The 60,948-nt window shown below is 30.0% G+C and overlaps 6 protein-coding genes and 1 pseudogene across 6 annotated transcripts; 5 read left to right on the top strand and 2 right to left on the bottom strand.

The window, feature by feature from the left end:
- Positions 1-14,562: 14,562 nt before the first annotated feature.
- On the top strand, positions 14,563-16,668 carry LOC125067349 (annotated as a pseudogene).
- A 10,240-nt stretch (positions 16,669-26,908) lies between these two features.
- LOC125067317 (mitochondrial transcription rescue factor 1) lies at positions 26,909-28,382 on the top strand. The gene is made up of 4 exons (XM_047675852.1): positions 26,909-27,234; positions 27,327-27,469; positions 27,599-27,671; positions 27,904-28,382. The coding sequence occupies exons 1-4, from the start codon at positions 27,049-27,051 to the stop codon at positions 28,105-28,107; spliced, it is 606 nt and encodes a 201-aa protein (XP_047531808.1). The 5' UTR covers positions 26,909-27,048; the 3' UTR covers positions 28,108-28,382.
- Positions 28,209-37,113, bottom strand: LOC125067318. The gene is given in 18 exon segments (XM_047675853.1): positions 28,209-29,369; positions 29,468-29,613; positions 29,724-29,853; positions 30,139-30,518; positions 30,705-30,814; positions 31,347-31,503; positions 31,665-31,884; positions 31,981-32,087; positions 32,316-32,545; positions 32,694-33,032; positions 33,624-33,641; positions 34,507-34,732; positions 34,846-35,058; positions 35,301-35,435; positions 35,535-35,615; positions 35,822-35,994; positions 36,629-36,755; positions 36,834-37,113. Coding segments are annotated over 18 exon segments (3,981 nt in total). The 5' UTR covers positions 36,897-37,113; the 3' UTR covers positions 28,209-28,243.
- A 3,621-nt stretch (positions 37,114-40,734) lies between these two features.
- On the top strand, positions 40,735-42,912 carry LOC125067529 (chymotrypsin-2-like). Its single transcript, XM_047676188.1, has 5 exons — positions 40,735-40,783; positions 40,859-41,006; positions 41,078-41,321; positions 41,400-41,546; positions 42,721-42,912. The coding sequence occupies exons 1-5, from the start codon at positions 40,735-40,737 to the stop codon at positions 42,910-42,912; spliced, it is 780 nt and encodes a 259-aa protein (XP_047532144.1).
- A 111-nt stretch (positions 42,913-43,023) lies between these two features.
- On the bottom strand, positions 43,024-45,952 carry LOC125067530 (DNA mismatch repair protein Mlh3-like). The gene is made up of 8 exons (XM_047676189.1): positions 45,559-45,952; positions 45,296-45,369; positions 45,055-45,225; positions 44,839-44,980; positions 44,523-44,716; positions 44,242-44,361; positions 43,147-43,308; positions 43,024-43,068 (listed from the first exon to the last, which is right to left on the bottom strand). Exons 1-8 carry the CDS (start codon positions 45,950-45,952, stop codon positions 43,024-43,026), a joined length of 1,302 nt encoding a protein of 433 aa, XP_047532145.1.
- Positions 45,953-53,124: 7,172 nt separating this feature from the next.
- Positions 53,125-55,425, top strand: LOC125067446. The gene is made up of 4 exons (XM_047676063.1): positions 53,125-53,430; positions 53,711-53,808; positions 54,205-54,292; positions 55,135-55,425. Exons 1-4 carry the CDS (start codon positions 53,125-53,127, stop codon positions 55,423-55,425), a joined length of 783 nt encoding a protein of 260 aa, XP_047532019.1.
- Positions 55,426-56,801: 1,376 nt separating this feature from the next.
- LOC125067531 (vegetative cell wall protein gp1-like) lies at positions 56,802-60,103 on the top strand. The gene is made up of 4 exons (XM_047676190.1): positions 56,802-56,807; positions 56,876-56,980; positions 58,712-59,476; positions 59,990-60,103. Exons 1-4 carry the CDS (start codon positions 56,802-56,804, stop codon positions 60,101-60,103), a joined length of 990 nt encoding a protein of 329 aa, XP_047532146.1.
- Positions 60,104-60,948: the final 845 nt, after the last annotated feature.

Below are 60,948 nucleotides of genomic sequence, written 5' to 3' on the forward strand. Positions count from 1 at the left end.
GATATTTGACAGAACTGGCGTCTTAACATTCTTTCGGTAAGATAAGAAGACAAGAGAACAACACCATAATCGAAATATACAATTATGTACACGTAGTAGTAATCAAACCTTTTTAGTTTGATAAAATTCGTTATTAGGGTCGTACTTTTAGTTATTAAAATTGTATTTTCATTATCAAACAAAATACAAATGAATCAGTTAAGAAAAGCAACAAAACTTATATATAATAATGCTCAGTCAAAAGCGAATACAAATTCCATGTAGTTCGAAACAAAACGTCACTTTAGTAATACATAAAAAAAAAATTAAAATGATAGATCATTTTACGTAACAACAAAACAAAAAATTGGATCGCTTTTCGCTTTCGTATGCAAAATATTGCTTATTTTTATCTTAATATAATGAATAGGAAGTAACAACGTAGTTCTGTTGACACGTTTGTTGAAAGGGTGAATGACCGGTGTTATTAAAGGCAAATAACATCTTGCATCACATGGCGACTTATAAGTAGGCGTTGTAAAGAGAGGATTGCTCTTCCTACAGGACCAGTATAATGTAATGTTACATAACATTGATTGGCTGATGCCTCATCTCTTAAGGATAATACTTGGACCTTATACCACAACCTTCTCAATTGCGGTATTAGTCGGACTTGCCAGCATTGAACCGGTAATATTCGATTAAGATTCACGTGTCAAAACTATTAAATCCTCTCGGTTCATATATTCAAAAAATTATAAAGACAGTGTCATATGGGTAACAAGACCACTGTGATAATAAATTCAAAGAGGAGAGGTGGTCCATTTGCAAGTAAAATTTATTGCAAAAAAAAAACAAAAAAGAAACTTTCAAACAAACTTCTATACTAGTAAAATATATGCGTTCCACAAAGCGATCGAGATATATATTTATTTAAAAATACTTTGCCTTGACAACGCAAAATGACAACACAATTATTATTGTTTTGTTATTACATTATTCGGTGTCCAATCAATCAGTTAGGTATCATTTAAATTATTTTAATTTGACTTTTAATTGCTAGTAATTTGTTCGTAACGAAACAGTTACCTATACATAAAAAAAAAAACTTGTAAATCACATACACGAAAGTCAAATAAAGAGCAAATTATTTAAAACTGTAATGATGGTATGAATTAAAAACATATCCATCAATAATCGTGAAATCAAAAGTTTATGCTACATAAAACGAAATACGTGTATGAAAATCCATTAATGCACTAGCTTGCAAATGAGTTCCTTTTCATGAAAGCTAAATTCGTTTGCACAGCGAAGCGGTCTTTTTAAATAAGGGGATAGTTTAAAAGTTTCCATTACGTATCATTTAAATTCACGTCGTCCTAACGAGAGATTTAATTATTGGGCACAATAACGGTTCATGGTAATGCCCTTTACGTAGGCGGATGCATTGGTACTAAATAAATGTTTTTTCTAAATAAATCAACAAAAGTACCGAGCGGAAAACGCAATTCGTTTGCGCAACTAACGTGTGAAAGTCGTAACTAATCAGTGTCATAGATAACTAGATGTCACTTAGCTTAAAAGCAACGCGTTATATATCGCTATTCCATTAAGATCTAGTCGTTTCATAGTTTATTAAGATAGGTAGCATTGCACGGACACCGAAAGCCAATGCTTAAAGACTATCACCAATATTCATACAAATATAATTCAAAACATTCACTACAAGAACTTAAATTATGTAGTTAAATGTTTTACTAATAATTTTGTAAATGTACATATTTAAGATAATTTTTAAATATCTTACTCGGTAACATTTTATCTCTGAGATATTCAAGTATTCATTAATAATAATGTACACTACAGACATGTATGTCTCCCAAAACATAAAAATGGCCGTCGCTCCAGCAATGTTTTACAACAAAATATTATCAATACAATACAGAATTACCATAAACACCCTTTTAAACGTGGGAAAACAAACGCATTTATCATCCAGCTACAAGTTTTCATTTTAGAGACGAAGCCCATTAGTTCGGTGATGGTGCAAGTTCATGCAGGTATTGTTTAGCGTAGATGATCGAACAGTCTCAACTATGGAATATTACAACTCCATTGTTGGGTAGAAAATTAAAATGCTGCATTGTTCGCTCGCACGCCATAATTATTGTTGTTATTTCTCGAACTTTCTGTTTATTACAAGCGGAAAATATTTCCCTTGTATTTTGGATACATGCTTAATTAGCAGAGCTTGGGAGCATGTTGCCGATTGCAAATACGCTGCATCGGTTTGGTATTTAAAAAAAAAACGTCAAAATATAATAACACAAAAATGAGACGTATAATTTTATTTTAAAATATTAGTAGTAAATTTTGTAGCAATTTTGTTAACGAGTTTTGCTTTTTTATGCTCTTTCAATTTTAAAGAGGGAAAGTTTAAAAGATGGCACGTCATGTAATCTTCTTTGGGTCGACCTTAAAAGAAGCGGTCTCCCTCATCGACTCGTGTAAAAGTTTAAATTGTTCGCTTCTTTTTCACTATCTCCCAACTGCACTCACTTTTTCCTATTTAAACTTTTTCGTTTCGTTTTAAGCCGCTTCGGACTTGTAGGTACAAGTTTCTTGCAGTTGCGTGATAAAAATACTATTATAATACTGTGGTTAACCGAGTGGATTCAAACGTTTTCTTTCAATTCCATATTTAAAATTTGTAGGAATTAAAAATTCTTGATTATCTCTTAAAGTTGAATTAAAATGCGCGACAACTTTGCATCAAAGGTGTCTCATTCAAATGTTACAGAAACAGTTGCTGCCAAATTTGACCTCAAAATCCTATCCTCATCACTCTCAGATAATTTTACTTCAATAGTGTCAATCATTAAACTTACGTTCTACTACAAATTAAAAACGCATTTTAAGTGAATTAATATAATCTGATACATAACAATATTAAAATACACAAAACCGTTTCAAGTTCAAAATATATTAAAGCATTAAATCCTTTCAATCAAAATAAATTAGAAATCCCATCTGAGTAACGTTGATCGAACGACAATTTAGTTTACTCGTACAATCTCTCGGGTAAGGGCACTCGAATTAAGCGCTCACGGATCGAACGCATTGAGGTTGAGAGCGAACTCGAATCGAACCGTTAATCTCCTTGTGACTGTAAATACTGTGCAATTCTAAAGGCAGACTATTCAGATAATTATTCAAGATGCACTCCCATAGACATTCGCTATTGGAATAACATAGGGTCAAGATTACTCACATGGGTTACGTATATGTTTTTAAAGCTATGCACTTGATAAGAAAAACGTAAATATTAATCTGAGTATATCTAAAATATGTAATTTATTTATGATGATTACCATTACTAATTCTGTATTGCAAAATTGTCACTTAGCAGTTAGAAGTAAACAAAAAGTACTGCTAGTATAGAAGCATTACACTTACTTATTAATAGTCAAAGTAAAAACTACCAGCGGTTCGAAAAATACCCTGACATGAGAAAAAGACGGCAAAAGTCACTCAGCTAGTTTCCTCTTGGTCAAATCTTATTTCTTTTACAAGTTGCAGTATTCGAAAAAATAACTTTTCTTATTCACAAGATATCCATCTATGAACTCGAATAATAAAAAAAGAATAAACAACTTAATTTTATCGTTTAAATACAAACGCTTTTGTAGATTTTTTACAAGTTATTCAACAGAGCCCGTTTGTACGTTTATTGAGATTTAGAAGAGTCCCTGTTTATCTCTGTCTAACAATATTACAATTAATATTATATAAATTTGTTATTTATCGAGGATTATGTTGTCTTAGATTTTCGCGATTATTACAGTGTTCGTGGTCACAGGCAGACTGCAAAGTGCTCGAAACGTCGGGATGTTAAAATAAAATAATTAATATACGCGATTAAATCCGTTAAAAACTAGTTTTATCGAGGATTGTTCGACATGTTTTGGTAACACTGAAAATCCCTTATAACGGAGAAAAGCCGTCGACATCAGAACGGAATTTGTTCTTTAATCTGAAGTACTGACAGGCACATGTTATTACTTAACTTATCCAAGACAAATATCAATTTAGTTATTAAAAAAAACAAATTAAATTTCTGAATCTATATTGTAGTAATTTAAATATGGTTAGAATTAATATGCAATTAAACGTTGTACATTCGAGATTCAAACACGATTAGAGTAATCTTGTACTTGTTTTAATTTGTATAATTTAAACACTAAGAAATTCGCAGCAATAGTCTTCGTATTTTACAAGTAACTTTTATTAATTCTTGAATTAAATATTGGAAGCACATTTTTATATTTCAAAACCTTAGTGTTTTAAAAATAGAACATTTTATTGTTTTAAAGATGGATCCTGATCAATGATGTTCTTTTCCTGATCATCTAATATTTAAATGCGAAACTTTTGTCATAGTGTTAATTATGTGCGCAGCGGATCTATTGCAGTCAGTCGTGGAAAAAGTTTTATGTTCAAATTTGTAAATTTACTATTTAGCCATTACTGCGTATTGCTTGCAATACCTGTTTCGTCGTGAATAAAGCTTTTCTTATTCATACTCATCTGTCTTTAAAAGACAAACAAAATATGTAGGAACCAGGAAAATGTACCAATAACTAGTAGTTTACTGGAGAAACACTTAGTCCTATTAATAGAATATTCAGAAGATAATTCTACCATCCACGTGGTGGTAGACCTCTGTGCAAGTCCGTCTGGGTAAGTACAACCTACTCATATATTCTAACGATACTTAGCAATACTTAGCATTTTTGTGCTCCGATTTGAAGTGTGAGTGAGCCAGTGTAACTATAAACATAACATCTTATCATAACTATGGGCGGTGGTAACCATTTGCTGATCCGCTTACTTAATATACATTTAAAAAAATAAACCTGCTACTACTGATAGCCTAATAAATCTAGCAAAAAAAAAATGTATTTAGATTCCTTTTTGTTTTTAACTTAATTTAAATAAATACTTAGAACAGTTATCGCAAGATTTAAAACCTTAATTAGGTGCATGTAAAAATAACATAAAACCAGGTCTGGCGAGCGACTGTGCATAAAAGATGACTTAATTATGCACGCATGTTGCGACGTAAAGGTTAAACCCAATGGTGTTGAGGGAACAAACAAAAACAATATTGCTTTCATATTTTTTTATTTATATGAAATACAACGAAACGATATCTTAATTATTTTTTTAATATAAAAAGGTAATCATCGATTATTCGAAATTATACTATTTTTTTAATAGCAAAAGCATGAGTTATGTTATTAAAACATTAACCGAAAGTCGCAAATGGCTTATCTGAAACCCTAAAAAATTATTATATCAAATGTATGAAGGTATATGGAAAGCATTCCCAGACGTACATTAAATGCTACGTTTTGATGTAAAATTTCACTGCATTGTTTTGTATCGGGTAGCATTTTGTTACCTCTGGGCATCAGAACTCGTTACCATAGCAACGCCCCTGCGGTAAGCCTAGCATCCCGGATTGTTTCAAAATTTCCCCGAACCCGTCCGATGTTTAATCCGAATTAAAACAATAAAATAACTCAATACAAGTTGTTTCGAGAGCCCGTTTATGGGTCCCGTTAAAATATTTTCCGTGTAATATGACAATGCAATTGTTTTTATGTTAGCCCGTCGTGTCACGTGAAAATATTTTTATATCTTAAGCGTGTTGGCGCCGCGTATGTAAATAATGAACATTGAATACAAACTCTGTTGATAAAATACAAGGAATTAAAAATAAATTACAAATTTATAAGCAGGTTACTTTTATTATGTTTTTTTTTATCGCTTTTTGTTCATATATCAACTGAATGTACAACGTGAAAGTATTTTTATTGACGTTTCATAAAGCGCTGCATACAAAAACTCACTAAATAATAACCAATGTTTGCATAAACAAATAAACCAGTACAAGCATTTTTTTTATTAATAAATGTTTTATAAATTAACCTTTTGGTTACACGTCCTGTCTTCATGCGTCTAGAATGAGGGTCTATACTCTATTTCCTATAGAAGAGGACAAAAAAACAAAATAAACGCTTGACATTGAATCGACGCGATATCATTGGACGAGACCTTGAATAATCTATGATATAGATACACTATGGATTTTCGAAAATGTTGCATTTTTAACGTCGTCGTAACTGTTATTGGAATTTTGGTATTAAAATAAAAGTGGATATGACTAGTAAAGGGGAATAGTATTGTATTATAAATAAAGACATATTAATTAAGAACTTTTAGTAGTGCACCATACAGCTAAGCTTTCCGCAAATCAAATATACAAAGAATAAACATTATATTTTTAGACCAAGAACCACTCACTAAAGTGACATTACAATCTGTTGAATAGTCTAGGAACGCATATATCACCAACATACACACTAGAAACCTCATGTTTCTAGTATTCATGAGTATTCATGTTTCTGGTGTGTAATAAGTATTTATTTATTATATAAAAGTGTACTAATAATCATCATTAGAACATATTACCAAAAATTGTTTCCGTTCCATTACAATATTGCGATCCCCTTTCGTCAAAAGCTTTTAATCTTAATACAGAACCTAAGCATTGCTATCATCAGGACACCAGTAACATTAAAGCAGTATAGGAACTAGGGTCGGTAATTGCTCGTTAAGCTTCATGGACCATGCAGCCACACTGTAAAGCTGCGTTCGCATCACACGAGCGATAAATATTAACAAAAAAAAACTGACTCGACAGAACGTGCGTGTACACTTAATACAATAATTGAAATTCATATATAAGTAAATTTTATTTGCTTTGCTTTGGATAAAATCGATTTCAATTTTAAGTAATTTAAATCGATTAAAATAATATTAAAAAAAAACAAACATGAATTTTTTTTTAAACTTCTTTAGTAATATTACAATTATTTTATTTTAACTGTTAGATTTTTGTATTATTAACTACTTTGATCGTAACAGTACAAAATTGTGTCAGAAAATTTGAGACTAAAATTACATTCATATTGTAAAAAGAGATTGACCCTTTAATCCAACCTTGGCTAAGACTAAATATGAAAAAGTATAATATACATACTTCTTTATCGATATTACATTTGAGAATATTATGATGACTTATTTTACTCCTTAAATCTCAAGGTCTTTTCTTTTACGTATCAAACTTATTTAGTATATTTTATAGTTTAAAGTATATTTGTGATACGAGGAACATGCTCAACCGGTATGGACCCAGCATATATTGAGGGGACGAAAGGTACTCGAAACAACTACGCGGTATGAGGATACTACGAGTGTTGTACATCAGGTCGATTGTTATTGATATGTCGATTCCAACGCCACTTGCCATGAGAACTCGAATTCGAGTCCGAATTAAATCGATTCCATTTAAGTGACTATTTACACGAAATTGAAGGAGAATTGATCAACGCTCGAAATACTCGATACACCGAAATACTCATAAATTGTATTTTGGTTATAGATAATAAAATTGAGAGTCGACGTAACTCAATGATTAAAACTTGCGAATCTAAACTTGAAGTTGCGGATTCTAATACGGGCAAGTACTCATAAATTATTATGTGTTAATACTTAATTAGTGTTTTTAATTCATCCAGTTCTCGGTGGTGAGAAAATACGTAGTATATGTGGTAGATTAAAATCTACCACATGTGTATCCACGCCAGAGATATATCATGGATACTCTGAGCCTTCTCAGGAAGAATAGTTTTAATCCAGTACAGGGTTTATAATCCAGTTTATAATGTACCTGTTCAATTTAATATATTAATTTATTAAATATAAAGAGGCAGACGGATCTTATAAATAGGTGGACCTAATGTTATGATCTTATCTTGTTATCTATAAGAAGAAACTCGAAACTCATCGCAGAACATGAGCGTGAAATGGCAGAATGATATGCGATATGGACTATAATAATTATAAAATGTATATGATACACGTATCCAAATAGCGTATCACCGTAAGTCGTTCGTCAATATTTCACGAGTGAAATACGAAGTGAGATCTTAACGAATAGCATTGCGGGTGTCGCGTTTGTCATCTAACGTTAAAAGATTAATAGAATATTAGAATTTGTCAGAAAATGAGAAATTACATTTCAGTTATGTTATGTATGCTTGTGGTTCAGTTTTAACTGGAATACAGCAATAAAAAATATTTATGTTAAATAGAGGGATAACTAAAGGATCTAGAGATGGGTTCATACAAAACGAATACCTTTGCAATATATTATTCGCCTTAATATCAATAGCAACAATATAACAAATAAAAAAAAACTTCGGGAATCGACTCGCCACATCTTATGAAATAAAATTGTAGGTATTTAATAAGTGTATATAAATTACCCAGATTGTACATACATTAAATAAGATTTTCTCGTTACCAAGTAAAGTGATAAAGATTAATTTATCAGGAACGCAAATATTAATGAAAGCAAGGTTTTTCAAGCAAATAACGTGATACAATTCTTTATTTTTTTTTTCCAATTTGCGCAATTAATGTAACACAACTAAAGATATATTAAGTGGTAGATGTGGACACATTATTAAGTTCTCCACATTAAAATAATTTTAAACAAAACCACAAAAGAAATTCCGGTACATTAAAATGAAGCAACATTTTATTTAAACAATGAACAACTTCATTTAAGCGTCTAGGCTTTTGTGGCTCACGAATGCGGCAACAATTTGTGTGTCAAAGCCCTAAACTCTGAGAAACTTGAAGTTTGCATAAGAGCGAGGCATTGCTTCAATAATGTAGTGCTTGACTTGAGAGTCTCAAGGGCCCTCTGCCACAGCTGTTGCTGCCTACAGAGTACAGCTGCGCCTCGTCACAGATTAAAAAGAAATACACGCGATCATTGTGCAAACAAATGTCTGCGATACTGTTTAGATGGGACCAAAAAAATAGTTGCTTTACTCTTAAATAAACTTTTGTGGCTTGCTGTTTCTACCAATTTATTTTGAATTAGTTTATTTTATAAGAACCCTCATAAATTAAAAACTTCAAATAATCTAAGAGTTTATAAACACAGCTGTTGTGGGAATGTTTAACATTGGGTTACAAAAAGTTTATATATAATTTGAAAATTTATTGGTGATTTTAAGATTTGAGTGACAAAAAAAAAGTTAAAAGTAAAGGATAGTACAATATAAATGTCGCGCCATACGACCAACACGCGAGCCGCGGCTTGGATAATGTCAACGGGCAAATAGACAAAACAAGCATTGTCTCTATGCATAATATGTATGGAACGTATCCAAACGTCCAAACTGCCTGTTTTTATACGCTTGGAATTTTGAAAACAATGTTGACAGTGCTAACAGTTGACACCTGTCGGACCGGACGAGGCGCTAATATCATTCAGTGATAATTTTTCTCTCCATCAACCAAATATAACAAGTTTCTCAACCAACTTTTGAAGTCATAAAAATCAATATATCCTTAGCAATGGAAAATTTTAAGCATATAATACAGAATACTTTTTCGTTTTTTTTTTTTTATGGTAACACTTTCATTACCTAATACAAAAACAACTTATAAAATGATAACAGCTAAATAACCAAACTATAAAAGAACTGACGAACCGAAAAACTTTTACCAATATGGAATTTTGTAACCAGTTCAGTTTTAAAATAGCTTCAGATTTCTATGAAATTTCACACCGAACGCGTCAATGAATAACGTGGGATTAGACTGAAAGTTATGACATAGTTCTGCGGTAGGTCGTACAGAACGTTCCCTGAACGGCTAATCCGAAACATGTGCGACAAAAAAATTGACAGAGATAAGGGACGATTTCCAGAACTTGCAACGTACACCGTCTATAAAAAGACCATAGGATCAGCGCACGGATTGACAATGACAACAGCTTAAGAGCCGCTTTATTTATTTGTACAAGTATTTCCTTTTAGCGGCGGAGTCGTGTAAGACAAAACAAGGACCTGTTAGATAAGTTTAACTCGACAGAGACTAGCTATATTATGGTGATAACTTTAGATCCGAGCGGAAGGTCGCGACTGTTATGAGTGTAATAGATTAAATAGGTATTAGTATTCACGAGACTTGCATACGTTCCTATTTTGAGTTTTTGTTGCATTATTACTCCTTTACATGCGAATGTAAGAGTAAATTCTGAAACAGCTGATTTATACGTTATATCTACATTTAAATTCTATAAAATTACATGTAATATTCTTTCTATATACGAAAGCACTGCACTTTTATTTCGTTTATAAATTTTCATCACGTTTTTACTACATTTTTTGTATCGTTGGTTATGAATTAAAAAGGTACATTAACATTCTACATATTTTACAGTGAATAAGTAAAACATAGACTAAGTCACATTCACTGATATGTCTATCAATGAAAAATGTACAAAAAAAATCATAAATTTTAACAAGTAAACAAATTTTAGAATAACTTTCATATTTATAACATTTATTGGTAATGGTAAACAGTGCTATTCTGTAAGCTTAATAATACTTCGCATCTCACTCGTGAAATGTTGAAACGAACTTACGGTGATACGCTTTATTGATGCGAGTATCCTGTAGATATCACAATTAATTATTACACTAAATGTCCCATATAACTTTTTGACATTTCACGTTCGTATTCTGAGGTGAGTTTCAATTTAATTCTATCAGCTCTACAGTTTCATTCAAATAAATTATAATCGATACGATATATCACAAATTAGAATACACACGTAATCCAAATCTTTATTCAGTACAAACCTTTTATGACGATGCACCAATAAATAATTCATTACCATTAAAATTAGATATACAGCATACATATCCGATTTCAGTACTGTTTTGCATGTATTCTGTTTGGTCGTGTAATTTAATGAGGCAAGATTCATAGTTCAACGTCCGCATAAAGCGTAATAGTTTTCAAATCGAGGAGGGTACCACAAAACTATCGAATGTGTAATTGAGTCGTCGTGAGTCACTCAGGCGGGCGCACATCTGCTGCGTAACGCACTGGTATGAAGCTATAGGGTATGTTAGTGGATGAAATCTATTGTAAATTGATAATCCATTGCATATTCATTTACTTCAAGCAAAAATACTATAGTCACGAGGTTTATTTTTAACTGAGATATTTAGTTTTAATGTGTTACAATATATTTTTTTATGTAATTAATATTATTTTTATTTTATCTATTAAAAGACAATAACATTAATCCACAAATGTTATTTCACAGGAACCATCTAGTTGCGCTATACATTCTTGCGACAAGTAACAAATATGATTTGTCTCATGTGTTTTTGCATAGCCACTGAAAAATAAAAAAGAAGCAATAAATTTAATTATACAAAATTTTAAACCGATTTCATTTTTCTTCAAGTTTAAATGGGACCAAATGGGAGGTATCCCTCCCAATAACATTGTTTTTCTTAGGTATTATTATTATTATAAGAATGATACGTATTTTTAAGCTATCCGACATAAAAAATACAACTTGATAATCTAATTGTTTTTTTGAAGTCTGTTAAAAATAATCAAAGTTAATCGCGATATAATTTTTTTATGAAACCAAAGTAAAAATATGCATACTTCTCATCTATTTATTTCAAATAATAAGAAACCTTATTTATGTATGAATAAAAAAAAAAAAATTTGAGAAATAAAAAAAAAAACTCACAGCTACATACCACACAGCCTGAACACCTACTCCCTATAGTACATTACTATGGTTAGTTCCGGTACTTTTTGTTTAGCCCCTCGGCAGCCTCGGTGTATTATTTAGCGAAAACTAAGGGACTCATTTAATGGACTTCGTACTACAAACTAGGGGAGTAAAAGATTAGATTTCTTATCGTAAAAAAAATCTAGTCACGGAGCGTACGTGCACAATTAAATACGAACAAATCGTATTGATTAACGACGTACAATAAAAGAGTATTTATTTATAAAAAATGTTGTAAATAAAAGATGTGACTTTGCATTTTGAAACAACTTCCTCTTTCATGTACAATTTTAATTCTATTTATTTATGATATTTTAATAATCATCAAATTCAAAATCAAAAATAAACATTAATCGATTCAATTAATTTAAGCATTATTGAATAATTAACAAATAAAATTATAATTTCAAATTAAAATGAATCTTATATTCAAACATCTGACTAACTACAATTTGAGTTACATATGAAGTACTGTTTATCAAAAAGAATACAATTCGAAAAATATTCAAAAGAAAACTTTGACTACGACTAACAACATCAAAATCGTAATAAAACTAAAATGGCATTACATTTAAAAATGATTTGTTTAAAATACACTTAACAATTGAATACAAAGAATGCCATTTCTAAGACCCACATAATAGATCCATCAAAAATTAAAATAAACGCAAACCACAAAATTCTAATCCATTATAATTGGTTGCGTTAGAATTTACGCCATGCGGGTAATAGGAGTGGTTATTATCACCATCATACGCCCATGATGTTGTTCTTATTTAGAAACTATGACGCCATGCCTAATGAGCTAATCTCCACCATGAATGATATGATAATTAGTGGATCGTATTCAAATTTATATATTCAAAGCAAAGTTAACACTATACCCATTTCGTTCGGAAAATAGAAATATTCTGATCTGAAAAGAACCGACGGAATTAACTTTGTAAAATGTACTTAATTCAGCTTTCAATGTGAAAAATATATAGCCTGAAGGACTCGATGACTTGATTGGTTTAGTGCAAGCAAATCTCTTTAGGTTCCACTTACATCGTATACCCTAAAATGGAAATAACTAATATTGTTTTGGTCCGGTTTAAAGAGTGAGTAAGCCTGTGAAACTACAAAAACAAAGGAAATAACATCTATGTCCCATGCTTTAATAGAGTCGAGATGGCCCAGTAGTTAGAACTCGTGCATCTTAACCGATGATTTCAGGTTCAAACCCAGTCAGGCACCACTGAATTTTCATGTGCTTAATTTGTGTTTATAATTCATCTCGTGCTCGGCGATGAAGGAAAATATTGTGAGGAAACCTGCATGTGTCTAATTTTAACGAAATTCTGCCACACATGTATTCCTCCAACCCGCATTGAAGCAGCGTGGTGGAATATGCTCCAAAATCTTCTCCTCAAAGGGAGAGGAGGCCTTAGCCTAGCAGTGGGAAATTTACAGGCTGTTAATGTAATGCTTGGCGATAAAAGGGATGATTTTTTTCTTACAGTTCCATTTTCTAATTCTATTTGCCGTTATTCATTAACAAATATGATTATGCAGCCTTCATCATTGTTACTAAAGAATTATTACGACATTCTACGCAACCGATTTTTTGTTTAATAGATATGTAAAAAAAACATCCTGACAAAACATTTGTCGTGTGTCACCATAGAAAATAATGGAGAGAAACGCATTCTATCCCTTCGTGACATTGATATAGGTGTAAAATATGCACTATCACAATGCAATTTATAGACCCTATGTACTAAAGCATAAGGGTGATAATAATATAAAAAAAATATTAGCCCATACTAGCCCCTGAGGAATAAATTATAGTTTCAGATAAATATCTTATGGTCGCTTCTACCCGCAGATTTGTCCCCTCGGAGCAACAATAGCAAAATAAATGCCACTCAAGAGTGAAAATTGAATTAACTCCAACATTAAGCGGGAACCGAGAAACGTCACGATGAGTTTTACAAGTAACCGTCGTTTTTTATTAAATTATCAAGTGTAACAAGTCACTTGAGACGAATTAATAAGATGGGGGTTTTGTCGTTGTGACTTTATAATTACCTAAAAATATTTAAAACTTTTATAAGCATTTATAAATAGTGTTATCAATTAATACTTCCGGTCCTACATATACGGCTAGTTCGGGTACATCTTGATGATTATTTATAAGTATAGATTAAAACTTTTGTTCAACAATTTAATTAGTAATTTCATAATCAAATAAATAGTTGATTCATATTTGTTTATACTTGGAACATTTTATTATATATTATTCTATTTATTAATGGCGCCTTCAGCTTCCGGCGCAATTAATAAATAGTGCTTATTGTTATTTATATTTTCTCAAATTATGTCGATTAATCAATGCTATAATAATTTTGTTTTATTATGTATAATGTAAGGATTAAGCTACTAGAATCTCATTTTACTAATCTGGCTAGGTTATCTGCTGCTTATCAATTTCCGGTGTAATATATTAATCTTTAATATTTAATGTTACATAATCCTGTATTATTAAATAATATTTGTCCGTAAATAATCATTAGAATAATTAAGATAAACAATGTTTAATATTATCTTTTAAGTTTGCGAATTTAGTATTAAATTAGGTCAAGATATTTATGTATAAATACCGCCAGTTTAAATATATCGGGCATTCGTATTTTAACCGTTGTAATGAGCATTACAAGTGTTTTCTAATATAACGTATCGTCATTTTCGCCGCCACCCTGGTAACCCACCTTCTATACTTCAGAAGTGGGATAATGTCTGGCCCATATATCGACGGATTGGTACGAAGAAAAGGAGACGCTGCGAGAACGCTGTACTCGACAGTGACGAATCATCAAGTTTTTTTTCTTCATCCGATGACGAAGAGATCTTGGAGAAACAAAGGCGATATAAGAAGCGGCGTGTCACCCAAACCGATGCGGAGGTTATTCCAACGTTCCGACCGGATGAAAAATCTATCAACGTCAAGGGATGGTTGCATAAGATCGACCAATTGGGCGACGTGTACGGATGGGACAACAAAGATCGACAGTTCATCATGCAGATACGTCTTCGAGGGTCGGCTAGAGACTGGTATGACGATCTGGATGACTATGATCTCACATGGATGGAGTGGAAGGACGCTTTAGAGACCGCGTTCCCACGTTCTACTGACTTTGTGGATCTACTTGAATCTATGCTTGCTAGAAAGAAAACGAATACGGAAACTATGACAAAATATTTCCACGACAAGGTTTCCTTATTAAAAAAATGCAATATCATTGGCGAGTCTGCAATTTCGTGCATAATTCGCGGTCTACCCATGGAAATAAGAGCCAACGCGAAAGCTTTCCAATGCAGTACACCACAGCAACTATACTACGGGTATTTGTCGTCATTGGAAAACTACAGACAAATTGAAGCCAGCCATCCGCGACCAACTACCACGTGGCGAAGAGAGGGCGCCGTTGCTACAATTGCAAGAGGGAGTGATTTTCAACCGAAGAAATGTTACGCCTGCCGAAGAGAAGGTCATGAAGCAAAGGACTGCAAGGTGCCACGCTGCGAGGTGTGCCATCGCCCGGGTCACACGTCTGCCAGCTGCTGGCATGCGGCCAGCTCTTCACATCAAAAAGTAAGTGATGTTTTATTTACAACATATACATAGATTTGTATAAAAAGGTAGTGGCAATTAATAGTTGTAGTCTCATCGCATACATAGATACGGGCAGCAAATTAAATATTCTCACTATGGCATATGCTGATAAGCTAAAATTAAAAATTCAGCCGTCCGTTGTTACAATGAGAGGTTTTGGAGGTGCACATTCGACCTCTTTGGGAACATCCCACGTGGATGTTCACATAGACAATGTTGTTCTAAGTGGATTCGTAGAATTAACCAATTACGATATAGGTGATATAGATTTAATAATCGGACAACCAATGATAAATCTACCTAATATCAGTTTAATTATATCACAAAATTCTGTTAAATTTATTGGTAGTAGTGATACTTTTAATAGTACTCTTAGTGATATAAAACTATGTGATACAGACTTTATAACAAAATTTCCAGTGTATTTGAGACACAGTTGTATGATACCACAACAAAGTGCTGCTTTGGTGCAAGTTTATCTCGATACTAATAGTAATGAAACATATCTTGTGAGTTCTGTATATGTTGAGTTAGGCTGTATATCCTATGTAATTTTAGGGGGACTTGTAAGGTCGAAAGATTGCTATAAAACAAAACTTGTGCAGAACAAATATTGTATTGAGAAAAATAAATTGTTATACAAAATATTTATCCATTCTTTCTATCAATTATCCGATAAAAAAAAAAAGAAATCGAACTACTTTAGGATAGAGGTTGTATAAATTACATTAAATTAGAGCTGTGTGATGTAGGATAAATTAAAGCTGTGTGATGTAGAACAAATAAAAGCTGTGTGATGTAGGATAAATTGAAGCTGTGTGATGTAGAACAAATAAAAGCTGTGTGATGTAGGACAAATAAAAGCTGTGTGATGTAGGATAAATTGAAGCTGTGTGATGTAGAACAAATAAAAGCTGTGTGATGGAGGATAAATAAAAGCTGTGTGATGGAGGATAAATAAAAGCTGTGTGATATAGGATAAATAAAAACTGTGTATGAGCTAAGACAAACGAAGACTGTGTGAAGGAGGACGAATAAAAGTTGTGTTATCTAGGATAAATAAAAGTTGTATACTTAAATTAGATAATACAAGATTTAATTACGGCTTAGACATGTCAACTTCAGGTGCCGTACAGCAGCGACAAACCAGGCGCCAATAGCAGCGCCGATCTCCGTGGGACACGGCATACACAGGATGGCCGAATGTTATCAATTAATACTTCCGGTCCTACATATACGGCTAGTTCGGGTACATCTTGATGATTATTTATAAGTATAGATTAAAACTTTTGTTCAACAATTTAATTAGTAATTTCATAATCAAATAAATAGTTGATTCATATTTGTTTATACTTGGAACATTTTATTATATATTATTCTATTTATTAATGGCGCCTTCAGCTTCCGGCGCAATTAATAAATAGTGCTTATTGTTATTTATATTTTCTCAAATTATGTCGATTAATCAATGCTATAATAATTTTGTTTTATTATGTATAATGTAAGGATTAAGCTACTAGAATCTCATTTTACTAATCTGGCTAGGTTATCTGCTGCTTATCAATTTCCGGTGTAATATATTAATCTTTAATATTTAATGTTACATAATCCTGTATTATTAAATAATATTTGTCCGTAAATAATCATTAGAATAATTAAGATAAACAATGTTTAATATTATCTTTTAAGTTTGCGAATTTAGTATTAAATTAGGTCAAGATATTTATGTATAAATACCGCCAGTTTAAATATATCGGGCATTCGTATTTTAACCGTTGTAATGAGCATTACAAGTGTTTTCTAATATAACGTATCGTCATTTTCGCCGCCACCCTGGTAACCCACCTTCTATAATAGATAATATTTTGCCATTGTTATAAAATTAACCGTTAGATAATATTCGTTTAAAATTAAGATCATAATTTGTTCACATGGTACAAAATAAAGGGTACTTTCTTAATTTGCTAAATTACTCCTTTAAATTGGAAACCTGATGGTATGTAACATCGTCAGCATTACAAGTTGTTGTAGCTATTGTATGAAATATTAACCAGTCCTGACAATATAATGAAACTATTAGAAGAAAGATGTGCTACTTTGTTGTTGTTGTTGTTGTTAAACGCACGTCACACACACTTAACAAAAATATACTTTATAGCCAATAAAGTATTAATTTGTTTAAGCATAGGTACAGCTATTTAGCATTTTTTTTCTTCAATAATAACATTTATTGTACATATTATTATGCATTATTATATAATAAAAAAACTTATACATTTTACTTAAACTTTTACATTTCAGCATGTTATTGCTAATCAGCGTGATTTTTCTGTAAAACAATTCATTTAATTTTTTTGCTTAAATAAATTCGATACTAATATATTGGTTTATAAAGTTTTAATCTGATTTAAAAACAATTATAATTTAATAAATGCGACAATAGGAACCAATCGGCATCAGCTATAATAACCATGAGCGTTAAACAGTTCAACGGAATGGTTCATAAAGATGGAGATGCGCACAACAATGAAGCTGAGGACATTCAGAGCCAGTTTTATTTTAGTGTGCAGTAAACCCGCCTACGACATGACACTCATGATATCCTGACCTCCGCCCTCCATCTTAAACTTTATTGCCATCTACGAACCCTAAGATATAAACAATTATTTAATCTGTTTGCAGTTGTATACTTCGTTTCCATTTTATTTCTTAAATATTATTGGAAAAAATATTATAATTTAACTATTGTTACCATAATAATTGAATTTATTTTTATATTCCCTTTTATACATATTTTATAGGTATGTGCAGTTATATCGATTTGGGCTATTATAACGAAAGGACTGGATAAACTAAAAATATAGTCGCCGTTAAAACTCAAATATATTATGACTATTTGATTAGAGTAAGAGTACGTTTTTAATGGGTTGTTAGTGAAAATAAAATGTTTATATTTTCCACTATAATTATTGGAATGTAATAAAATAACTTAAATCCCAGATTCATGAAATATTTATTTTTGTATGGATAACAAATGTGGATGTTTTGGATTCGTATTGTATTTTGATATCGTATGGAATTTATTCTAACACCATGGATTTCAAAATATACTTTACTCGAGTAGGTTCTGACAAGCATGAATAAATGACATATAACGCTGCCAAAGATTCCAAATGTAGATTCCCAGTATCTGAAGCTTAGTATCTTTTTCATCAATCACTACATCATATAGAAATGTCTCTATCGTGCATGAAAATCATTCCTTTCATTATACTACGACAAATAACTTGCCCCGGGATGTATTGAATTTGCGGAGTCGGAAACTTCGTGTTACAAGTTTATATTTCCTTCTTGCGTTTGTGCCATCCATATGACACTGTTTCTATCAAAGTTATCAAAATTATGCTGGACATACAATACATAATAATGTTATTCTACGATAGTCATGTTTCTAGCTATCAGATTACAAATCGCCGCAACAATTATTTTCTGTAAATTAAACATAGTTTTTCGTTTGAAGATTTTACTCTAAAATATGATACTATAAGAATAATTAAAATATACTAATCGAATACTATTAATGTCAAATAGTTATCGAACATTCTTAACGGCGCGTTCTACTTCCTTTCTTATTCTTTCTTTGTTAATTCTTTTATAATCCTAAATTACAAAACATTTGCATCTCAAAACATTACCCATATTCGCAATTCAGTGTGCACAATCATTTGAATTCATCGTGACAAAATGGAATTGGCAAAAATATTAACTTATAACCTAAACTCACGGGCTCTCTTTGTATCTACACGCCAATACACATTTGATAGCGATTCCTGGTCGAGCAAATCTGAAATGCATTTTCCAGATTCTACAGAGTCAATTTTAAGTGCTGTACCTCCCGCAATGCAGTTGTTATGCTTTGGCCACAATCCAGAAACGAAATTGTATATAAAAATATACATTCAAGAAATCTTTTAAATGAGATTGCAAAGAAATATTAAAGATTAAAGTTATATTAAGAATTCAACGAAGCTGGTCTGGTTTAAAAAATTCAAATTAGAGTATAAAATTTAACATAACCTCTTATTGGCAAACATGCAAAAGTCATAAAACTGTAAAAATATACCGGATTTACTGGAATGTATCCCGCAGAATATTCCCGCTTAAGCCGAGTTAATATTCCAGCTTAGTATGAATCACGTGAGTCAGTAAACAATATTCTGTTCAAACCGCATGTCAATTACAGATCTGTCTGCATCGATATTATTCATGTCCTTAATGCGCCCAATTTGTCTTTCGGTTAACATGAAGGAGGTAACTTAAATATCATTACGGGACCGTCATACAGAGGCGGTGGTTTATTGCCCGGAGTCGTTTAACTTGTTTAGTTTTATTGGCCTTAAGTCGTTTATCGTATTAAGTCACTCCGTTTGTTACATTATCTTACTTTCCGTAGGGCGTTATGATAAACTGAACAATTTGAAAAGCATTAAACTTCCTTTGATTAAGCTTCTACAGTTAAAGTTACTTAAGATACTACTTTATTTATTTCTTTTATATTTGTTGTCGATTCGAAATGTAAACAATTATATTCGAAAATCGTATCAATTAATTTCGATAGGATTTGCCAAGAATACCAGTGTCAACGGTTCATAACTAATTGATAACGGACAGGCAACGCGCCAAATGCACGTGACACAAAATCAATAATCCAATGATGGATGGTGCAGAATTTTAATTAAGCTCACATCACCCTGTTAGCTGACAAAATGAGCTTATAATGGCATACATCGTATACGGATGTTATCTACGCAAACGAGCCTCTACTCATAATAAACATTAACAAGGAATCTTCGCGTGTTAGTATTAGATAGTAAATAAGCAAATTGTGGGCGATAAGTAATTTAAATTTTATATAGTTCAAAGTCCAATATATTTTATAATGTGAAATTCCATGATATTCTAATATATTATCACTTGACAATGATTTTATGAGCTTACATAAAACCTTTTTACTATTGGAACCGATGATTAAGAGTACTTTTACTGGTTCATTGACATAAAAAGGGGTCGATATGAGATCGTTTCTATATATAGAATTGAGATGACTGAAAGCGAAAACACAGGGTGCGACGAATTCCGTTAACGCCCAAAGATCGCCCCCTGCGAGGCGAATGAATAACCATGAAATTACTCGTAAAACTTACATTAGTGAGGCAGTTTGTGATGTCCCATACTCCATGTGGTTCACTCGTAAATTCATAACATAAATTCTACTTAAATCCGTAAAAAATTGATAGGTATATATTTGCCAGAGTTTATTATACGAACTGTATCCTTTTTTTGTCGTCAAATCTTATTTTATAAGTACCCTCAAACACGTACATCCCGTATAATTAAAATTACTGTTATAAACATAGTTTATGCAGATTTGTATGTTCTACTCATGTTATATCAACTTATAACTTTACAAACCTATTACATCACCCTACATTTTTTTAGTTAATTACATATAGGTTTTATGATACCCATTATTTTCTACTTCGTAAATAAAAACTCTGTCCTTTTAATATGTTTAAACTTTAAATACTATAGACGAATGCCAGTAACACTGAGCATGCCGCTTCAATCGTTTTTATTAATCCTCTTAATTTTAATCTTTAGCTTGGGCTAAAAATTTATCCACAATTGAAACTAACATTCTAATTTAACTAAAAGTTTTCATGGTTGTATTTTAATAATAAAAGATTTAAATTAAGGTTTCGATATAGGTAAAACAGGAAAAAAAGCCTGTCAACAAAAAAGTTATCTTTATTCAATCAAAATAACAACCAATTTCCGATGAAATTAAATACTAACATTTTATATATCGACATCAATGATCATCATTCGTAATTGGACGGTTATTTTTCATCATACGTTTCGGCTTCTTAGCTGTCAGCCGTTTTACAGTCCAATGGTTACACAAAGCAGACCGGGCACCGTGACATGATGAGGTGTCACCTCCGGATGATAAACGATACGCCACCTCGCGCGGCAAATGAGAAATCTAATTCTCGACTCCCGATACTTCCTTCATCGAATAACTAGTTGTTACGTAAGATGAGGAACATATTAAATTCATATTACGTAAATATGATTCTCACTTTGTATATTTAAAGAACATATGAATATAATTATGTTAACCTTTAGTTGAAATTATAGTACACTAATATCCACCTTTTTCAGCGCCATAGTTATATATTATTGAGATAGACAAACGTGTTAAACTCAAGTGGAATATTTTTTTTTTTTGTGAGCGTGCGAAGTTTCTTATTCTAAATATAAAAATTAGCTGTAACTTACCTGCTTTACACAAATTTTATGAATATAAGTTTCTCATTCGTTCAAAGTTTATTAGCTTATTCTTTTTTTTTTTTATTTATATTTTAAGGTTTATAATCGGCTGCAGTGTTTGTTTGTATTACAACATATTATAACAAGGCAACGTGAATACCGATGTATTCATAACTTCCGTCGTCGACGGCCATAAAGCATCGTACACTTGCATTGTTCAAGAATGCGATTTTAATAATGTAACTCCATCGTGTAACTGAGGAGAATAGGAACAATGATATCATTCACTTTTGATAACGATAACGACTCTATGATTTAATTATCATGCTTCCTTTGACACGTGTTCGTTGTTCACATGTACTCGAACTGCAACTATTTAATGAATATTTTATAATCTATACATATAATAAAATTGTAGTGTCTGTTTGTAATTTTAAAATAGCCGCGTTTTACTAAATGCATATGTATACACGTACATATACACTGTACATATAACTAAGTAAAATTTTTTACAATTTTTGTCTGTCTGTTTGTTCCGGCTAATCTCTGGAACGGCTGGAATGACTTAACCGACGGGACTTTCACTGGCAGATAGCTGACGTAATAAGGAATAACTTTTATTTTAGAATTATATGAAAAATAATAATAAAGTCACGCTTTTTTATTAAATTCAAGCGCGCACGAAGTCGCAGGCACAGATAGTATAAAATAAAAGATTAATATAAATTATCTTCAATTTAAAGTTTTTTTAAAACTTCGACGTTTACAATCTGTCTCATCAAAAGTTAAATACCTAGTCAGTCTATTTTTATATTATGTACATAAATACTTTATTTAGATTATATAGGTAATACTGTTATTGACGTATTAAGTTGAAAATACTCGGCATCGTAACTATCCATAATAATATTTTATTAATTTTGGAATATTAATATAACATTAACATTAATATAACATTAACAGCCTGTAAATTTCCCACTGCTGGGCTAAAGCCTCCTCTCCCTTTGAGGAGAAGGTTTGAAGCATATTCCAACATGCTGCTCCAATGCGGGTTGGTGGATACACATGTGGCAGAATTTCGTTGAAATTAGGCATATGCGTAAACTTTTGATCTACCAAAATTCTTTTTTAAATCATACACACACAGTCGTGGTACGGCTGTGTTCTTTCGTGGGGAGTATAAGCTTGTCAAGTAAACTCCAGACCTTGTCCTTAAAAAGTAGCAGCTTTGCCCAGCTGTGGTAAACATACAGACATTTAATTTAATTTACTTGCAATATATTATTCAAAAGCCCACACCCTTTTCACAAAATCCGGGTATATTAAATCTTAACTATAACAAAAAATAATTGCTTAGGCCATTCATTGGTAGGTATTGTATAATTCATTTAGTGGACAATAGCTATGGTAAACAATCACGCATCTGGCTTGACTGATTAAATATCCAATTAAAAGGCGAACGAAGTCTGAATTAGCGTACTGTTCACTTCCTTGTGTGTGTCTGAAAAGGGTACAACCAAATTAACATGTGAGCTTTTGGTTTAATCACAAAAGTTCACATCGTAAAATTAACTGACATTATTATTTCCAAATAAATATTTTCAAAACGCCCCAAAAATGCAGTTTTAGTAAAACTGACAGAACTACTTAGATATCAATTCATATTATAACTAGTTTGAATTTAAAAGGTTTTTATATTATATCATTATCTTGATTATGTGTAAAAGGTATTACTCAAAATACTAATAAAACTGTACGTTAAAGACTCTTTTAAACGGCAGTAAATTTAAGAAACCCGCTCTACCCGCAAGTCGTTACTTTGCAAAATGCAAAGGCATAGACGGCAATGAACTTTTTAAGAGGTAAGTCTGAAAGCCGTCCTTGCATTCATAATAAAAAGCCTGAAAAGAAATACGTATGACGGTCATACCTTTAGTAACAGTTTTTGGTATTTCTAAACTTATAAAATTATAAAAAAATATGACTACATTGCTTCTTTCTAAAAAAATTCAGTTTTCGTAGAATTATTTATCGATATAAATATAAATATTCAGTAGCATCAGAAAGTAATATTAAAAGCGATGTTTTTATAATTAATACCATCCAGTTGCATATCTATTCCACCCACTGCCATGAGCCATCAAACGGGACAAAGCTATAAACTGTGTCAAATTAAAAAACCCTTTGAACCCGCCGTGAACATAATCGTATACTAAAATAAAAAGATCGTTACGAATTCGAGACATGTGTCCACATGTTACTAAGAGACAAACCGTGTATAATGTGATAAACTATAGCTGCATACCGTTGAGACGGCATTTAATTACCGTATTTTAAGATCTTGCTCTTATTTTTACACCGCATAGTGCTGACTTAAAAAAACTTTTGAATGTTTTTAAACAGATCGTGATTGTTCTTCAAACAGCTCTTTTATCTTCATTTAAAAGACGAAGAAGATTAATAAAAAATTATGACAGTTTAGGAAACTAAAACATTAGGAACATTATTTTATAAATAACGCACGTAAGATTTTTTTTTTGTTTAAACATATTTAAACAAAGAAACCGTTTGATAAATAATAACAAAAAAAATACATTTCATTGAGAAATAGATACCTATTCATAATCATGTATAAATAAAATGTTTTAAGATATTAGGGATCATATCATAGCAAATTACATTATGTTCTCTACCACTATTTTATTGCAAAAAAAATCATTTAAAATACTATCTATCAGAGATGTCTCGTGTTTACTGAAGACGTTTCATAGGAACGTCTTCCCGTCGCCGAGTCAAGATAACCGATATACAAGCAGTAAACTTGTGTAGCTCGTCCTCTAAATTCACTACATATCATTTTTAACTCTATTTCATTACTATAAGTATCATTTTAACAAAACAAATACTAGTACAATGCATAATATTGATGGTTTGGTGTACACGCGCGCAACAGTCATACACGAATCAAAAACGCTCCCACGTCCTCGACATGCACGCCCTAAAATGACTTGGTTATTGACACTCTCTTAAAACTAGAATCAAATCAATCAACTGCTGCTAAAATAATACCCAATTGTGTTGAAACAATATAAATATTATTATTAAATTAATTAATTAAATATGTATCCATTAAAAACACCCAACAAGCACATCAACTCCTTAAGATGATTAAAAGTCATACTATAATCAATGAAAGATACATATAATACTCATATGTAGATATTATTTTAATTCATTGAAATATTATGGTGGTTATTTTCTCTATAACTTCAAAAGGCCATTTTTCTTTTTTTTAAGGCAAATAATTGCATATATCTTTAATAGTTCTACAAATTTCTCTACTAAAGAACTAGTTGCTCCATGACGTCGATTTCAAAACTCCTAGACAGATTAGTAAAGGCAGAAGCTTAGAGGAAAAAACAGCTACTGCAATAGCAGTTCGCGCTCCTTGAACTGCAGGATTGTACGTAAACGGCGCACCAAGAGTCAGCTGATACCCTGGCGGGATATTCACACTTGGTAGTTGGGTTTTCTTTCAGTCGGTTAAGGCAACATCCTTGGTCTCATACAAGACCGCTAGTCATGTTTACATCTATGAATTTATATATGATTATGATTTGAAGGACTGAGGTATCCTAACTCTGCAGAATGCACAAGAAGGCCGTTCTTGTCCTGATAAGCATCAGCAATAAAACGAAAATCAATAAAGTGACGAGAGGAGACTTATAACTAACGCTAACCCTCTGTGACAAGGGGACTCGTGGTCATGACCTACCCTAATGTATATGCATTTAATAAGAAATCAGAATCCAAAAAAATAAGTATTTATGCACTTAAAAGTCGTTATAATAAAAGCCAGTGAATAATTTCGAAATGTGAGTTTATGTATTGAATATAATATGCATATTAAATAAAGACTGTAATAATATTTCCAAAATAGTTATAGTACGACAAAAATGTTACCTGCCTACAAAAACTTAGAATTATTATGTAAGCATTTCTTTGTTTTTATTTCTTACCTAAGATTTAAAAATATTTCATGGACAGTTGTAAATTTAAAACCTCAGATGTATTCGATACGTACCTAAGTGATGGTCAGAATGCGTCCATTATAACCGTTACGTGAACCAAATGTGATATTGTAAACAAATGGAAGGGGTGTTTACCATCAACTCGAGTATTCTGTCTATAATATTGTTATGGTAAGCATAAACATTTGTCTATTAATAAATCGTTACATATACCATTTTTTAATTGTACTTATAGGATTTTTTACTTAGGTATATATATATACAGTACTTATTCTATAATATTACGTAACAAGGGATAAATAATCTTACATGAAAATAGACAAAAAAGTGTGTATATAAAATATTTGACACCACTTTAATTAATTATTTAGTTAACAATAATTGTAGAAAGATACTTAGCAATTGTTTTAATAAATATCCCATTATAAACTATAATTTTGAGTGCCGGTAAACCAACCTAAAGCAAAGACAAACAAACATTTGATACCTATCTTGTTTTGTTTTATTTTTGTAATAATATATTATAATAGTAAATTCTTGTTATTTGTCCATAATTAGATTTACTTTTAATAATTATGATGATGATGATAATGATGATAAAAATGAGGTTTTTTCAACAAAAAGAAATCTTGAACAACTGAGTTTCATAACAATTATCCTAGTAATCGGATATGATTTTTTTTTAATTTGTATTGAAATAATTTTGTTCAATTTAATTTAATACGCATCGATACCACAATTTTTTCAATAATGAACTTTCTATAAACGAATGAAAATTCATGTTTTACGACATCTAGTGATGACCTGTAGTAACTATTAAATATATGTGCGTATACTTAGGACGTATTAATTAAATATATATACTCGAAACTAAAATTGTAACCATAGCTTGCTTTTTAATTCTTAGATAAGTTACTAGTTTAGCAAATAAAATATAACGCTTAATAGTAATTAACGACAAAATGTTTCTTGGAAGATTGTACAGATAGAGACAAACTATTGAAGAGTTTTTTTTGTATAATTGAGTATAATATAGACGTATGTCTTGTTATTTAACTATAAAATAGTCCGCACACTCATAGGCTCTATTATTAGAATTCTGTGGTCGAGCTGTTATTCGCTTTATTGTCAATGTTACGGTTCGGTTTTTGACGTTTAACCAAGACCATGTACCTAGTGAAATGTCACTACACACTTGTCATTTTTCCTTTCAAAAATCAAAATAATATGTAAGATCATAGGTTATTATTAAAAAATATTATAATTAAGACTTAAACTATCTAACAAAAATAAGCATAATGAATATTATACGGAGACAAAATCATATTACCAGTAATATATTTCGTGTAATCCTTAATGAAATAAGAACAAAACCACAAATTATTAATTTTTCTCAATGTAGTAAATCTTTAACTAGTTCTAAATTGGTTAACTCGAAACTAATTAATTTTTCCTATGATATAACACGTTCTAAATCCAAAAAGGTAAAACTCTTGTATATAAATATGTCGTACATTTAATTCAAGTGAACTGAAAGCGCCAATTTAGCAACATAAACAATCGAATTTTTTTTTAGAAAACTGACCCAGATTCTGATGATGAGGCCGAAGTTTTTGATGATGATATTTCATTGTCAAGAGATTCTAAAATTGTTAAAATAACAACAACATCTTTGAGAACTGATGCTGTACTTAAGTCGGCTTTAGGAATAGCGAGAAAGTAAGTATATATATTAATATATATATATCACCTAAATAAATTCATTGATTTCTAATAAAACTGACTGTAAAATCTTTTTAATAATGATCCTTTTGGGCTCTTAGTATTTAATTAATTTAAAATTTTCAGCAAAATTGAAAAACTATTTTATGAAAGCAAAATCAGAGTTAATGGTAAGAAGATTTTGAAGAAAAGTATGCCTGTAAGTTTTTTTTTATATACTAAAAAATAATGAATAGAATGGAATACTGGTAAAACTGTATAGAGTTTACCACCATTTCTTTGATTTTGAAAACTAATGATGAATAGTAATACTCAAAAAAGTAATCATAAGCTATGAGATACAAAATCTGCTGATGCTTTATACAAAGCCCTATTTTTTTTATTGATTATATATCAACATTTTAATTATAATTCATTTAATAATTTTTAAGGTACAAGTGGACTATGAATTAGATGTTATTAAAAGTATTAGTCCAAAAAACCCAGAACATTTGTATATATCAAGAGTTGAAATATTAAATATAGTGGCAAAAGAAGAGAGCATCATAGTAACAGCGAGAAGATTTAAGACACTCCTTATAGAAAATTATGAAAATGATCCTTACAAACCATCTACATCAGATGAAGATCAATAAAAATTGTAATAAGCAATTTTTTATTTACAATATTAGAAAAAATGTATAAATACAAATAGAATAATAAAACTATATACATTAATATAATCTTTTCCGTTTTTTTCAAACATGATGCAATAATTTCATTTTCCTTCTTTCATATGTCTAAATCTATATCACAGTCAGAACTCTCAAAAATAGATATTTGAGAGCTTAATCCTGATGATTTTTGACTTCCTGAAGGATTGCTTAATTTTTTATCATTTGTATTCAATAATTTAACTGTTTTTTCTGTAGATGCAATATTTTTAATTTCATATTTTTCTCCATAATATTTATTATAGTCATGTTTTGCCATGAATTCAAATTGTTTTAATTTATTTGCTGTTGTATTTAACTGTTTCTTATCATCATTTATTTTAGACTCAATTTCCATGTTACTGATATTGGATTGTTTTTCTTTTTCTGCAACAATTTCATTTTGTGATTTTTTTTCATTTATACCACCAGTATCTATATCAATGTCAGAATTATTGAGAAAATTAAAATCAATACCCAGTTCTTTAAACTCATCATTTACACTAGGTACTACTTTTAAGATTTCACTTTCGTTACAAACATCACTATCAGATTTATTACTATTGGATTTAACCTTTTTATTCTTTTTTGTATTTTTTTGTTTTTTATTTCTAAAAAAACTAGTATCAATCGTTACTTCTTTTCGTTTTCGTTTAATTACTTTTTTCTTTTTGCTGTCAAGAGGAGGTTCTTTTTCAACTTTGTTCAAAGTAGCATGTTTCTTCAAAGTTGCTGCCAATTTATCATGAATAACTTTAACATTTGTATTTTCCTTGTAATTTCCATGCTTCTTATCATTTCTTTGATCATCAAAACTAGGATTTTTCTTGTTAAAATATGAACTAGTTACAAGTGAGGCTGAGAGTGGTATGTTATCATCTGTGACATCATCATATTTGACAAATACTTTAAAGTTTTCATTATCAATATGAGTTTCTAAGGTTTTATGATCAACTTGAAGCAATTTTCCATAGTAACGCAGCTCTTCTCTCCAAATATCAAATAAACACATTTTAGTCAACAATTTCTTTGCTGTGCACAAATAATTAAAATCTGGATAGTCTAGGAAAGTAGAATGTAAAGCGTCAACTGTATCTTCGAATGTACAGTCTTGCATAGATAAGTCAACTAAAGAAATTGCTACAATAGCATCTACTGGTAATATAGTAGTTCTATACATAAGGCGACAATGAGCTTGTGATAATCTGTAATGACATTTTATTAATTTATGTATGAAAATGTATATAGTTATACATTCTTAAATTGTAAAATCTCATTTATTATTAAGTAATTAATTTTTTACCTTATTAAACTATCAAGCATTCTGACAGTAGTTCTAGAAGGATCTCTGTATTCTGACTTTCTCTGCATCATATAATAACACTGTAATATTGTGTTTGCTGATTTTGTCATCTCAGTATGTCTTGGTCCTATTAATCCTATGTACATCTAGAATTATTCATAGCATTTATAATGTTAATTATTCTCGATAAATAAAAATGTTTTTGTTCACATTAATTTTAAGACATAATCTGGGCATTTTCATCGAATAAATTTACCTGTAGCTTTTCAATACTCCATTTCTTTTTTGTTTCTTTATGATTAGCATCACCGAAAAGTATGTAGGATGATACTAATTTGTCCCATGTTTTGTTTTTTGAATCCAACAAAATAAATATCAAATCAAACCTGCAAGAATGTTGATAAATTGTAAACTGTATACTTAATAATACTTGCATAGTTTTTATTTATAAAATCAATATATGTAATATAATATATTAAAAATTAAATTCCATTACTGTACTAGTTGATTACTTCAATTATGTTTAAATTTCATAATTGAACATGTCTTCTAGTTTATATTAGAAACTTTTTGAGATTATTAAGTAAAATTAATTAGTAGGCCTATTCTGAATATAAGATATTGTGCCTATATTATTTCTAGATTATGTATTTATAAAGAATACTATTTACCTACTTAACAACGGTGTTCCTAAGGATACGTTGACACTGAGTGGCTCATCTTTTTGATACTGCCCTTTCGGATTACACGCAGCTATAACAGCACAACGGGTGTTAAGCTTGCATACAATTCCAGCCTATAAATTAATTTATGACACTGTTATTTAGACTATGTATTAAAAATATGGAAATAAACTTGGCTTCTTAGATTTAATCTAAAATTATTAATTATAATAAATAATTGCCTTTGCCACTGATATGGTCTGTTGTTCCATAGCTTCATGTATAGCGGTTCTATCGTGATCTCTTAAATGCGATATCTCGTCTATGCAGCAAACACCACCATCAGATAATACTAATGCACCAGCTTCTAATTGCCATTCACCTTCCTCCTAATAATTAACAAAAAAATGTACTTTTCAGAATTATGAAAGGAATGAAAATTATATAAGTTACATAGAAAAAAATATTTTTAAGACACAATTAAAAACAATAATACTCAAAAACTTGGCTAACAAAAAAACCATATAGTAAGTAGGTAGGCAATTAATTTGTGAAGCTTTCAATATCACACCTACTCTAAGAGCGGCACATGTGAGTCCAGCTCTTGTACTGCCAGCTCCTGACGTAAACACTGATCGGGGGGTTAACTGTGCACCCGCTTTTAATAATTGTGATTTTCCTGTACCTGAAATAAAAATCAATGAGTTCATTACCAAAAGCATAAACACATCTATTTTATGCGTCAAAGTAACTACTACAAAAACAAATGACTAAAAACAACACACATTTAAAAGACACATTCATATAAGTAACAAAATAAATACATTATCTATAACACATCTCTCTCAAAGGGACAATCTTGTGTAGGCTACAGCCAGTCCATTAATGCCAAAATATATAACATATTTAAGTATTTATATACAATGGTCAACATACACAATTCAAACACTACATTTATTTGATATGCAACATTAGAATGATCCAGCATTTTTTAATTTTGTTTTATATGTATGTTATTGAATAGCAAAGCAACTAAATGAGAGAGCAGATATATTAGCAAATTGCATAGAATATGTTAATCTTAGGTTTTTTGTCTTTACTCCTATTTTCATTTCAATGGCTTCAAACTAGATAGAAATAATATGCTGTGTATGTATATACACAACAATATTCATATTCATATCAAGGTAAAAAATTAAATTGATCAAAATGTTTACCAGGATCTCCAACAAGTAACAAATGACATTGTCCTCTAACATGTGTTGCTAGTGCCTCATCAGATTTTGTTTTTTTACTTTCACCTTCTGCCTGGTGATCAGAACCTGTTATAACAGTCAGTAAAACAGCTAGCTTAACTAAATAAAGACCATAAACCTAAAAAATAAAAATATTATTTAAAACACATACAATTGTAGAATATTAATGATACTGTAATGTACCCAACATTACAGTATCATTAATATTCTACAATTTTTGATTAAATTAAATTGTTAATTTTACAAAATATACTTATTATTTAGCCATTTGCAACAGACCTGAGGACAAACAGATCGCAGTATTTGATCCCTGCCTTTCAAAGGACACTGTTCATACTTTATCCAAAAATCATCAAAACAGTCCTTAATGTCAGGAGCCATTGCTATGACTTCTGATCTTTGAGCATTTATAACTTCAATATAATTGGCTTGCAAAACAATTTCTACCTCTGATTTTTTATTTTGTACTGCAGGACGCCATCGTCGCCTTACTGTTCCACTGTAAATATAAAAATAAATACTTCAAACTGTAACCATGTCATATATTATTTTATTTTGAGACACTTTTTTCTGTTTTAAATTTTATTAAACTCACCAAATTATTATGTCATCACCTGGCTTACAACAGTCTACCAAGTCATCTTCCAGAATAACCCACATGGATCCTGGTATTGTTCCAATACTTAGTTTGTTCACTTGTTCCTTTAAATTTATTTACAATATGATTAATACCTTGATTGAAAATTGAAGATACTCAACATTTACCACTATATCTAAGTGTGGTTTATGGGGTGATTAGTTAAAAACTACTGTCATTTTAATGTGATACACAAACTCACTTTTAAATCCAAAGCACTTAATTGAAGTTAATTTGTAAAAATACCACTGAATCATATTTTAAGAAAAAAATGATTAACAGTAAATACTTACTTGTATTTTAATTTCTTGATAATCTTTACAATGCTCTCTAGAAACAAGATTGATTTGTGTAAATGTAGAGCATTTACATCTTGTTTCAGTATTTCCACACTTTAATGGTGCTTTTAATATATATCGGTATTCAAAATCTGCTTCCACAGAATTATCATATTTGCATTTCATACATACATATTTCCTTTGATATTCTAGCATCTTTGCCTGTGTTACACGCACCACAGTGCCTTAAATATACATAAAAAATGTATATAAATTAATTAGAATAAATTTTACAAAAAAAATATTATTTTAACTTTTTTTTATTGATATGTAAACTAAATGTAGTCAATGAGTTGAAATCCTCCATAAATTAAGTTAATTTAAAATATTTACCTGTGACTTTTAAAAAGCATCCTAAATCCACATTTTTAGGAAATATTGTCCTATGTAACTCAGGACATACTGGTAAACCAAAAAATCTTGCATGTACATTTCTTTTTAAATAACTGAAAGGCAACTTTAAAACCATGGACTTGTATTCTTCTTTTTCTAAAATATTTTGTTGAACTTTTATTATATCTTTATTACAAGCCGGTATAGTATCTACAGGACTGCATAACACCTTGTCGCCAACATCAGGATAAGTTTCGAAAAGTTTTAAAAAGCTAGAATAAGAAAAACATGTATAAGAAAACAATATATAAATATTTTACAATAATATTTTTTTAAAAACTTACTCTATTTTGATACTGTAATATCCTAGAATGTCATGTTCCGATAATATATTTATGCAATCTTGTAAATGAAACGTCGTGAGATACTCGAATATCATTTTTAAATGAATTTTATTTTTCTAACAATAAATCTAATTTAACAATATTATTTTAAAATAAGTCAGTCAGGACATTGTTTTTATAAATAAACATTGATTTGAAGAGATTAAAACCAGATATTACGCATTTCTTGTTAAAGTTCCAGATCCTATATCAATTTCTTACTCAGGATGTTTGTTTAATTTTAAAATTATACTTATTCAATATAAATGATAGATAAACAAAGTTCCTCTAAACTCTCAAGAACTTATTGAGGATATTTAATTAAAAAATCGACAGTTGACAGCCTTGACAAGCATAACAGCTGACTATTAAAATTAAAGTTGACATTGGCATAGAAAATCGAGACAGCAACACTCAACAAAGAGAGCATTCTTGCCACCTTTCCACTTGGTCAAGATTTATACACATACAGTAATTATTTTTGCTTCATATTTGTACATACTTAAAGACTTAATGTAAATAAAAAATTAATAGTAATTAAAAAAACAAAGATAGTTGTACACAACTGAACTAACGTATTCTTATTAAGAATGCGTCAATTTGGTCCGCCACCATTAACATGGCATTAATGTTGCTTGATCTTTGTTTACTTAGAAAATGGCCCATAAAAGTCGCATTTGATATTTGAAAATCTCGAGAACACTTTCTTATGACTTAGAAAATAATGTTTTAGAATTTGTTGATAAAAATGTAGTATTACCAATGTTAAATAAATTTTACGGGCGAATTTAAAAAAATCCAATCAAGTCAAACTATTTTAAATCTTTTCTTCAATATTTCCACTCCAACACCGTTTCGGAAAACAGCCTGAAGCGAGAAGAAACAAGATACTCGCATAGTTCCTCTTTTAAAATAACCATACCTATTTACATTTACAATGATGTTAGTAGTCACTGTGGTTACAATCATGGTTCAATCTGTCCTGTGATGGAACCTGGACCTGCATCCAGGCGATTTTTTTTTCAATAATTATTATTTTAATGAATAGTAAAATTTGTTGATTAGTTTATTCCTAATAAACTTTTTAAATTTCTTAAATGACAAATATAATATTTATATTTCCGGTATCTTACAATATATGCGTACTTATACAATTGCCCAAAAAATTGAAAAATTTACATTATGGTTATGCTTCTTAAGCTCATATAATTTATTCCTACTTTTATAGATAGCGGCAGTGGCCCAGCCTGAGAATTGTATTTGATTGCTGTGGTTTAAGGTTTTGATCTGAATTATTAGTCATTTGTTAGTTGTATCTTTCAAATACACCACAGCTAGCATTTAGAAACGTTAAGTAATATTTATTAAATAAAACAATACAGTTTTTCTCGAAAATTATGATATATTTATTTACTTATCTTGTATTTTACTGTATTCTACACATCGAGATGGATCTGTTGGGAAGTATTCTTGGCATTTCGTCATAAGTCTCTTTAAAGCTTGAATGTATTTTCTTTGTGTTTCATCATTCATTACATGGGCGACATTTTTGGAGAAAATTTTTTCACGACCAGTACGAGCGTGAATACCAACCATAGTTACACCAATGGGCCATGGAGCATTACCTATTGCCATTTGAAGATATGCATCGCTTGCCTAGTAAAAATGTAATACACAGAGACATTAATTAAGGTTACAAAATTATATTCAATTTATTGTTTATTAAGTACATTGTTATTTATGATTTTAGTTTATGTTAGTAAACTTACCATTATGTAATTTCTTTCTAATAAATGTTTAGTTATTTCCATAAGACTATCACAAATGTCTTCAGGAAGAGTTTTCTTTTTCAATTTCCTCATTAATGGCTTTAAATATACTTGTGTTTGTGTATATGTTGCTCGTACCATTTTATGTTTAGTTGCAGTTTTTTCTGAGGCATTTGCAGAATTGAGCTGTTGGCCCCACAATTTTAGGAGAAACTGTAACATTCATTTATGATTATAATTTGAGTAATATTATACCTACTTCTAGATAAGGAAATCAGACTGATAGAAAAATAATAGTAATCATGCAAATAGATCCCAACTGATAACTTATATTTTTTTTGTTCAATTAAAAAATATTGGGCTAAAGATCCACTGAAGATTTCTTCAAAAATAATTTCAAGGTATATCTTATGATTTAATATATGAAGATTATTTACTGTAGTACTTGCACTTACTTGTAATAATGTCATTATTACATTCATATCATGATTTCTGTCACCTTGACCCATAGTTTTGGCCATCTCTTGGATCAAGTCATAGGTTACAGAATCATCAAACTCATCATCCTTCTGAGATTTCTCATTATCATTCTACAAAAAAAAAAATATTTTACCACATATACAAGGTCATTAATTTTATGATATAATTATTAAGTAAATTAACACATTTTATGATTCTTCAGATATTACCTGTGTGCCCAGAGCTAATATTTCATTCAGATAGGCTTGATCTACTTTTTCCATAGCTTCTTGAAAGTCATTTCTGAAGCCCTGAAAGAACACATAATCATATAATTATTTTGTAAATTTATTTGTTTTTATGGTACTAAAAACTACATGACACTAACAAAAACTTGCCCGTGTAGTGTATTTTATTAACTCAGTAAACATTAAAAAATAATTAATCAACTACCATTGATGATAATAAACAATATTGCAATAAAATTATATCAGAAGTAATAATATAAATGAATTACCCTATTTGCTTCAGGTTCTTGAATTTCTATTCTTCGTAACCGCTTAAAGGATTGAAGTTCACTTTCTCCGAACAATGCAATTGGATGTCCCCTTTCTCTTAATCTTTTAATTACTTCAAATCTTGGCAGGGATACACTTTCTGTATGTTCCTTTTCATTTTCTACCTTATTGACTGAAATTATACATTCATATCTTGAGAATTGGTTTCATTAGGTGTGAAGGTTATAAATTAAAATATGATCTCAGTATATTATATTGTTGATTCTTTGTTTTGTATAAAAGCAAATAAATTAAAAACTATTCATACACAATGATGAATTTCAAGAATTTCATGTATAGACAATATTTTTTTTTATTATAATATTTTATTCTTTAAAAACAAAATTAAATCAAAATAAGAGCTATTATTTAAATTTACTCTAGGTGCAGTTACTTAAAATGTTAATGATTCTGTATATAGTACTACTTGGGAAGCTATATAAAAATGATAAGTAGTTTTAGTTCATATTGCTTCAAAACATCTAAATTTGTACAAACAATTAACAACTAAAAAAGTAACCATTTGATACGATTCAGGTATTTTTAGTTTTGATTGAAATTAATATGCTCATATAGAATTCTTAACTAAAGCTTACTAATATTGAATAAGATATATGTTTTTAGATAATGATCAGACTGTACTTGGCAGATGATACTAAAGTTTTGACAAGTAACACAATTTTTCTGTGATTAATGTGTATTTGTATGGTAAAAGGTTATAAAATACTCTACTAAAAATACAAAGTAATATATGTAGTTGTCCATACCTTTTTCAACATCCTTTTTTTCCTCTCTCTCATCAGCTTCAGTGTTATTTGAATGATACTTTTTAAAGTATTCTTCCTGTTCCTTAGCTAGAAGATCACCCCTTTTAAAATATTTCTTTGTTGGATTCTATAATTAATAAAAAAAATGTATTATGTCCAATAAACATATAAGATACATCAAAATTATCATTTGTAATGCACATACCAAAATATTTTTTTCTTCTAGAAGTTTCCGTTTTTTAGCAATTTCTGCTTTAAGAATATCCATAATCGGTCCACAAAATATAGCAATAAAAAAGTCTGGTACTTATATTATGGCCAGATAGATATATATTTTCAACTTTAGCCTTTGAATGAATTTGATTTTTGTATATATACAGATTGCTATTGTTTATTTTCGTCAAGAATATAATACAAAATGAATACAGTAGCAAACAAAGTTTTTGTTTTTGTTGAAATTACAGCATCAATATATGAATTATGAAGCGTACTAGTAGCAACTGTCAGATGAGAATTATGACAGTTATCTTGACATATCGAGACAACCATAAAACAGAATGTCGGAGCGAAAAAATGTTGGCTTGCAATTTTAACATTGTGCATAATGGCAAGAGCTAAATGGTTTAATTTTTAAATTACGTCTTAAACCCATTAGATAAAAATTGCTTTCCCCGGAAAAGGTTAAAAAAAAATAGTATTCTTCTGCGTTGAAGGTAAGACTACTAAAAAGTTCTAAATAAGAAATAAAAATATATAAATGATTTTTACTATTAGACTACTCTCAATACTATCAATTTCAATATCGCCAAGAAGTTCCACTTTCTATCTCAGATTTCCATTAATTAATTGATTATTTATACAATTTCTTGAAGCCTCGCCTGGGAAACAACAGATAACAGCTCGTAGTTACTTTCTTTAATTTTTATAAATATCCCTGTTTATTATATTAGTCTATTCCTTTTATTATCTGTAAACTTTTGACACTAGATATAATTTACATAATTTATTTAAGCTTACCTCCACTACACCACAGTAGGCTTAGCGGTAGTTATAAATTATCTGCCCTACCGCTCTTTCCGCAATGTGCCTCATTTTCAAGTCAAGTCATTTTCTTAGTAAACTAGGCTTTGAAAAATAATGTCCGTTACTTTTACTGGACAAATTCCAACCTGGAATATTCTTACAACGGGACAAGTTATCTGCTATTCCATTCAGACAACCCGGTAAATGTTGTAATACTAAATTTATCTAGTAAGCGTTGGCCATTTTTAAGATCAGGGTCATTCCAACAGAGTTTGAAATTTGCCCCTCTTTCTTTTTAGGTAAGAGAGCGCAGTGAGATTGTCTGATTGGATTAATAAAGTTTTATTTTTCAGCGAATTGAGTTTTAACGACATGGGTTCGTAAACAGCATGAAACTCTTTGTGAGATAAGGAGTGTCATTACATTTGCTTTCACGCCTGTGTTCCTAATAATCTGTCGTCATTCTAGATCGCGCCCAACCATGATCTGCAGCATCCGTTATCAGGTAATTTGCAATTTGTGGACTATGGATGAGTGAATTTTGGTGAATTACTTTCTTCCACCAGAGCAGTTCTGAGAGTATCACTCTTGGAATCTGGTATATCTCGCAGTTGATTGCAGTATGTTTGAATTTGATGAGAGTGCAGCCTGCCAAAGTGAATCACAAACAACGCAAAATCTTAAGGAAACGCGAAGTCATAAGGAAATCGTCTAAGAAAATGCTTATTTTAATGTCCTTCAATCTAAACTATTCAGCTATTCAATAGGTTAGTGAAGCAAACACTTTTGGTGCACATGAGAGGTCAATGGGAAGACAAGTAATTTGGATGATATTTCCTTCATATATTATCTTTAGTAAAAGTGAACGTTCATTTACGTTTGTTTGTTCGTTCACAAGTATGTTTAGGTTAGATTTATTTTTGCGATCCGTTTCCCAGGTTGAAAGAAACTCGGTACACGGATATGAGATAAAATGTGAAATTTCATCGGTTGAATGCATTCGTTGAATCTCTCCTGGTTAACCTGGTTTGGTTTTGGCCTAGAAATCGTTTTTTTTTTCTTTTTGTAGGAAATCTAGACTATCTTCTACCCGGACGAGGTAAGGGAGCATAATAGAGATATAAATAGAGAGCATAAGCTTTGTACAATAACTAAGTATTTTTATTTCAATTAGGTGATAAAATAAATTTAACAGAATAAAATATATTTTATAGGACAGTAACAATGAGAAGTAAAATATTTTGAAAAAGTATTTCATAAATGGGCACCTTTTTTTCTTTTGATGAACATAAATATATCTGATTTTCTTGGGGATCCTTCTTTATTAAGATGTAAGCGGTAACTAACACTCAAAATGCCTGTTCACAAAACAAAATTCCAAAGCAATTCGTATACTGTACAGACGATAAAGTTATGGAATACCCCTACCGATAGATTTAAAAAAAAGCTCCATCAATTTCAGCTTTTAAAAAAGCCGTAAAAAACTATTACCTAAATAATAATTTAGACGACTTCAATTAATTTCCTTTATATAAAATTTTTAGTATCTTAAATATGTATTAGTGTATAATAGAGATATATGTTATATATATATATGTATATATGTAGTAAGTATAAGTATTAGTGTGTAAATATTTGTATGTAAGTTTATGACTGCACCGCTTAAGACGATGGTTTTAAAAATTCTCTCTCAGTTTGGGTTGTCTGGAAGAGATAGCTAATTAGCCATAAGTCCGCCCATTGTACAACACTTTTTAGTTTTTAAGTTTTTTATTTTACTAATTTTGTTTTACTTTTATTTCTGTGGGTTTCGTTTTGTTTGTGTCGTACAATAAAGTATATTTTAATTTCAATTCAATATATCTTATTATGACTGCCCCAAGGCTACACTCTCTGCCCCTTTCGCTTTCCCCGAAATTGGGCTCTGATTACGGTCATAATTGAAATTTATTTTTAAATATTTTTAATTAAATATAAAATGTTTACACTTTCATACTGATTATCAAAACTCTACCATCATTCTATTGAGTAACTAATCAGAGCTCCCTAGGCCATCGGCTAATTTGCCTATAACAAAACTGACCAAGGCAGACTAATTCTAAGTAATATATAGGCACTAAACAATCTTTGACGGGTTTTGAAATTACATATTAATGTACATTCATCTGTGATGAAAATTTAGGTAAATTTCTTTCACAGTGCGCCTTTAGTTTAAGCGCACCATCTTTAGTATCTTTTGTAGGTTGAGTAATGTGCGATGTTTTAACTAACATGACTTATAGTGATAACGATAATTTACTGAATAAAATTATCATCTATTTTATTAACAACACGAAGAGTTTAAAATCACAAAGAACCAGTATTTGATAAAATAAATCTATAAATTATAAAGATATAAAATTTCAAGTGAATTCTTTTTTTATTTTTTAAAGCGAGAAACAGAAAAATAATAATTTTCAATGATGTATAAATTTTACGTGTTTTGTTTTAAATAACTCGATGGACATTGTAGACAACTCGTATAACGCCTAAGGCAGCATGCAAGACTGAAGATAATCTTTAGTTACGTATTTTCAATAGGAAATTTTGGAAGAAACTAACTACTCATTATACTTGGTGATAGGGCATTGTGCAAGTCCTCGGGTACCACCCACTCAAGGTATATTCATGAGACATGACATGACATCTAAGTTCCCAAGGTTAGTGGTGAATTGGCAATGTAAAGAATGCTTTTTTTTGGCATCATTGTCTGAGGGCAGTGACCAAACTACTTACCATCAGATGGAAATCATTTGCTCGTCTACTTACCTATATCAAAAAAAAGGTATATTAGCAGAACAAAACGCATACCTTCCTTATTTTTAAGAAATGGAACAAAGTCGCAAGACTAGATTAGTTTTTCGGAAATTATGCTTCTAGGTGATTTATTTTATCAGTTTAATATCAAATAATTGTACTGCAATAATCAGATAAAAGCTGAGATTTAGGCAAGATTTTTAAGATATCGAATAAATTGAAATATAATGAATTTGTAATTGCTTAAATAATCAAAACAGTCGTGTAAACAATATTGTTAAGTGAAAATGTATGGAATATTTTTACTTATTTTCTGTTTTTTCTTGTTCGCAGAAGGTAAAGTTATTATCTTTATTACAAGGACTTACATGTACGTGTCGGCTTGTTTACGACTTTTTTTTACTATTGCAGGAAAATTGCGAGTAGTGGGTGGTTCGAAAGCTCCTCCAGAATTTGGGAAATTCAGTGTATCGCTTCAAAATATTACAGGACATCATGTCTGTGGTGGTGCTATTATTTCACATAGGCATTTGGCCACAGCTGCACACTGCGTATACAGGTAAGTCACAGATGCACCACAGTCCAAAAGTAATATTGCTATGTCTGATTTTTAAATGTATCCTATTTCAGAGCTGATGCAAAATATATAAAAGTTGTAGTTGGAACTACTGATTTGGATTATAAAGGATTAAAATACAACGTAGAATCAATACACATTCATGATTGTTATAACTACACCCTCAAATTAAACGATATAGCAGTTTTAAGAATAAATGGGTTATTTGATTTACGAAAAGTAGAGATGATTAGACTAGATGAAAATAATTTAAAAGAGGGAGAAATTGTTCAGTTAACAGGTTTCGGAGCTCAAAAGGTATCGTACACTTGGGAAAGTAACAAAGTTTTACATACATATATATTTAAAAAAATTGATCTGAAATTTGTTAAACAGCCTCACGGAGAATCAAGCCGGAAAATGCACGCCCTGAATTTGACAGTATTCGATCAGAGTATTTGTCAATACGCCATGCGTTACACGCGAAAAGTTTACGGCAGTATGTTTTGCACATTTACAAAAATTGGCCAAGGAACATGTCATGTAAGTTTTTTATTATAAAGTTTTCAATGCTTTGAAAAATCTTCATTTGTCAGTATTTAATAATTAACTTCAGTGATATAAAATAAGGCAAAGAGCGATACATTCCATAACGGTTAGTGGTTATATCATTGAAGAATCTAGATTAAGATAAGAGATTAACATATAATATTACCATACATTATAAATAATGTGAGACTGAAGTTGCTATAGTCTCTATATAATTATAGTCACAGAAATATAGTTCTACGCGATTAAGAAGAAAATTTCACGATGTATGTACTTACTAATAACGTGCCTGCTACGAAATTACGTGCTAAGAATTAAATATCTGATATAGTATTTCATTATACGTTCAGACATTTTAATATGCGTCCTATCGAATTATTTTTGAAGTTTCACTTCTTTTGGTTATGAATAAATTATGAGCATGAACTTTTGTAATGCCAGCGCAAAGGGTGACATGCAAACTACATGATGAAGTTGTTCTCTAAAATCTCCAATAAAGTGATCAGTTACTCGAAATAGAAACTTCACACCTTATTTTACAAAGTTTATCTTATTACTATATTTTTATGAAAAAGAGTAGAAATTACATTTATCATCATAATACTTATTATAATTATTTAGTACCGTACAATTAAAAACTATTTTTAATAAGTACACACATTCATCCTTTTTTATTTGAAATTATTTTTATTGGCCTACGAATAGGAAATAATCTGAACGTACAGTATAGACTATCAAAAGTCGGTACGTGACTGCATCTATTGATTAGTTATTAAGTATCATCATCATCGTCATCCTCCTGTCCTTATCCCAATTTTATTTGGGATCTCTGTCTGACGTCATCTCACAAGTATCATTCTTTCTATCCTTATCTTGTATCTATCCTTATATTGTCTTTCACACAAACAAAGTGTATAAAAGTATTACAACTTGTGTCGCAGAACTATCGATAGTATCAATAGCTCTCCGTGAGCAATACTATTGATAACGGCGATACTATCGATAGTATCGCTAGCTTTCTGTAAGCAATACTATTGGTAGGAGCGATACTATTGATACTATCAATACTCTCGCTAACACCTTAATTATCTATATACTATCGATTTTGTATCGATAGTGGACTATCGATATGCAACACTAATTTCAACAATACAATTTATATTTCTAGGGAGATTCCGGAGGACCCCTAACCAAGGATAATAAACTTGTCGGAATAGTTTCATGGGGGATACCTTGTGCTGTTGGTTTTCCAGACGTTCATACAAGAATATCACAACACGTTCAATGGATTCGTAAAATCATAGATAAAAAAGTTTGTAGTTATTGCAATTTCGTAAAAACAAATCTACCTCATAAATAAATATAAGGACAGATTTGAATATTTTATATTGATGTTAGGTGTAGTAATAAAAATATTTTTCCTTTTTAATCATGTAAGCATTTAATATTTATATTAGTATCGTTATTCCTATTAAGACATGCTTTTTTTAAAATCCTTTAATCTGTTTAGGTTAACCTGTAAAAAAAATAGAAGCTAAATGTCGCTTTTAAAACAAAAGTTAATTTTGCCTCAATGTAAGAATAAAATAAATACCGTATAAGTAAGATTATTATTCGGTATTTCCATGATAATTCCCATAACAGGTCGACCATGTGCGCATTGAAAAGGAGTCTTGCAATTTGCGAGAGCACCGATCATATTAACACAGTCATCTTTAGACAACTGATCACCAAACTTAATGGCATATCTGCAAGCCTAATTAATAAAAGCTGTATATTGACGATTCAATAATATATGTAAGATCAATAGTCTACTGCTAACTATTAAAAGGTATAATTGGCGCGCTATGAGAATGAGATGGATTTGTGTCAAAGGACTTACATTTATAGAAAATAGTAATTCTCGAGGAAAGGAACATCAGTAAAGAATTTCTAAAAAAATTCAATTTTGAAAAGGAGAATAAAAATTAGCAGAGTATGTTCAACTGCGTGTATTATTTTCGTGTAATTGACTTTTATAATATACACCTCTCTTTCTAATTTAATTATAATCTTATCGGTAAAATGATTGTTCTATCATCAAATCGCTAAAATAATGCGATAGTAAATAATGCGCGAAAATCTACTCTAACACAGAACTAATAACGTCCCGCAGGTTATTAATGCGTAACGTTACTACTTGTTTGCTATCCGGACGCTACCGCTTCCGTGACCAGACCGCGCTTGTCATTTCCAAAAATTTGGATGGTCCCAATCTGATAGCGCACTGATTATATATACAACTATTTTAGTAAGTTTTACTTTTAAGGTTTGAATTAATTATATAAACACATTTATTGTTACTTATTAAATATTACATGTTCTAATTTTTATTTTTTTTTGCACGATAATTTAACTCTTTTTGTCCTCATTTTCGTAATCCGATGGGTCGTCAATTCGGACATAATCCAAAAGTTTAAGGTACAACCGTACAAGTCACGGCTTTCCCATGTTAAGTATGCACGATAATGTAAAAGCTGTACATATCTTAACACAGGGTTGCTACTGAGAATTTAATGGCATAATAATCCAATAACATCGCTCGGCATTGGCAGCTTTATACACCCTAACAATACAGTCATATTTTCCAATAATATGACTAAAAAACCAAATATTTGTCACCATTGGGTTACGTATTGTATGTACTAACCTCACTAAAAATAAGTTCCATTATACACTTTGGGTATGAAGAAACATTACCTCTGCTTGATTGTATTAAATCAATCTGTTCAGAGATAAGCTTTTTGATAGCTGTGAAAACAATTTCCGCCTGAAACGTGTACATTTTAATCAAGTAAGAGAACGATTGAAAGGAGCCTGTATTTCTTAAATTTCTTATTAATTTTTTATTAATTATTGACAAAGAAGATGACACTAATTAGGCCTGGAACGTTAAAAGTTAAACTGGTGACTGTTCTTGGCTATCCTTACCTTTCTAGGATTTTTACCTAAAATCGCTTCCGGCACAGCATGAATTAATACATGCTTTTCGGCGAATGTCCATTGTAATCCAAATTGAGTAAATTTGTCTTTATAATTGTAAAGATAAAAATAATCATCATGACTAAGTTTCAATTGAAATTTCTCGAAGGCGACGCTTTTCCATTTGCTTCCGTCGAAATAATCTAGGCATGTAAACATTTGTAAATCAATGAAATAAAATATTTTATATACAAGTATATTTTGCATTTCAAGCTAGAATTGATGGGCTTTCATTAAGAAAATCGCAAGCAGAAACCTAGGGTACCTGATAAGTTCCTTTCAAGTCTTACTCTCTCATCTACAGCATGTTGATCAAATAAAGTTAAAAAATGGGATGATTTTCCACCGCTAGAATATCGACTTTGCATTCTAGCGGCTATAAATTTCTTATCTACTTGTCCCAATATCTGGAACCGAGAGAGTTGATTGCTTATTTAGCTCACTTTTAAATAAATATAGAGGTATGTGAGATTGTGCTTACTTGGGCTTGCTGCAATGACTCAGAACTAAATATTAAATCTGCATTATCTTTGTTGATTCTGTCATTCACTTTATTCAGGTCCTTAGAAACAATGTCTTTGACATTTTTAACACGTGGTTCAAATATTTCAAATTTATCGTGAACATCTTCTGCAAAATGATTGTAAATAGCCTAAAAAATAATCACTATCAGTCAGTATTTAAGAAAAACAGTAAACGAAAAAATCGTTTATAAATCTTACGTCTTCATAATATTCTTCGTCATCATTATAAACAGTATTTTTTTTTAATTTTCCCTCGAAAATTTGAGACATACCTAAAATAAAGTTATGTTAAGTACCTTATGAATTTATTGTGATATTTTTATTATAATGAAATTGATTCCCATCGTTTAATTTCTAAATACCTTTGGGTACAAAACGATGACGACTTGATAGTTTAAAATCCTTTTTATAAGCCTGACTATTGAATATTGGCAGTGAAGGTTGTTTATTATTTAGTTTACCGTCATACCCTACTATATTTGATACATTCCTTTGTTCACCGTTTAATGTTAATTGATCGTTTTGATCTTTATCATTGAGAATATTGACAAATTCATTTCTTCCATCATCGTCAAAATTAAATCGAGTACAATTATTATTATGTTTCGTTATTAAATTTATTTTCTCATAATCAAAAAAACTATTGTCAAATTCGTGTTCAATATCTCTCATTTCAGTACTATTTAATACAGCTTCACAAAATTTTAAAGGTTCTATTTCTTCACTGTTTTGCGACTTAGGTGTAAAAATTGATGCTTCGTTTTCAAGTCGTGTTAATTCTTTACACGGTACAGTATCCTCAATTGAAGTTGATTTATTTATGATATGATTACTTAAACTTAAATTAGTTGTCATTTTTACTGAGTATGTTTTATTAACTCCATCATTGGCACTATATAATGAATTCAAAATATTGATCGTGAAAGTATTTTCAAAGTTCAAATTCGTATTATTCAACGACATTTTATTAATTGTGCTATTTTTAATATTATGAGAATTGTCAGATTCACTATACGTAAGGTTATTTTGTCTCATTAAGTTTTTATAATGAAGTTTATAGCCATTGTAATAATTATTACATTCCGTTAAAATTGCAGATTTTAATAATTTTAATTTGTCCGCATAAGCACTTGGACATAAAATTGGGTTCCGGTGGGATAAATATTTATGTGATTTGCGAATAGAACATTTTTTAATTATTCTTCTATTGTTATGGCTGTTAAAAGTGGAGACAATTTTTTTGCCTGAAAAAAATAACTGAGTCACATATTGTTATATTAGTCTAATAGTGATTCAGGCTTATTTTCAGAAATAACTCAAAACACTTATAGCTGATGCTGAATAAATAAAAATGACAAATGACATAATCTGTGCCCTATGGCACAAATAAAAGCCATTACACTAAGAATTGAATTGAATTGACAAATGACACTTGAATGTAGTTATAGTCTATGAATATGAATGACTTTGACATATCCTCACTTGTTTATAATTTACGAACTAATTAAAACTAAGCTTTTAACCATGCAACTAAAACTAAGCCATATTATTCTGAAAAAAATATATACACGAGCTCATGTTATATGTAAACTTCTTACAGGAGTCGATAGTTTCTTCAATAACATTGTTTTGAGTATCTGTAAATATATTGATGGGATTTTTTTCTTGATTCTCATTAGTTTTTAATAAATCATACGTTGTTTTAACTTGTTTGGTCCTTGAATGTTCTACAATTTTAGATTTGATATGCTTATATTTTGCTTTTTTCTCTCTCATTTCATTTTGACTATTTATATGAAAGTCTATGCATTGTTTTTCATTAGGTTTGTGTATTTTAATATTATTGAAATATTTTCTATCAAGTATACTCTGAACTTCAAATGATAGCTTCTTACATCTCTTCTGAACAGTTTTTGTTTGCTCTTCAAACTTCTTCAAAAGAGGTTCATCAGAAGCATGTGATATAGTTATTTTTTTTGGATTACATTTTGGTTTTGTATATTTTTTTTCTTTTCTTAACAGATTTCTTGTATTATTATTGTTTTGACTTTTTAAATTGGTTTCTGATTTATGTGACTCAAACAATTTACCATTTTTAAGTTTTTTGTCTCTTTCATTAATCATTAAAGACTGCTTAGTTTTCCCTAAACTGTTATATATTGTTTTTTTCTCTAAAATATTTTGTGCATTATCATTCATTATATTCTTTTTTTTAACACATCTTTTTATGTTTTTACCTAAAAAGTTACTTTGTTTCAATATTAAGTTATGTTATTTTAAAAAACCTTAAAATTAAATTAAGGATACCTTTTATACCATTTTGTAGTTGTGTTATATTGGCTTTTCTCTCATTTTTATTTAATATTTTCTCCATAATTTCTTTGACTTTTTTTCTTGTGTCATTATTATAATCTTCATTTATTTCTTCTCTAACAAATAATGGCTTTACTTTAATGTCTCCATAGTAAAAGTTGATTAATTTTGTAATTAGGCTATTAACTTCTTCACAGTTTTTAAATTCAACAAAAGTTTGTTTTTGATTATAGTTAAAATCATAATCATAGTTAGGACACGTTATAAAAATAAAGTAAATTGGAATTTTACAATTAAAATTATATTCATCTGTAAACTATATTTAAAAAAATATAAAATAAATGTAAAAAGTAATGTATCAAAATTATGTAAGTAGAAGCATATTAAATGATTACCTTTACTTTTGTCTTGTTGAAGTTTTTCCTAGTCAAATTTTCATGAATTTTTAAATGTAGGAATGTTTTTGAAATAAATCTTCCATTTAAAAAAACCCATTGATACTTCTTCGATACCAAACAATCTTTACCAATGTATGCTTTCACCTTATATTGATTTTTTTCTACTTGTAGATCTTTTAAGTCATTCCTATTTATTTCAAAAAGAGACCACAATGTCTGGTATATATTTCTATTTTTATGAATTTTAAAAATAATTTCATTTTTAGAATCATCTCTGAGGCTAAATGAGACATTACAATGAGCCAACGATAGCTGTTCTAGAGTCAATTTGATATTGTTTAATTCATTTAATAAATTTATAGATTTTCTTTGAATATTAAGATTGTAAAGAAAGCCTGAGATTTCTACCTAAAATCGTTATTATGTCAATTATGTGTCAGCAAATAAACTAAGCAAAGTTTAAATGTAGATAGGTACATACAGTGGTTCCTTTAGATGGTCTTGAAGTTGTTAAAATAAGTTCTTCTACACTGCTTTTACGAAACTTCTTCATCCAGGTTTCTTGCGAGTCTTTAAATTTTGAAGATATTTTTACATGTTCAGAAACTTCTATAATACTTGCCAAAGAAATACCTTTATACCCATATTTATTTGATATACATTTTAGGGAAGTGGCATCTATGAATTTGCTTGTAACATATTTGTCTCCTAAAAGCCTAAAATTATCCTTAGTAATACCTATACCATTATCCAGCACTTGGATATATTTATTTTCTATGCAGACTCTAATTGCTATCGAAGTAGAGTCTGCATCAAGTGAGTTATAAACCTACAAAATATTAGTCAATTATGTAGATTAATGCTTATATATGTATTTTAATACTTAATTGCGTTAAGTAATCGTATATTTTTTATTAATTACCAATTCCTCAACGACTCTTTTGAAACTGTTTATATATGTCGAAGCCCGTAAAAGGTTTTGATTCCGATCAGATATTTTCTTTAATAACGCCATGTTTTACTGATTTGTGATCGTTTTCTTTTGTTTTATAAGCAAAATATTTAGTTTATTTTAACTTTCAATAAGGATTACATTTTAACCTAGAAAATAATTAAAAAGGTAATAAGTATTATAATAAATTACATATGGATATATTATTTCGGTATAAACTATAATGTAAGTAGGTATTAATAATCTCTAATATTATGTAATTTATCACATTTATCGTCACGGAAATATTTTGATTAATTTTTTTTTTTTTATATATATTTAAGAATTAAATAGAACGAAGGTATCGTTATTCTATCGACCAATCTTAGCCTACTTAATATTAATTTTTTTCTTACACGTATGAAATTAATTATTTCTAAAATTTATTGGCTAAAAATCTAAGAGTTTTTTATAAAGTAACACAAAAGTTAATTATTTTTTAAAAATTTTTTTTAAATCTATGTAAACTTTTTTAGGGGCAATAAGTGCACTGTAATAATGCAGCTCTATTATCGATATTTTGCAGAAAGTGGATAAAGTTTCGACAAACAGAATGACTCATTCATAGATTTTGAAACACAAGAAAAGTATTTTTGATAACGCTAATACTTTTTTTTATCATCCTCCTAATTTTGCCGTCCCTTCTAATTTGCCCACTAGCCCCGAGCGCACGAATTTGAAGTTATAATCGATAATCGATGTTTAAACTTAAACTTGAAATCTCAACTAAACTAAATATTGCCATTCCACGCTAGTTGCTTTATAGTAAGATTTAAAAATTTCACTGAAACAACTGATTTCACGGCTTAACTGGTTAAAATACTCTGTGTATATTCATATTTTGTAATATATATTTAAGTAAACCCAATTTTAGATTTATGGTGGCGTTTTATACCTTATTTATTAAGAATTATACACATATTATTATAAATATATATTTTTTGTTAATAAAACACACTAAGTAGATATCGTGTTGGAATCTTCATCTCCATTTATAGGTTGTTATATTTTTACTGACTCTATAGTAAATTATCAGGCTTAAATATGACATTCATAGAAAATATAATTTGCTACGTAAAAGTTTCTTATAATCATTTTTGAACAAGAAAGAGAGATAGTATGAGATACTTTCGAATACGCGTTATACTAGATGACCTATCTCAAAAGACGAATACTTGTATTTGCATATAGAAGTGACATTTAAAAATATATTAGGTAAATTAAAATATATCATTAGAATGTTTACGCAAATACTTATTATTTCCAATATACGAGTAGGTTACGGTTAGTTACGTTTATATGTATGAACGCAATAGGTACTTTCTTGAAAGTAAGATAAATTAACGAACACAGTTTCGCTTTTATATTATAAATGATTAAGTATAACTATAATTATATTAAATATTGTAATATAATAAATTTGATTAGTACATTCCATACCTATTCTTTTTTAAATGTTGTTACCATAACATCGGTAAAAGTATCCTCACCCCATATCAATCAATAATAGAAATAGAACATTAATACTTCATGCATGATACGACTTCACTAATGGTCATCGATTGCCGTTTCAACCCTGAACTCGTAAAGGGGCTGAAGCGGTGTTTGAACATTCAATAGTCATAGTATGAAACATTTGAACGCTACGCTATCAAGAAATATACTAACTATAAACTTTTTAATTGATCTGATCCATTTTTAAGTATCAAATAATGTTTCATTAATTCAAGTTCAATTTATTTATAGTTTGTTTAATCGAACAAGTGCTAGTTAATTCAATGTCAATAAATAAGAGATATTTATCAGTTTTACATATGATGAACGTTTCTTTGGAGGAGGAAATCAAATTGTTTTGGGAATATGTGAAACGGTAAGTTTTGTAAAGAACTATTTTAAAGCACATTTTTTGCAGGCCGGTACTGTTAAAGTACAAATGAAAATGTTGTCTATTGACTTCGATTGGCGCATGAGGTGTAGGTACATACTCACTAAAATAATTATATCCAAGCGAAGTCGAAATAAAGATAAACAAACCTTAAATTTAATAATTGGTAATAACTCAGCTATATTGTGCACTTCTAAGAGTTTATGATTAATATATCTTTATTTATAATACAACTTCTTATATTCACTTTAATTTTACAACCAAAATTACGATAACAATTTCGTTGACGTTCAAAACGACATTTTTTTGCAAATCCATATTGAATATCATAGAATCGAGCTTTCGACCAATGATATCAAGTCAATTTGCTTTGAAATGTTGTTCATTTGTCTTTTCTTCTCTTATGGTTGCAATAGAGTTTAATTAATTATTAGGGTAGTAAGTAAAAAGCCACAGGGATTCATATTTATGTGATACTAAAACATTGAAATACACAATGAAAAACACATTACACCTAAACATTTTTTAAGTAATTTGTCATGTAAAGTTCATAAAGATTCATTCGCATTTTAATAATACGTTTTATACATAGTTGCAACGTTGCTTATAAATTTCAATCGAGAGGAAACTCACATAGATGAACATTATCAAAATTGTTATTCATTCTTTATCATATTTTGTCGTAGTCGGAATTTGAATGCGAACATTATTATTACTCTTGCGTCGATTCCTCCCAGATTATGAATACATATATGACTCTTTATTTATATTGTTATAATACAAGCTGCATTGTTGTTCAAGGCAATCTGTATATTTAGATTTTTTTAATTAACTTAAAAAAAAGGACGAGGACCAATTTTTTTTTTTTTTTAGTTTAGGTATTCAGTCGGGCTAGTAAGCTACCTGATGGTAAGTAGTTACCTTATCGCATAGTTTCTTTGAAAATATATACCTACAATAGGAATTTCTTAAAATAATCTTCATTTAAAAGAATGAACAAAAATTTTTATTTTAAGGCGGACAAAGTATTTATTTGGTTTTTAGCTTCCATTCAATATTATCTTAACTTTTACAAACAATGCAATTGGGTAAGTGAAACGTTGATGTGTTTGAATATAATTTTCTTAGAATATTAATGGTCATTTAGATAGTCCTGGCGACATCTGATAAAGAGTCATTGGTGACTAATGTTTGAAGTAGGGATTTAAAAAAAATACAACATATTTTTTTTAATAATGTCATTTTGAATAGTAAGAATTTTAAATACCTAATTAATCATTTTTAAGTTATCGAGACTATTTCTTGACACAATTATCTTTATTTGAAAGGAGTAGACAAAAAAGCTTTGATCTTTATCTACCATAGTTTAAATAGTTATAAACGGCCTTGAAAGGTTTTTAAGGGTATCAAAGATATTATGTTACGTCATATATTAATAATCATCAGGCACTCAGTAAATATGACTTAAAAATGTTATTTTTTTAAAATATTATTCGCTCTACAGTTACAATGATTTAGACATCACTATAATACTCGTAATTCTTATTAAATAAATACTTTAGTATACACATGCTATAAAATTAAGTAGAATCTCCTTCTCTTTAATTATTTAGGAACCAAAAAACAACCGTAAGCGATGCTGATTTTTAACGCATGTATATTATGGACTACCATATTTAATTTTTGTGTTGGTTATGCGTATGTGTGTATAATAAGTTATATGTTATGTAGACAACACTTAAATCAACAATTGTTGACCGAAGAGACCTCATTATGGAAGTCCTATGAATATCGTATAAGATTTTGTTATTTTGCCAACGATTAACAGAAAAACTTCCGACAGCGACGTTTTTTTTATTCTATGTTGACATAATTGGCTTAGTCATCTTATAATTTATGGAACATACAAACACGCTATGTATGCCTTTATTTGTCTCATTGTATAAAGTATTTACGATCAAACGTTCCATATTAATTTTGCTATGAATAATTACCATTTTGGGTAAATTAAAAAAATCTTACTTGTTTACAATATTGTACGATTGTATATTTATCACAATGAACAATGTTTGCTAACAAGAGTAATGTAGTTCTTCAAAACAGTTTTAGACAAAAAAGCATTACACATTTCTAAGGTTTGACAAATTTCTTATCTACCCAGTATAGTAGTCATCCTTATTGTTGCAAAACAATGTCCTGCCGATAAGGTTGAAGAATTTTCGCCTCTTTTAAATGGTATACCTATAAATACTTTAAGAAAGTGTTGGACGCCATCATTTCTGTCTCAAATTTTGGATAGTAAAGAAAACAACACAAAAGTAAGTACAATTTGACTTTTGAATTTGAATTTGTAGGGTTTTTAATCCTCGAAATATGCAACATATATATTTTATTATTATTCGTGATAGAAGTATGTTTGTTACTATTTATTTTGTTCCAGATGCTTAAACTTTTAGTTTTCTTGATGGTAATAATATCAGTATTATCAGCTGAAATACCATCGCCCGGGATATTTAATAACGAGGACACATATAAACCTGAAATTGAGGAAGCAATTGAAACCCATTCTATTCATAGTAAGATTACAAACTCAGAACCAGAACATCATCCTGTATATCGATCAGAAGAACATAAGGATGAAGGTCGAGCAAGAATTGAGCCAGTAAAGCCTAGAGGGCCTATAATTAAACATGATATGTTAGCTGATGAACCTGTCGCAGCACCATCTTCAGATGTTAATAGAAACGTAAGTACGCCCATTAAAATGTATTAAGCCCTACATATAATCTCGCTAGAGATATCTGAGTAAAAAAGCGAGCGAGCTTACAGACATTTCTTGTTTAATTTTTTTTTTTTTGAACTTTAGTGTCAAAATTATTATTTTTTTGAAACTTTAGTGTCAAAAATAAAAAAAGGTCTGTGTCAGTGTATTAGAGAGGCGATAAACTGGTAGCACGATGAGCATAAATTTGTATTTAATATCCAATAAATTAGCTTTTGAATTTTAATACTTGATAAAATTGCAGGATAATTATGGTTTCTCGGGACCAGTGGAAGTGGCCTATCCTGATATTCCGTATGCCCCTAGCTATGGATATAGACACGGATATGCTGGACAAAATAAGTAAGATTTCTTTAATATATACTTGAATATTTTCACACGTAAAATGCAAAGCGACATGGTAATTTTCTTATATCGTCAGAAAACAAAAAGAAAGAATTAAAAATAAGTTATAATTATTTAAACATATCGTCAATGATTATTATACGCCTACCCAAAAAGTGAATGTTACGTATTCAGGGTTCATGCATGTATCTGGGTTTTTTTGTTCCATAACTTTTTAACGTCTGAACAGATTGGGATCGTTAGAATCCTTGCATCATGAGTGTCACTGGCTGTGTGTGTGACAAATACATTATTATAATTCATATACAGCGACAATCGTATTTTTTAATTATAAATATAGAAAAAAAAATATTTTCCTAGATTTTTTTTATATTACATCTGATTTTGTTACAGCTATGATGTGTATGGAATTAGTGATGATTTGATGGAACCAGATACTTCATCTTTTGGACTGCTTTGGAGCCAAGTACCTGATTCTAGGGTATTTATATGTTATTTATTTTGCATTGATTCTTTTTATTGATAACTAACTGGTTCTGATGTATTGACTATATTAGATTAATACATATAATAAAATTGTAGTGTCTATTTGTAATATTAAAATAACCGCATTTAATTAAATGCATATGTATGTATGTATACACGGTACATATACCAAATTATTTTTTTCAATTTTTGCCTCTCTGTCTTTTTGTCTGTTTGTTCCGGCTTATCTCTGGAATGGCTAAATAACTTTTTTGTTAAATGCAAAAGCGCACGATTAAGCCCGTCTGGGTAGGTACCACCCACTCATCAGATATTCTACTGCCAAATAACAGTACTCTGTATTGTTGTGTTCCGGCTAGAAGGGTGAGTGAGCCAGTGTAATCACAGGCACAAGGGATATAACATCTTAGTTCCCGAGGTTGGTGGCGCATAGGTGATGTAAGGAATGGTTAATATTTCTTACAGCGCCTTTGTCTTACCATCAGGTGGCCCATATGCTCGTCCTCCAACCAATGCCAAAAAAAAAAAAAAAAAAAAAAAAAAAAAAAAAAAAAAAAAAAAAAAAAAAAAAAAAAAAAAAAAAAAAAAAAAAAAGCACGAAGTCGCATGCACATCTAATTTTTTCATAATTTCAGTATGAATTGTTTATGATGGTATGTATGTGGAAAAAAATCTTAGTTATTTCTTAGATAAGCAGAACAGATGTTTAAATAAGAATTGTTGATTAAATATTAGTCACCATACATATAGTGTACACGACGTAAACAGAATAAAACATTATTAAAATTGTGCTATTCAAATTATAATTGCCAAATTTATGAATTTATTTATTTTTAGACGTTGGTGAACTACGCTGGTAGGACTATCAGTTGGGTATTCAGCAGCATTTTCGTCCTAATGCTCGGTTCGTTCCTAACCATTGGACTTTGTACCTACACTGATTTGTGCAGGATTACGTTTAATGGCGTTGGTCCAATTCATGAAGAGATGAGATCCCTTATAACCCCAGAACGCTTGGAGAAAATTAGTAACGCTGCTGACTTTGTAAAAACTGCGATTAATAAGTATCAAACCATTCAACATGTCCCCGAACCAGGTACAAGGAAGCGACGTTCAATCTTCTATTAAAATGTATTTAAATAATTATAAAATAAATATCTGCTTTATTACTTATTATTTGTCAATTTATACCTTAAATATATACTCATGTTTTAATACAATTCTGTAATGCTATAATCTATGCTCATAATTATACTAATATATATATACTCCTGAGGAAGATAACAAGTTCTAGAATAAATTTATTACTGTCATAAAGACAATGTACACTTCATAATGAAAGAGACTAATACGTGTAATCTTAAAATAATAAGGCATTAGTAATAACTCAACAATGTTTGTAAACATAGATGTACATATATCCCCTTAATTCCATAAAAGAATCACTGGCGGAGATCAGTCGGAGAGTCACACCTAGAAACTATTATTTTTGATGTAAATTTTATCAATTTTTTATCAAAGAAGGAAAGAAAACTGTTTTTAGATTACTTATATAATAATAATTACGTGCATTGAAATGAAATGAATGAATGAAACAATTATTATTTATTCACAGCGAATTATTTACTTTAAAGCTTTAATTATAATCAAATAAATTTTTAAAATAGCTACTGTATATATCATGATTATGTAATGGTTTTAAGAACACAAGCAGAAGTTCCCCGTAGAATCGCAATTCTGACGCGCTGGACAGAAAGATAAATCAGCGTTCCTGTTATACCTTAATGAAGGGTTTTGCACGATTATTAAGTATAGAAAAATTATATATAGGTCACCTACTTACAAGTCAATTAAAAGCAAGATAATTTTAAAATATAAAGTAAAAAAAACACTTAACATGGACAAAGTTTAATCTCTCTATTAAAATTGATTTGAAATATTAGCAATTAAACATGCACTCTTTAATCGTTTATTAGGTAATGTAATTAACAAGATAAAATTGAAACAAGTAACACCTTCTTTCACAATGAAAATAAAAAATGATTAAAAATGTTAATATAATTTTTAGTCACTTTATACTAAAGTAAACTTTTATTAAACATTTGCGTGTTAAATACGATAAAACTCTTCAATATATCTAGAAGAAAAATATATTGAACAAAAATTTAATAAAAAAAAAACTGATCTAAAGTCGAACTCAATTATTATGATTTAGTATAAAAAATAAATGTGCGTTGTTCCTTCTTCTTTTAAATAATAAAAAAAATGTCACTTAGGGTTTCTTGGAATTTTAATGTAAGAGTAAGTTAATAAAGTGTAATTTAAATACTGTATCATTTGCAATTTTAATGATTTTTGGTAATCACCTTAATTATAAATCGACATAATTATGAACGAATTAGTAAAAAGTCTTTCGTATTTATTGAATGTCTAATAACTTTTTTAGTCATTCTTTAAGTTACCAGTAATAGGATTATATCCAAAATTATTTGATTTTATTTAAAATGAAGGTTAGTAATGTTCATGTCGAAAAATATTTTGAATAAATTACAAATTAAATGGTTTTGTAATTTTACAGATATTAAAAATTGTAACACTTGCTTCAATTTTGACGGTTGTCCGTGGAACCAGATACGCATATTTTGATAATAATATTATTGAATACGAAGATAGACCGATACAAGTAAGTGAATTTATAGTTTAATTTTTGGCCTAATTTTAATACCAATTCATGAATTTTAAAAAATGCCTAGAAGCCTCTTTTTTTGAGGAGAACATTTGGAGCTTAACTTAACTATTGCGGTTGATTTTCATTCAACACATGCAAGTTCACTTATGATATTTTTCTTCAATGCCGAGCTCAAGGTGAATTATAAGAATAATTTTAACATATAAAAATTCACTGATGCTTGCCTGGATTTGAATCGGTTGAAATTCACGTGTTCGCATCATTTTACCACGTTGACTCTCGACATCAATGCTAAATGTGTAGCTGAAAATTAATTTCACTGCGCGATACTGATTGTCATACCTATTATTATCATGACATATCAAACCTTATATAAAAATCCGTAAATTTACATAATTTACATAAAATTACACTAGACTATAAATATCACAATATATGTAGTACGTCACATTATAGTAAAACCTTGATGAAACTATAATTAAAGTAAATAATATGAAAGAGTTGTCGTTTCCAGTTGTTACTCATGAAAATTACTGCCACTCATTGGCATTTTCCATAATCGCTTATATTACTCAAACATCACATCAATTTAGTAATCAGTACAACAATAACTCTCTTAGAACATAGTACATTAGGAATAACATCAAATCTAGTTTATATATACGTATCTTACGAGTGTCTATTTAATTTTTAAGATTTAAAAAAAAATTGCATCTGTCCGTGGCTTTGATAGCGTTTTAGGGGTTGGTCATTCTTATGCCTATCACAGGCATAAGAAGTTGCATTTGTTCCGTGCTTTGTTTTTGTTTTGGGAGTTCAAGCTTGCTTTGTACCAAATTTGATCAAAATTGGTTCAGTGCTTTGGCTGTGAAAGAGCAACAGACAGATAGAGTTACTTTAGCATTTATAATATAAATAGAGACAATTTCTAACTTTTACGTACATTGTACACATATATCAGTAGCACTATTCAACAATATGAATATTTAATCCTCGTAGAAAATTCTCTCTTTGAAGAACGTTTTGGAAGAAAATAATACGTTGAGAAATAAAATGTTATTGTTCTAATAGATGGACGTTTTTAATTTACTATAAGAAGATGGAATGATTTTTTTTTCTATAGATGTGTGCAAAATATTGATAAAAATTTTTCCAGAAATGAAATAACATAATTATGGTGTAGTATAAATTGTATATTTATATCTCAAACTTTATACTTGTCACTGCTTACGTAACGTATCTATATCATTCAATAATAATATGGGGTGAAACACTTATTATAGATAAAGATTAAACATTGCTGAAGGTCACCTAGAAATTATTTTTATTTCTTTAGATTGCGATTTTGGCTCTTTAGTTTTATACATAGTAGGTATTATCAAGTAACCTTATAAATAAAAACTTGCTTTTTAAAGCCGTCAAATTCGGTTGTAGTTTCTACCGAAAACATCCTGTAAGAACGAGAAATCTCAATTACGGCTGATTTGGCTTATTTCCCAAATAACGTAATACAAATCTTTTATAGATTATATCAATTTTTTTACACTCGCCTTTAATCGATCGAGATTTTGAAATTAAATATGTGTATTTTAAATTTTTGGTTGGTTATATTTTCAGATGATTTTTCGAATATTTTGTGTATATTAGTGGTATTGGATATGCTATTTTATTGAATAATTATTTAGCATGAAATGTATAAATATAATTTGTTTATTTTTATTTTAGACAATTTCATTACCTTATCCTTATCAAGAACCTAAAATAATCACAATCGAAAAAGGGTCCCGGAATTACGCTGCCTCAAATTTAGATGTACTCGTATCAACTGCAACGGCCACAGCAGTGGCAGAAGAGTCACAACCAACTCCATCGCCCATAGAACCAAGTCCGTCACCCTTAGAACCAAGTCCATTGCCCTTAGAACCAAGCCCATTGCCCGTAGAACTAACTCCATCGCCCATAGAACCTAGCCCATTGCCCGTAGAACCAACTCCATCGCCCATAGAGCCAACTCCATCGGCCATAGAAACAAGTCCATCGCCCATAGAAACAAGTCCATCGCCCATAGAGCCAAATCCATCACCCATAGACCCAAGTCCATCGCCCCTTGAACCAAGCCCATTTCCCCTAGAACCAAGCCCATTGCCCGTAGAACCAACTCCATCACCCATAGACCAAAGTCCATCGCCCCTAGAACCAAGCCCATTTCCCCTAGAACCAAGCCCATTGCCCGTAGAACCAACTCCATCGCCCGTAGACCAAAGTCCATCGCCCCTAGAACCAAGCCCATTTCCCCTAGAACCAAGCCCATTGCCCGTAGAACCAACTCCATCACCCGTAGACCCAAGTCCATCGCCCCTAGAACCAAGCCCATTTCCCCTAGAACCAAGCCCTTTGCCCGTAGAACCAACTCCATCGCCTATAGAGCCAACTCCATCGCCCATAGAAACAAGTCCATCGCCCATAGGAACCATTTACCACATGGTAACAGTAAGTGTAAAAAGTTTCTTTTTTCATTTTGTGAAATAATATTTTATATAATATACTATGATGTAACCTGTAGTTTCCGTAAAATTATAGGCAATTGACCATTAAATTATTTTTACTACTAAATTTTTAACTAAAATAGAATGATTGCTGTAGCTACGTAAATTTAAGTATTACAGACTATCATTTTTCGTTTAGTTTTATAGAAAACTAGCAAATCGGTCGCTTGAATGAGCGGAACATGAGGAACTAGCATCTGCTTATTATATTTTAGGATATATTTCAAATATTAGATTTTTATTTTATTCCTTTGCCTGGCTTCATCCATAAAAATACTACAGTAATTAATGAGTAAGTGTTACCATCACTAAATAATCACCGCAATATAATTTACCGCAACGACTTTTTTATATTTCATAAATGTTATTTTTGTTTACAGCTGTTCACCGGTTTCGTGAAAAGGATTATAATGAAAGTCGTCACTAACATAACTACGTTTATATTTCGTTTTTTTAGCATATCGACGTTGCATCTAATGTCACAGAATTAAGTTCCTTTGAAACTCCAGGACGTCTAAAAAGAGCGACTAAATTCCTGGAAACAGAAATTAAAAGATTGAAATATGTGTAATATTGTAATCTATATAAATATATATGTAGCCGCCTAGTATTGTTGTTATATAAATAAACGTTTTTTAGTTATTATTCGTAATTATTTATAATCCCAAAACCTTTTTGGATGGCAAACTCCATGTTAAATGTAATTTAAACCATCCGGTTTGGTATAATGACATTGCATACATCTTTCGTATTTATTATGATTGGTATGAATTTTGAAATATCTCAAGATAATTTTAAGTGCTCCTGACCAATTTCGGCAATGGCGGCCGATAATTTCAAGGGAGACAACTACGCCGAACTTATAGTGTCCAAGTATGTGTTATCACTCGTGCACTCTCTATTTCCTCACTCTGAAACTGGACTGGGAGGCTGGAGACGTTCATATCATAGAATCGGACGTAAGATCCGGATTGAATAATACATTTTAATACGAAGAACAAAATTATTGATTTGTTATTTATACCTAGCAATCAGTTTATCTTCTTTGATAAAATCATAAAAATAAAAAGACAGTTGCGATTTCATTAATAATATAGAATTATACACCTATTCTAACTATATTACACTACAGCACTTGACTGATATCAAAGGCAAAAAAGTTTTTATTGTACAACAATATAACTACAAAAGTATCTCTTGTATAAATTTACATACTATTTATTCCGAATTAAATACTAATCGATATATAATTTGTCACTCTGGCAATACATGGGGCTTCGACCTGGATAAAAAAATAGGCAAATCAATTACGTAACATCGCCAATAAAAAGAAAAATTCACAATTTAAAACTGTATGAGAGATTTGTACGTCTTCTTTTAGTTTGACTTTTCGGTACTATTACCGTTAGAATTATT

Source organism: Vanessa atalanta, chromosome 11, assembly GCF_905147765.1.
Source record: "Vanessa atalanta chromosome 11, ilVanAtal1.2, whole genome shotgun sequence".
In the NCBI taxonomy this organism is placed as follows: domain Eukaryota; kingdom Metazoa; phylum Arthropoda; class Insecta; order Lepidoptera; family Nymphalidae; genus Vanessa; species Vanessa atalanta.

What these genes read in the sequence shown, in the direction of transcription:
- LOC125067529 (XM_047676188.1), top strand. Translation starts at nt 40,735, where the DNA reads ATGTATGGAATATTTTTACTTATTTTCTGTTTTTTCTTGTTCGCAGAA. An exon ending in TTTTTTCTTGTTCGCAGAAG is followed by an intron (nt 40,784 to 40,858) that starts GTAAAGTTATTA and finishes TTACTATTGCAG; the next exon opens with GAAAATTGCGAGTAGTGGGT. An exon ending in CAGGTTTCGGAGCTCAAAAG is followed by an intron (nt 41,322 to 41,399) that starts GTATCGTACACT and finishes TTTGTTAAACAG; the next exon opens with CCTCACGGAGAATCAAGCCG.
- LOC125067530 (XM_047676189.1), bottom strand. Translation starts at nt 45,952, where the DNA reads ATGACAACTAATTTAAGTTTAAGTAATCATATCATAAATAAATCAACT. An exon ending in ACGAAGAATATTATGAAGAC is followed by an intron (nt 45,226 to 45,295) that starts GTAAGATTTATA and finishes ATTATTTTTTAG; the next exon opens with GCTATTTACAATCATTTTGC. An exon ending in AGTCATTGCAGCAAGCCCAA is followed by an intron (nt 44,981 to 45,054) that starts GTAAGCACAATC and finishes TCTCGGTTCCAG; the next exon opens with ATATTGGGACAAGTAGATAA.
- LOC125067531 (XM_047676190.1), top strand. An exon ending in ACGAAGATAGACCGATACAA is followed by an intron (nt 56,981 to 58,711) that starts GTAAGTGAATTT and finishes TTTTTATTTTAG; the next exon opens with ACAATTTCATTACCTTATCC. An exon ending in CCATTTACCACATGGTAACA is followed by an intron (nt 59,477 to 59,989) that starts GTAAGTGTAAAA and finishes TCGTTTTTTTAG; the next exon opens with CATATCGACGTTGCATCTAA.
- LOC125067317 (XM_047675852.1), top strand. Translation starts at nt 27,049, where the DNA reads ATGAATATTATACGGAGACAAAATCATATTACCAGTAATATATTTCGT. An exon ending in GCTTTAGGAATAGCGAGAAA is followed by an intron (nt 27,470 to 27,598) that starts GTAAGTATATAT and finishes TAAAATTTTCAG; the next exon opens with CAAAATTGAAAAACTATTTT. An exon ending in TTTTGAAGAAAAGTATGCCT is followed by an intron (nt 27,672 to 27,903) that starts GTAAGTTTTTTT and finishes ATAATTTTTAAG; the next exon opens with GTACAAGTGGACTATGAATT.
- LOC125067446 (XM_047676063.1), top strand. Translation starts at nt 53,125, where the DNA reads ATGCTTAAACTTTTAGTTTTCTTGATGGTAATAATATCAGTATTATCA. An exon ending in GGATATGCTGGACAAAATAA is followed by an intron (nt 53,809 to 54,204) that starts GTAAGATTTCTT and finishes ATTTTGTTACAG; the next exon opens with CTATGATGTGTATGGAATTA. An exon ending in GCCAAGTACCTGATTCTAGG is followed by an intron (nt 54,293 to 55,134) that starts GTATTTATATGT and finishes ATTTATTTTTAG; the next exon opens with ACGTTGGTGAACTACGCTGG.